The 72,089-nt window shown below is 36.8% G+C and overlaps 1 long non-coding RNA gene across 4 annotated transcripts; it reads left to right on the top strand.

The window, feature by feature from the left end:
- The first annotated feature begins 31,388 nt into the window (after positions 1-31,388).
- LOC129658559 (uncharacterized) lies at positions 31,389-56,128 on the top strand. 4 transcript variants are annotated; one of them, XR_008717404.1, is made up of 6 exons: positions 31,389-32,117; positions 34,650-34,717; positions 35,862-36,027; positions 47,826-47,883; positions 54,817-54,880; positions 55,506-56,128. It is a non-coding gene; the product is annotated as an uncharacterized LOC129658559 (long non-coding RNA). The 4 variants fall into 4 exon arrangements; XR_008717406.1 differs by lacking the exon at positions 47,826-47,883; XR_008717405.1 differs by lacking the exon at positions 54,817-54,880.
- The last annotated feature ends 15,961 nt before the right edge of the window (positions 56,129-72,089 follow it).

Raw genomic sequence — 72,089 nt, 5'->3', positions numbered from 1 at the left:
TTACAGTAATGCAAGTTTATAGAGGATAACTATGCTACCAAGTATCTAACAAAACATACTTCATATCTAAACAGTTTTACCAAAACTCTTGCTTAAACAAACTCAAAGAGTCGAAAGGTTGTAGCTCACAATTTCTGCTGGTTCCAGGAATGACAGGTCTGTTTGCTCTGTTGTGCCACTAATTAGAAATGACCCTATAATATTAAGCAATTAAAAAAAATAATAAAGGTAAAGAAATAAGAATATAGAAATTAGGATACATAAAATAAATGATATGAATACTTTCAAAATTACTTTAAAATTAACTTTGAGGTTTATTTATATTTTGTGTTGTCTGTATCTGTTGACCCCACAAGACAGAGTTTGTTAAGAGAGCTTGCTATAATATGCATAACATGAAGAAATGAGGTTTTAAAATTTAATTGTCATATAGATCACATGAAGAGCCATGAGTATGGATAATACTGTGTAGCCATGTTAAAAATATAGCCACAGTATCTAGACATAAAATAAAGATAATTGCTTTCTTGCGGCAAGCAATTTGAAATACAAAAAATGGACATCCATCTTTTACAAAGATCACCGAGAGTCATAATTACTATGGGTATATAAACCTGCATTTCATTAACAGTGCATTTGAGTGAATATAACTTCTGAAGAAACATTATATGCAAAGTCCAGGTCAGATTGAGGAGGATAAAAACATTATATAAGATAATTAGCTCGGCAACTTTGGTCTTCATGATTAAGACATACAGTCAGCATGTAGCAGACAAGGGGCAAGAGATCAGAAAGCTCAGCATTGTGCTGGTGAGTATTCAATAATTAGCACAGTGGAAAAAAATACTGATTTGTAATATGGAAAAAAAGTTTTACAATACTTACAGATTTCCATGATGTAAATACTCCTATTGTGGCCGATTTCAAGCTACCAAACTGATGTCACTAAAAACGGTGTTAGAAAGACTTGCCCCCAGTTAACCCTTGCAAGCCCATGCAGGTCAGTTTCGGTGTGCCTCTTCCTAGGCTTATTATCATCAAACAACCATGAGAGTTTGAATACCCTTGAGCTTTCTCACATAAAATCAAGAGGTTGGACAAATTATTTTATAATGCCCTTTCCAAATTTATCATTTTCTCTAAAGGAAGGTTGTGAGATGATTTTGTCTCCTTAAATAAAATATAGATAGAATATCCCCATTTACAAATCCTATGTACAGTTACAGGTGGAAGTAATGGTACAAATCCACTTTTTCCATTAATTGCTGTTTTCATACCCTTATCTTTAAATAGAGGGACAGATTTTACAGCATCATGTAGATGAACTGGCATTCAGTAAGTAAAATGATTCCAATTCAATGAAATTCTTTTAATTCCAATTGTTATACTATCAATGATAATAATCCAAAGAGATACTCTCCTGGTAGTAGAAAATATGTTTCTCTTAAAGTCTTCATACAACTAAATTCTGTGCACAGCTGTGGCAAACCTATAAGATTCTACGTCTTCATATTCATGCTGCTGCTGCTGCTGCTAAGTCGCTTCGGTCGTGTCGGACTCTGTGCGACCCCAGAGACGGCAGCCTACGAGGCTCCCCCGTCCCTGGGATTCTCCAGGCAAGAACACTGGAGTGGGTTGCCATTTCCTTCTCCAATGCATGAAACTGAAGAGTGAAAGTGAAGTCGCTGAGTCTTGTCCGATTCTTAGCTACCCCATGGACTGCGGCCCACCAGGCTCCTCCGTCCATGGGATTTTCCACGCAAGAGTACTGGAGTGGGGTGCCATTGCCTTCTCCCTTCATATTCATATCCTTCTGCGATTTCCTTTCTTTGAATATGAGCTGGCTTTTGTGGATGGAACTCAGCAATATTGTTGAATATTGCTTCCCTGGTTAGGTTACACAAAAACTATGGCTTCCATCTTGCATGCCCTCCATTGCTCTCACTGGCTCTTTCGGGGAAGCTTTCAGGTGACTGCCACCTTAGCCATCTTAACACAACCTTCACAAGTAACCTAAGACAATCATGCGATTTGTCCTCTCCCAGATTCTTCTTAACACTTGGAAACTAAGACAATAAAACCTATTTATTTTAAAGTTGTAGATTGTTGTTCAGATGAGATCATTTCTACAGATGTATTTTCAAGACTGTCTTCTGTGTCATCTTCATTCTATTATTCAGTTTCCTAGTGAATTTTCCGTTTTGGTTATTGTATATCTCAGTTATGAAACTTCCATTTGTTTTTCCTTATGTCTTTTACTTCTTTGCTGAAAATTTAATTTTTTTTCATTATTTCTGGAGTATCCCTGATCATTGGAGCATTAGTTTAATAACTACATTAAAGTCTTTTCAGATATTTTCAACATCTGTGTTCTTTTGTTGTTGGAATCGGTTGATTGTCTTTTTCTCCTGAGGTTGAAATTTTTCTAGTTTCCCAAGTGGAAAAGAATTTTGGCCTGTATCTTGCAAATTTTGAATGTTATGCTATAACCTTCCTGGTTCACTTTAAAAGCCAAGGAAAAATGTTGACATTTTTGTTTTAGTAGGCAGTCAACATGGTTAGTTTTATACTGAAAGTTCCAACATGCTTTTTGTGAGCTGTGGTTCCAATTTCAGTTTAGCTTTCAAAGATTTTATTGTGCTCTTTGAATCTGTCCCTTATGGGTGGTCCCACTCGTAGTTTGGGACCTAGCTGGTAGTTTATTTGTTAGTTCTGTTCTCAGTAGTTTTGATACACTGATCAGGAGTGGATCTTCATGTGCACAACTTGGTGATGAGCCCAGGAACTCATAAACAACTTTACACAGTTTCTTTTTTAAGCCCTGCCCTCTGTCTAATCTCCCTGGTGCTTTATAGGTTCCCTCGGACTTCCTTTTTCATTTTTTCACCCAGGAAGCAGAGGCTTTAATTCCTCCTCTCTGCCACCCAATTCTACAGCTGTGCAGCATTCTGGGCCAAAGGGTAAGAGTCCAAAGGGTAAAAAATGGTCAACTCAGTATAGAACTGGTGGTTGTTCAAATGCTCATCTCCTTACTTGTACCTGCTACCACCACGTACTTTTCAGGGTCCTCGAATAGTTACTTCATTCATTATACCCATTTTTATAGTTGCAGTTAATGTGAGGGTATGTGCTTAAGAGAGTTATTATGTGTTTGACTATCTTGTGCAGAACAAGAATTCCTGTTCATTTGTTTTTAGCATAATTATTGATACAGATTTATTTAAATTTATCCAGTACAGGGATATGAATTAAAGAGGAATATATGTCTTCTTCCTAGATGTTATTATCTGGAATAATTCTTGCTTTTACTATTGTATATTAACACTCTACATTAAATTTTTCAGTAAGAATGAACACATGTTGATTGCAGAAAATTTGGAAATATATAAAGATGTAAGTTTGATTAGAAATTAAACCCTATCTTACTCCAATCAGTCAGTGATGATAATACTGTTCACTTTTTCCTTTTACCTTTACAATACATGTACATGTTCATCTTTTTGCAAAAAGTAAATAGCACCATACTCATAGATTCTTTTCATTTTATAATTCATTATAAGTGGTATTTGTATTATAAAAGTTTAATAGCTGTATAATATTCTACTATATGATAGTATATTATAATGCACTCACATTTTCTAAATATTCTGCTACAAAGTATATACTTTCTAGAACCTGCAGTTCCTAACAGAGTATTTTTCACACAAGTGTATATGTCTGGTTGTTAAAAATGAATAATAAATATTATATGAAACAGTCTAATAAAAGACATCAAACAGTTTTCTTTTGGACACTAGTATATCATAACTCTTCTTAATTACTTTGAAAATGTCTTATTAATCCTAAACTTTTGGATTTTATGATTCCTTTCTTTTTTCTTTACAGCTGTTTAGGGAAGAGTGGGTTCAGGACAAGATAAGCTGTTGCTTTGCAAGTTTTGATGGTTCTAGGAGAAGATAATTTATTATTTTGTCCATTAAAAAATTATCCACCTGGCATATCATAGCTTGACTTTACATACACAACACACACACACACCCACTCTTTAAGAAAATAATGTTTGCTTTGGTAGATATGTGGGAGAGAGTATACACTATGATTTGTGTTTCTGTGCAAATGGAAATGGAAGAAAAGAAAAATATCTCTGAGTCAAATATATTTGCTTATACTTATAGCTTCTATTAGATGATTGTCAGAACTACATGGGTATATAGCAAGTGTGGATGAACCTAAGTACATTTAGCAAAATTGTAAACTAAAAAATAGCAAACCCCTTATTAATTTGATAGATTCCACAATAACATTACTCATAACCCATTTACATAATCATAGCTTCATTTTAATTTTTAGGAGGCTATTTCAAAGACCATTCTGTTACAACAATACTGTAATGTACAAAGATATTATTGTTACTTATGAAATGATTTAAGTGTTTAAATTATAGTATGTATTCCATTTTGAAACTTATATAACTTTGCAGTAAATAACATAGCATATTATTATTTTAAAAAATTGTTATCAATTTTATTAGATAATTTTATTTTGATTTTTTATGGTTTTTTAAAAAGGTAAACACATTTAATAGGGAGTATTATTCATCATATTGAAAGGAGTTATATTTTTCGTGATTTCTAAATAACAATATAAAGGCCTTTAAATATAAAATAAATAATAGAAAGAAATGAAATGTAAAATACATTGCTGTAAAATAGCTAATAGTTAAAATTATATACTGTTCAAAAAACCACACAAAATTAACAAAATTTATATCACAATTCAGGTAAATTAGATTTCTTATTCATTTTTATGCTGTCCAACAAGCCCTGTGGTGAGAAATTTTAAGTTGTCAGCTTTAGAGTAAAGGTTATGTTTTATATTTGGTGACTTTTGTCAATTTCAGCTAAGGCCCTTATACTTCCCTAATGTAAAGTAGTATTTTTGCATTTTTATATACCCTGATTCACTTATAACTGACAAATGGCATATCTTGGGTTAACAAAGATATGCATGAAGCAGATGTCAGAAGATGGGAATGATTACAGTATGGAGTACCTCTTTTGTAAAATATATGAGTTAATCCACCAGTCATGAAAGTGAAGGACTGAAAAAAACTTTCTTTGTGTATAATGTTGGCAGGTGTCATGAAACTTCCACCAAACAAGATTATTAATTCATGACCTATTTTCTTCATTGCCATTGCAGTAGCATCTTTTTCAGAAAGGACAGCCATTTCCAACAGGCAGACCTTCAAATAATGCATGGGGTATGAAGTAAATGCAAATCTGCATCACAAATTTCAAAGCAAATAGTGCTCTTGACAACCTGATGCCTATCTTCCCAGGTTAAAGCTTTCCAAGTTCTGATGGATGGTTTCCACAACCTTGCATTTACCTTAAAACCCATGTTGTTCCAAAACTTGGTTGGCAACTCATGGGAGAGAAACATACTTTTCTTGAAAATGAATTGTATCTTTTACAGCAGGCACGTGTACTAAGTCACTTCAGTCCTGTCTCATTCTTTGTGACCCCATGAACTGTAGCCCACCAGGCTCCTCTGTCTATGGGATTCTCCAGGCAAGAATACTGGAGTGGGTTGCCATTTCCTTCTCCAGGGGATCTTCCCAACCCAGGGAGCAAACCCATGTCTCCTGCATTGGCAGGTGGGTTCTTTACCCTGAGCAACCTGGTAACTGTGATTTAGCATCTATTGGTGACCTATGTTAGAGGAATTTCTGGAAAATCGTTCTATCAACTTTTCTGCTGTGTTATTGAAGATGTTATCTGTTAATCATATTATTCACTGACTTCTTTTTGAGGTCTTTGGTCTTAGTTGTGATTTCCTTGAGCATTTGGTTTACTTGTGCCTTATAATACTACATCTTTCATCTAATTTTCCCTTTTTGTGTGGGAAAACAATCTTCCCTATCACTCTTAACAAATGTATAACATTATAGCATGCTTCATAAAAAATTAACTTCTTTCCTAAGTACATCTTACTATTGTAAATCTTAATTTTTTATTTTGACTCATTTTTCCTGAAGTGTATATTAGGTTATTTTCCTTGCTTTTGCTATATCATTGTAAACTACCTCAAATCATTTCAGACCAAGGTAGGATACTAAAATGTATACCTTAAGATGAAATTCAAGTCACTTTGCAATCTAAATCCAGTTTACTTTTCAAATGTTAAATCTAAGAGCATCTTTATAACCATTGATTATAAACAGTTTTGTCACCTCCATGTCCCTGTACAAACTAGCTTCATTTTCATTTGGCCTGCATTGAAAATGCCTTCTTTTCACTTCTATCCATTCAAATATTACCTTTCAAGATCAATTTCTTATTATACATTGTCACAACATTTTCCTAATGATGAATTTGTGGCATTTATTTACTTAACCATTCATCTAGATCTTGACATTGTTCTCACTCCTGATTGATATGTCATATACCTTCTTAGTATATTAGTACCAAGATTTTTTCAGGTAAATAATGAATTCCTAAAAGTGAGGAGATGAGTTGTGTCTAGAACCTGTAATATTTTGCATTCTTGTACATTTATTGAAGGCATGAACATTAATAAAATAATAAATCAATTCATATGATGAAATCAAAGCACTAACTTGGACTGAGAGGCCAAAGCAGATTTTGACACAGTAGCATAAGTTCACTGAAAACTCTAAAGTATTAATTATTATAATACCTAAGATTTCTATATATTGAGCAATAACTTGAGCCTTTAACAGAATTCTCCAATTTTTCCTTATATTTGACTTCAGTCTATCTCTTTATAAAATTTGTGATGGCTGTGTGTGCTCTGAATTTTTTTCTGGAGTGAAGAAACTTAGGCAAGAATCCTGTCTGAATTCAGCAATGACATTAGGGTTTACACTGAGGGTCAGGCTATTGATCTGTGACAATTTACAGGGTTCGTGGCTTGGGTGACATTGAAAGATGAGTCATTATGATTCTCCTGGATGATGACCAATGGTGAAGTCAACAAGGTTCAGACGAGGCAACCCAAGTGAAGCTGTTGATTTTCAAATAGTGTATTCTTATATCTTATACAGGAGGTGGAATAAAGAATGGGACATATATGGAAGCTCAGAAAGTCACAAACTAATTTCCCTGCCACTCTAAATGACTGCCATCTTCTTGCATGCTGTGACAATTTTCTATTCCAAACACATAGTTCACTAACCATTCATACTACATTCCTTGAGGGGTTTTGTTTTTGAGGGTTCCCTTTTTTCTTTTCTTTCTTTTTTTGCAGAGCATGCTGTTGATAAAACACTTGAACTCCTGCTGTTAAAATTGTTAGGTTCTGTTCAGTGGAGTGAAATAATGTTGTGCCATTTGTTCCCAGGTACTGAGACTGCTGCTGAAATGTACAAATCAGTGCTCTAATGTGGGTAGAGAATAGTTCTTTGTAGGGTTTAAGGCAGTGCAAAGGGGAGCTGTCTCACCTCTTTGCTTGTGAGAGGTTAACTGGCTTTTTTCACTGCTGAGACTTCCCTTCTTCAAAATTCTTAGGTACTAACACATGGATCACTAGAGGTTCTTTTTAAAAAATTTCCCTTATGTATTCCCCCGCCACACCCACATGCAAAACTTGCATTGTCAATAACAAGGTAACTCCCAAGGTTGCTAGATCTGACTTCTGAGAAGAGTTTAAAGTGCTTTAATCTGTCATTTAATTAATATGGATATTCTGAATGATCAATGTTCAATGTGTTTTATTTTTACTTCAGAGAAGTTTCACTCAACTTCTTTCTTTACTTTTTAATTTCCTACATTTTGAAAGCAAGTTCTTCTCAAACCAAAGTAAGCTTAACTAAGTTATAACTTTTTATCAATTTATTTTATCTAGATGATTTGATGTTCTGAATTTATTGGAGCCAATGATGGGTGATCTGTTCTAAGCAGACTGTACACATTCACACTTGCACACCCACTGGGACACATTCACTGTTAATAGCACACTCTTTTAAGATAGTTGTTTTCTATCTGGAAGGGACTTCTGGTGGCTCAGACGGTAAAGCATCTTCCTATAACACAGGAGACCTGGGTTTGATCCCTGGGTCGGGAAGATCCCCTGGAGAAGGAAAAGGCAACCCACTTCAGTACTGTTTCCTGGAAAATCCCATAGACGGAGGATCCTGGTAGGCTACAGTCCATGGGATCACAAAGATTCAGACATGACTGAGTGACTTCACTTTCTTTCTCTTTTCTATCTGGGACATACTCCCCCACTACCAACTAACATTACTAAAATTTTTTTTGAATGAAATAATCCTCTCATGGGTAATATCTCATTTTGCACATTCAAAGATATTCCCTGTATCTTAGGACTTCCTTGGTGGTCCAGTAGTTAAGAATCCACCTTTCAAAGCAGGGGACTTGGGTTTGATCCCTGGTCAGGGAAGTAAGATCTCACAGGCTGCAGGGCAACTAAGCCCGAGTGCCACAACTAACCAGACTTCACACTACAACTAGAGAAGCCAGTGCCCCACAATGAAGACACAGCATAGCCAAAGTAAACCAAACAAGCAGACAAAAACAAAGATATTCCCTGTATCTTTACAATAACATTTTTTTCCACTCATCATCATAGATCTATTAGGCACTTAGTACTTGTCAGCAATTCTGATAAGCCTCAATGTTACAAATTTAAATCAAACTCTTGCTTCTGATAAGTTAATAAGGCAGCGTATAAATTCAAAAATGCCGATAGACCACTACTGCGTTCATGCCGCTTGCTCTAGGTGTTCTAGGGTCAGTGATGATGTTCTTATTTGAATAGCGTATAAGCCTAGGCCCCATACAAACTTCATATCTCTGGGTATATTTTAAAGAAAATCACTGAAATATATTATAACTATTACATAAGGTGAAATTTTGGTGCTGTACTGCTGATCAGTTTTTGCTCTAATTGACTGGATTGAATTGAAATTAAAAGTTCAAAGACCAAGGTTATGGAGCTACTTTACTCTGCTTATATCAGCCACAAATACCTACTGTCTCAGTAGACATATACTCATATCAGAAATGTGTTGCCAGTTGTCAGTAGAAAATGTGACCGCTTTTTATGTCTTTAGAGGCCTAAGAGTTGGGAGTAGAGGACTTGATTCTAAATGTCAATTCCAAGAACAGATTATATACAATCTTTTTAAAGTGCTTATGTTGGTGCAAATCCCCATGAATATGACCTATTTATGAGTGAAAGAAATCCTCTTTGAGAAATTTCTTACAATGATGCTTTTCCACTTAAGGATTACCCATCCTTTTTATTTATCTTTGTTGCTTATTGCATATCGAGATTGCCCTTCTTTGTGATTTACTTCTTTTCCCCAAATGCTCTTATTTTAAAGACCTAAGAATGAGACTGCAGATGAGAATTGAATTGATATTGAAACTACAAAGAAAAAAAATACCTCAGATTTTATCATAACTCTAAAAGTATATTTTAAACCCTGGAACACATTTGAGAATAAAAAGTTTAAACTCACACCTCTCAATACATATATAGTTAAGTATCATCTATTGTTAGTGTTTCCTAATTTGCCATTACTTGCTCTCAGCTATGTGTTAATAAGAGAGATCTAAATCTTTTATCACATGTCTCCTAACTGGGTTTCATGAATTCCAAAGATGAGGCAGCTGGAACACCTGCTGAGACTGACAGAAATGCAGCACATGGTTTAGGAAATTGGTGCTGATCTGGACATTACAAATTCCCTCTCCTCATTTCGGCCTTTTTCTCTTTAATGACACAGTCTAGGTCAATGGTAGAGATAGAGAATAATAAGAAAAATTTTAAGAGGGATTTTTAAACTTCTCTTCCCCTACAAGCTACTTTGAAAAGTCTCTTCCCTATTCCTATTTCAGAATAATTTAAACTCAGTTTCTTTACATCCCCAAAACATATTCTAGCATGATAGTTTCAATGAATGGCTTGGTAGATGGTGTTTATGATAACTATGCTGTAGGTTCTAAGAACCACCAGACTGTATTACTAAAGCAATGGTCAGAATGAATCACTCCAAATTGTGTCCACTGAATCTTCTGTTTAGTACAGCTCCTCCCGGTCATATTAGGTCCTTTTCAAAAGTGAATTTTCTACTCTTGGCAAAAGGAATTTGCCTCCTACAATCCAGACCACTTTGGAGTGTTGAGCGATAATCCCATACAGTATGATTGTCATCTTGACTGCTTGGCTTTCCTTATGCATACATCTTTCAGGAGTTCAACACAAGTGGCTGGATGATGGTAAGATGTTAGTATTCCTGGATCCTTTCTAGTATCTTATCCAGACTCCTCAGGATACTAAGGTTTCTCATCAAAACTTCAGTGGGTCTCTTTGAAAACTTTATGTAATTATGTTACAGCAGAAGAGTTATAAATAAAACCATAATAACATGCTTGGTTTGCATCATGTCTTTTCATTGACAAAGTATTCCAACATAGATTTAAAATTGGTCCTCGCAATCATTTCATTAGTTAAGTAGGGGTGTATTATTTATATCCATTTTCCAGGTGACACTAGAGGTTGTGACAAGTTTAAGGTCATAAAATATCTAAGCAGAAGGCTGACACTGTCTCCATAAAGAGGTTATTTTATGATATAGAATGAATCTAACAAATAAACCCATGAAGAGGAGTAGGTAATTCACATCAAATTATTTTTGGGTGGCTCAGAGGTAAAGAATGTTCCATAATAAAGGTTTGGAGGAAGCTTTGAGCCTCTATTAACACTGAGAACATACCTTAGATAGAGTTGGTGTCCAGGATAGAGAGGGGATACTCTCTATATTGCTGCTTCCTAAAGTTTGGCTCTAAAGGGAACAAAAAATAGTGCTTTAGAATAATAAATAAAAATGTAGCTTTTTTTTCTTATGGTTTTTTGTTATTCTCCTAAAAATAGGCAGATAATAAAAATATATTCAGAAGATTTTTGATTCAATTTGTATGTTAGCTGCAGAATGACTGTCACATTTGGAAGTTTTTTGAGGTTGACTTAATCAAGAGCAGCTATCACGGCACCTCCCCAAATCTCCTAGATGCCAAGGGTAGAAATGCTGAATTGGAATAGATGGCATCTTTGACTGATACAAGGAGAATAGGTAGTAAGCTAACAAGACAAAAGAAAAATAAAGGAAAAAATATATATATTCACTGAACATAATATGTAGTGGGTTCCAATGCTGTGCTGTGGCCTGCTAGCACTAGCTTACCTGAGAGAGCTCATTGTTAAATTTTCAAGAATTTTTCAAGCCAGTTGTCAAAAACATTCATTACTAAGAATTAAATTGTATAAACCTTCACTTAACTAAATATTAAAAGCAAAATTAATAACTTGTCAAAGGCAGATCACTTCTAAATTAATTTTCTGCATTTTACTATTATTTGCTCTCTTGACGTTATCCATACCTATTGTATTAGGGTTGGAAATCCTACATAACAGCACACTACTACAGCTCTCTTTTCAGTACTGTATTCAGTGACATCATACTGGTGGCTCAGATCATAGCTGGCAAATGCGACAAATCAGGTATTGATTTATTGTTTTGTTGATTGTCTAATCTTGAGAAACGTTCATAATGCAAATTAAAATGGAAAGTGTGTCATGTAGTTACATTATGAAGAGTATCCAATTAAGGAAATATTCATTTATCATTTGAAAACTGTTATCTGATTCAGCAAAGATGTGATTCATGTCACTGATGAGCAAATGCATTTCTGACACACATCTTAGTTGTCTCACTTCTCTCCTAACTTCTTACAGTAAACACCAATATCAGCCAACCTTCATGTCCCATATCAGATTCACTGATGAGGCATTTACTGGGAAAAGAGATGACAGATTGGGATCTGACTCCATTTGCCAAATCCTGGTTGAATTTTAGCCATACTTTGGCTAATGATAAAAGAGTTTGGAGCCGGGCTTCCCAGGTGGCACAGTGGTAAAGATTCTGCCTGCCAATGCAGGAGACCCAAGAGATGCAGGTTCAATGCCTGGGTCAGGAACATCCCCTGAAATAGGAAATGGCAACCCACTCCAGTATTCTTGACTGGAAAATTCCATGGACAGAGGAGCCTGGCAGGCTATAGTCCATGGGGTTGCAGAGAGTTGGATATGACCGAGGAGCTGAACATGACAAGAGTTTGGAAAATATGAGTGAAAGCACTGTTAGAATAAATTAGCTCTGCAGAATTAAAATAAGTTAAGTATTGTGTATTTTATTATTAATTGTTAATTGTGTGCTACTCATTCTTTATGTCAATAAAATTTATAATAAACTTATGTACATATGCATGTGCATACTTTTTTCTTCAGAGAGACTGTTGTTTAATATTTGTTAGCATACTACTGGAGAAGGAAATGGCAATCCACTCCTGTGTTCTTGCCTGGAGAATCCCAGGGATGGGGGAGCCTGGCGGGCTGCCGTCTGTGGGGTCGCACAGAGTCGGACACGACTGAAGCGACTTAGCAGCAGCAGCAGCAGCATACTACCAGTAATTATTAAAATTTTCTCTTATTCCTTGTTTCATTTTGTAACAATTTCTTGAAGTAGGTATTATCCATATTTTGTAAGTATGGAAAATGAGGCCCAGAAGAGTTTGGAAATAGTACCAATGTCACATGGCTGTCAGAGAATGTATTGGGCTGGGAGTGTCAGCTAAATTCTGGCCCAGGCCTGGGCTTTTCTATTAATACCTCTCTGACACTGACGTTTATGCGTTAATGACCTCAGCTAAGTCACCTGTGCTACATTGTGGCCTCAGTATCCTCTTCCATGAAAGGAAAAATATACTGTCTTTTCATTCCTCCTCAGAACTGTCAGGAGGATCAAATGTGAAAATAATTTGTAAACTTAAGAGGCTAAAGTAATACATAATTATTTACTAAAGAGGTAGACATTTTAGATAGCATTTTGTTTACAGAGCTTTGAGGCTGACTCGGGCTCCTTGAAAATGAATTTTTCCGTATAGTACCCGAAGAAACAAATATGCATTTCATTTTCTCTTGGAAATACTTTCTATTATACGTTGCTAGATATTTTCCTGTTCTGTGCTTCTTTGTAAGTCTCCAACATCTTTTTTTATTTGTTGTTGTTGTTTAGTCTCTGTTGTGTCTGACTTTTTTGTGACCCCATGGACTGTAGCCCGCCAGGCTACAGTGGGATTTCCCAGGCAAGAATACTGGAGTGGGTTGCCATTTCCTTCTTCAGGGCATCTTCCCGACCCAGAGATTGAACCTTCGTTTCTTGCATTGCAGGCGGATTCTTCACCACTGAGTCATGGGGGAAGCAACTTTTTTTTTTAAGCACTATTAACTTTTTACCGTAATAGACTGATGGTTTCTTAAAGTGTTTGGCAACTCTGTTTTTTATCAGCCTAGAGCATCCCTGAGGTAGTGTGTGTGATCAGTGTATTTTAGGGAAGCAGCCAAAAGCTAAAACAATACATAAGTGAAAGAAAGAAAAACAAATGATATTTTTGAAGAATCAAGTTGTTTGCATTAGAGTCATGCTACTTATAAGCTTGGATAATTTAAAGTTACTGGACATTTTAATATCCTCTATACCTCAGTATTAGATTGAAGTACGGATAATAGATAATTTCACCCTATATCTGCCTCCCAATGCCCCTGTGCTTCCAGGTGATGACATTTTCTATTGCAGTTCTGAGTGTTTATAGGCCTTGATTCTGCTAGGTAATTATACAATCTACCATGGCATTAAGGCTCACTGCATGAGCTAATGCCATGATATGGAATTAATCAAACCTAAGTGAAAAGGTCATTAGAAAGTTAAATTATTTCACTGATACCAGAGTAGCACCACATAAGCAAGAATTATATTCCATTTTGATATAATAGATCCTGAAATTTAGTCATTAGTTTCACCTCACTAGACCTATCTAATTATTGATGTGGTTAATTACTTAAGCCCATTGACCATTGTTTAGTGTTCCATTACTTATACTTTTGGCTCTTTGAAAAAAATGTTATGTCCCATTCTTAACTTATCCTTATGCTTCACCTTAATTATTCCCTATGAGCTAACACAGATGATCTAATAAAACACTAACTGTTATTTATTAAACTTTTACTGTATAGGGAATTGTGCTTGGGTGTAAAAGGAAATTGTTCTCTTCGTGGTAAAATAAGTGAATTTGCTAGTGCATTAGAATGGTGTTCACTTTCTCAGCAGAGCTTTAATAACCTCCTTTGCCACTGTCCCTGACCAGAACAGAACAGATAAAGCATCTGCATAGAAATGAGCTTTAAAGAAATCCAGATAATTTGAGGCCGAGGAATGGTATAGGGTCACTTACCAGCTGAATGTCCATTTTCTCTGGCAGGTTAATGTAGTTTGCTGATGTAAATGTGTAATAGTCAAGACAGGCTAGGTTATGTTGCACTAACATACATTCCCATTATCTCACTGACAACAAAGATTTATTTCGTGCTTATGCCACATGTCGCCCGTGAAGTTAGCTCAGTCTCTGGTATACATTCTCTCTCTTAGTGGCTGAGCCTGACAGAGGCTTCATCTTAATTTCTATAATCATCATGGTAGGGGGAAACACACATAGTGAATTATACCCTTACATTTTTTTCCAGCACAGTCTTACCACATACCCCAAAGAAACAAGACTGGGTTATTCATGTTAAGCAAGAATGACACTCACCTGTTACCACTAACGACTTCATTGGAGGGCACAAGAAATGGAGTAGATCATAGGAAACTCTGTTGTGGTTCTTGCTCTGCGTGGTCACGTCACTTCAGTGACAATTCTATAAACTTTGAGAAGTACTAAATGAATTCAGTTGAGCATCTTGGGTTATATATATGCTCTTGTGGTCTGTAATCTATCAGAGTTTCTTCAGTACTCCTTTCACAATCTCATTTTATCCTGAAGTTCTCATATAGAATTGAGCAAAAGCAAAAATTTAATTGAGTAATTCTTTTTTGATATACAATGAAAAAACATAGTCTTTGCTTTTCCACAGCATCTCACTCAATGACAAGATCAGAGTGTTGCAAAATAAATGTAGGCTGTGTGAACAAATGAATAAAAGAGAAAAGAGAAATTCCAGATGAATTGAAGATTGATTGTCAGTTGGAAATATTTAATATCTATTTCTATTTTATTTCTGTTATTCTTTCTTCATTGTATATTATTTAGGCTTAATTTGTTCAGTTTCATCTGTTCAGTTTCAACTGATGAAACAGTTTCATCATCTCCTTAAAGTGGGAGCTTAGTTCTATTTATACCTTTCTTTTTAAATATAAGCATATAAGCATTTACTGTTATACTTTCCTTCTAATTACTACTTTTGCTGTATATATATAAAAATACAATTTTTGATATTTTGTATTTTAATTATTACTGAGTTCAAAATATTTTCTAGTTTTAGCTATAATATGTTCTTTGATCCACATGTTATTTAGAAGTGATTTTTTAATATGCAAGTATTTGAGGATTTTTTGGATAGCTCATTGCCAATGAAGATAATTTAATATCCTTATTTCATAATTAATGAAGACTTACCTTCTGGTTGACCATATGGTGTCTTTGTAAATATTCCTGATGCACTTGAAATAGATGTGCATTGTTTGTTTTTGTGTTCTATAATTTTCAGTTAGTCAAATTGATTAATGGTGTTGCTCAGATCTTTTATCTCTTTACTGACTTTTTTCTACTTGCTTTATCAATTAATGAGATATTTTTGAAATATCCAAATATGAGTATATCTTGTTTAGTTCTGATTTTAATATTTATTCATAAAGTTAAAAAAAACTTTATTGTTAATTGCAAAATGGTGAATTTTTCCATTTCTTTTATTCTATAAGGAAGAACTCTTGCTCTCACACACATAGCCTCTTGCCTTTCTCAAAAAATATCTTTCTGTTGTATTGATTCATTTTTCTCTTCAATGTGCTATAAGTCATTATGATTACTATTTTTTTGTGCTTAATTTGTCCAAAAGATCACCAGAAAATTCCTTTCAGGTAATTTTTGTGCCCTTTTAATGTATCACATTTAGTACAAGAACACATCTTTGATTTCTGATGCAATTAAATGTTTCAAGTTCACCTTTTACTTTCCTAGTCCCAAATGTCATATCTTTTAGTTGGAAGTGACATTTAAAAGCCAACATCTCTGCATTATATTATATGTGCTAATTGCTTTGAGTGACAGTTCTTCTAAACCCTTCAATGGAAGAGTTTGGAAGCATATATTTGTAAGCAATCAGTAGTTCATCCTGATGCCACTAATTCAAATTGAACAGCACAGGATTTGTCCTCATATATTTTCCATTCCATGTTTGTATTTCTTTATCTCAGTATATAGTATTGTCTACACATTTAAATAGCAAGTGGAGAAAATAAATGGAATACCGACTATAACTTGAATAACCCTAAAGAAGGAAGGAAAAGAAAGAGTGCTAAACTCATGGAATAAACATAAGACAAATAGCAAAACATTAAAAATAAACTCCACCATGTATGTGCTTATTTTCAATTTAACTTTTTGTTTTAGAAAACAATGCTATGACAAGGCAGAGAATATAGGATGGATTATAAAAGCACAATCAAGCTCTCCTCTGTCCACGTGAGGTACACATTAAATATAAACTCAGTGTAGGCTGAAAGTATTAGGATGACAAGTTACATCTCAGACTAAGAGTAAACACTAGAAAGCTGATGTGTATATGTATTAATATTAGACAAGGTAGACTTCAATCCAAAGAGTATGTTAAGAATAAATAAGTATTTCATAATGATAAAAGGATCATCTTATCAGAAAAGCAGAATGTCAAAGTACTTAAGAAAAGGGTATCTAAATACATGAAGCAAAAACAGGCAGAATCAAAGGGAGAAATACACAGATTATAATAACATCTGGAAATTTTAATACCCTTCTTTTAGTTAGGAGTTGATGGACTAAAGAGACAAAAAAACAAAACAAAACAAAACAATAAGCATAAAAGATATGAACAACAATGTCACCCAACTTGATATTTAGAGAAAAACTATACACAACAAAATAATGAGGAATGCAGGCAAATAATACTTATGGGCCATATTAAATAAATCTCATTAAGTTAAAAAGATTGAAATGATACAGGGTGTGTTGACTTATCACAGTATAGTTAAATTAGAAATTGATATGTAAAATTTGTTTAAATCCCCTAATGCTTGAGGAGAAAAACATTACATAATTCTAAACAACCTACCCCACTCCAGTACTCTTGCCTGGAAAATCCCATGGACAGAGGAGCCTGGTAGGCTGCAGTCCACGGGATCGCTAACAGTCGGACACGACTGAGCAACTTCACTTTCACTTTTCACTTTCACACATTGGAGAAGGAAATGGCAACTCACTCCACTGTTCTTGCCTGGAGAATCTCAGGGATGGGGGAGCCTGGTGGGCTGCCGTCTACGGGGTCACACAGAGTCGGACACGACTGAAGCGACTTAGCAGCAGCAGCAGCAGCAAACAACCCATAGGTAAATATCAATAACAAAAGAGAAAATAGGAAATACTGAAAACTGAATGATAATTAAAACGTAATATATTAGTATTTATGAACTACAGCTACAGAATACCATATAGGAAATTTATAGCTTTAAATATTTTAACAGAAGGGAAAAAATTAAAATCAATGTTCTAAGTAAACTATGGCCTTAAGAAAACATAAAATAAGGAAAGAAAAGAAGAAATAATAAGAGAATATCATTGGAAAAGACTCTGATGCTGGAAGGGATTGGGGGCAGGAGGAGAAGGGGTCGACAGAGGGTGAGATGGCTGGATGGCATCACCGACTTGATGGGCAAGAGTTTGGGTGAACTCTGGGAGTTGGTGATGGACAGGGAGGCCTGGTGTGCTGCAACTCATGGGGTCACAAAGAGTCGGACACAACTGAGCGACTGAACTGAACTGAACTGAACTGATCCATAGATAGAAAACTAACAAACAATAGGAAAAATTAAAGTAATCAAATTGGTTCTTTGAAAAGATTCTTAAAACTGACAAACTTTAAGAATACTGGTCAAAAAATAAAGACAAAAAATTACCAATATTGGGAATGAAAGATATCTTGGTAGATTGTACAGATATTAAAAAGATAATAAAGAAGAATGATAAATGACTATATCTGACACTGTGTGTGAAACAAATCTTTGAAAAATCATGCATACTAAAGAAGTAAAAAATCCTGAATAGCCATGTATCAGTAAAAGTAATTAGTTTTGTAACTAAAATTTTAGAACAAATCAATCTAGCAATGTATAAAAAAAGATAAATTTATACTCTGACCAATTTGGTTTTATCTCAAGAATTTAAGGTTAATTTATTATTCAAAACTAAATCAATCTAATGGAATACTTCTAAACCATTAAGAAAGAGCAAACCAGGGCCATGTATGTATATCAGAATGGATGAATACAAATTCATCATGCTAAATTAAGGAGCCCAGTCTTAATATATTATATACTGCATAATTTCGTTTATTTGGCATTTTGGAAAAGAAAAGGCAGTAATAATATAGGAGGACAGAAAAGATAAGTTGTTTCCATGAGTTTGATTGGGAGTATGTTGTGAATACAAATGAAATGTATGAGATAATTCTTTGGTGTATAAGTTGTAATCACTATTCTGGTTGTGATTATGAGAATATAAAAGAGTGTTAGTCTTTCAGCTGTGTCCAACTCTTTGTGACCCAAAGACTGTAGCCTGCCAGGCTTCTCTGTCCATGGGATTCTCCAGGCAATACTGAAATGGGTTGCCATTCCCTTTTCTAAGGGATCCTCCAGGGATCAAACCCAAGTTTCCTGCATTGCAGGCAAATTTTTACCAGCTGGATCTTCCCTGGTGGCTCAGATAGCAAAGAATTTGCCTGCATGTGGGAGACCCAGGTTTGATCCCTGGGTTGGGAAGATCTCCTGGAGAAGGGGATGGCAACTCACTCCTGTATTCTTGCCTGGAGAATTCCATGGACAGAGGAGACTGGCGGGCTGAAGTCCACGGGTTGCAAAGAGTCAGACACACCTGAGCGACTAACAGTTCCTTTCTTTCTTTCTTTACCATCGGAGCCACAAGGGACAAGTGAAGCCCTTATGAGAATATATACACATGTAAATACTTATTGAACTTTACACCAAAGATGTGACTTTTGCTGTATGTAAATTAAAACAAATACAAAATGATTTTATTTTTTATATTAATAGAAAAAAGTAGATAAACCATCATTTTAATAAAATTCAAACAATGCTTCTAATAAAAGTCAATATCCCTTTATGATAAAATATCCTAGCAAATTAGGAGTAGAAAAAGACTTTCCTAACATGACAAAGGGTATTTGCAACAAACCTACAGTAAACATTGTACTGCTGCTGCTGCTGCTGCTGCTAAGTCGCTTCAGTCGTGTCCGACTCTGTGCGACCCCAGAGACGGCAGCCCACCAGGCTTCCCTGTTCCTGGGATTCTGACTGATGAAATAATGAGCACTTCCTCCCTAAGGTTGAGAATAAGTACACCCACTGTCACTATATCTGTTTAATATTGTATTGGTCAACAAAGCTAAAAAAAACCTCCCAATTTCAGAGTATGTTTTCATATTTCAGTGTCTCCAGAGAAGGAAGGCCTACTAGAAGGATCTTGGAATGGAGACCTAGTAGCCAACAGAGGAAGGTACCATTATTATTTACATTTTGCCAATACCGAGTCTTAAAAATGCTATTTAGTTTGTTATTAAGGCTGAAAACTGAACACTAAATCTGTTCCGAACTGGTAAGTTGTACTTAATAAATTACACTTAATTTCTCTTTGCATGTTGCTGCCCAGTTCCTTCAGTTGTGTCCGATTCTTTGACACCCTATGTCTGTAGTCCACTAGGCTTTTCTGTCCATAGGATTCTCCAGGCAAGAATACTGGAGCAGGTTGCCATGCCCTCCTCCAGGCAATCTTCCTGAACCAGGGATCAAACTTGCATCTCTTGCATCTCTTGTGTTGTAGGTGGATTCTTTACCCCGATCCACTGGGGAAGCCCTTGCATATTACTACTTCACCTCAATATTTTGAATAATCTTTGGTCCAAGGTCTATGATCCAGAGAACAATAACATTGGAAGTCTTGTTCAAAATATTTGAGAAAACCTTCACCATCTGAGGCTTACTTAAAAAAAATCCAAACATTTTTAGCTACTCATTTTTAATTAAATGGAACATAATTATATGATTAGACTCAGATGAGCTACAGGGAAATTTACCAATCTGTGTGAAAACTAAAAAATAATTGGAAAGCCTATCTCCAATGCCCCAAATTGTAAGAAATACATACTTTAGCTTTATCAATGACTTTGCCCTGAAAATTATTCTGGGCCCACAAAAGCAAAGCTCATTCTGGAGAACTGTACTGCAGAATTTCTTGACACATTCTGAGTCCATATTGGCAAATTAATAAAGGACATCATTCTGGGTCCCTTAAAGTTATGTTTTGCATTTTGCTTTGCAAATTACTTAGAAATTCATTCTTCTGTCTTGGCATGAGATTAGTTCAGCCTCCTAAAGGCTATCAGCAAGCAGTGTCTTTGAGTGACAGAGTGTCTTGGAAGTTAAGACTTCTTAGCTTTAATTTGTACTTCAAAGTATTAGTTTGTAGGTGGGGGAAGCCAAAGTCCCTTCCAGAGCCTGTTCCACTTTGTTGAAGATACTTTCTGGATGCTGCAGTACTTGATTGGTACTTGTGTTTATTGCCAGCTTTTAGAGAGGATCATTTCCTTCTGACACTTAAGCCTGTGTCCTTCTATCTTCCAGAAGGGAGAGTATAAACTCACAGGGGAACTAAGATCCTGCAAGTTGTAAGATAAGGCCCCAAAATAAATCAAACCAAACCTACAATTAATTGAAAGCAAGAGATAGCCTTGAGGTTCCTGGATCCTTAGGGCTTTATGATTACACTTTGAAAAACCACTCACCTGACGAACTTCTATCATATATATATATTTTTTAATTTTATCATAGTATAAAATATATTATAGCATATCATATGGGTATACAACTTGATGAATTTTCTCAAAATAAGCACATCTCTGAAATCACTTCCTGGGACAAGAAACATTGTCTGCATCCCTGAAGGCCAGTATCCCTTTCGTGCCCTGATCTTCTAACAAGGATACCTGTTGTCCTGACTTATAACCCCGTAGGTTTATTCTAATACTGATCTAAGTGGAATTCTATAGAAAGGGCTTTTTTGGCCTTTTTTTCTCTTGTTGTTTTAATTGTGAAGATTATTCATGTTATTATGACTAGGTGTGGATTGTTCATTCCCATTAGTAAATAATGTCGCTCTGTGTGACACCACCATGACTTATTTATCTATTTTACTCTTAATGGACATTCAGATAGCTTGTAGTTTGAAGCTATTATAAATAGTATGTCTATGAATGTTTCAGTACATGTCTTTTGGTAATTATATTTTGGCATTTCTGTTACAACCTAAATTTCTGGGTTGTAATTGTAGTGCATGCTAAGTCACTTCAGTTGTATCTGACTCTTTGTGACCCTATAGACTGTAGCCTGCCAGGCTCCTCTGTCCATTGGATTCTCCAGGCAAGAAGACTGGAGTGGGTTGCCATGCCCTCCTCTAGGGGATCTTCCTGACCCAGGGATTGAACCTGCATCTCTTATGTCTCCTGCATGGACAGGCAGGTTCTTAATCGCTAGCATCACCTGCAAAGGCCCCATAACTGTAGCTCTCTTAAAGTTCAATCACTCTTCCATCTTTGCAAAATGATATAGTAACGTTTATGACTTGAATCTCTAATTTTTTTTGCAACAAAACATATAATAATAGATTAAGCATTGAAAATTAAATTTAAAAAGATATATCAGTGCCCCAAAGAAAGATATTTCCATGAACTAGAAATAAAACACACAAGAACAAGCATCAGGCAAGTTGAGACTCTGGGTCTGGAATTAGGGTGAGTTTCTCTCCTGTGGGATGATAATGTGTAAGTGTATATCAACCAAGATAAAGGGCTGGAGTTAACTCATGGCATGAAACTGAGTTCTCAAAAAAGTCTGAAAGAAAGTTGTGGTTGATAAAGTTGCCTAGGGTGTAGCTTATATGAAGTTAAATACCTGTGAAAATAAGTAAAGGGTGTCAAGCTTGTGTTCAACGATTTTTACTTTTGTGACAGGAGATAAATTTTCCTGAGCTCTCTATGGGTCAGAAGCTCTAGGTAATTGTAGTAAACCCACTTCTGCATGGGAGAGTGGAGCAGGAAGTCCAGGTAAGGGAGACCCCAAAGCCCCTAGAAAATAATGGATTAGTAGAAAGGAAATAAAATCTATAATAGCAATGACAATAATGGTGAGAAAATCACTTCTCGAGATGAGCCTACAAACCAAAACTCCAAAATGTATGAGTCAAGTCAAGGAAGATTGCTTGCTCTCAAATGAACTAATGGGGAGAAAATTTATTTGTATACAAAAACTGTCTAAAATAATTTTGAAATATTTGATTAGTAAATTAAGAGGTATGATAGAAGAAATGCTATTTATGAAAAAGAACTACTGAAAGCACAGAATGAGAAAAGGTGTATTTAAACAGCTGACTGTATTTAGAATCCTGGAAATAAAAAATAAAGACTTCATACACAGTTGAGGAGAGAATTTAGAGTCAAAAATGATTGTGAGCTACCTTGAATTTAACATAGAGAGATATTGAGATTTAAAATATATAAGGGAGACGTTATAGAACAGGAAAGATAGAATAACAGTAACGGGCTATGATCGACATATTCGATTAAGGAAGAGAAAAGAATGGAATAAAAGATCAGTGTTCCCAAAAATAATGGCTGCAAACTTTTTAAGAACAAAGAAAATCTGTAAACTAAATATTGAAGATGCACACTCATTGGGATTGATAATAATAAAACCACACCAAAATATTACCTCAAACTAGAAACTATCAAAAATAAAAATGAAATTTTAAGTATAAGAAGGGAGGAAAAAATGAATTACTTACACAGCAACTATAGTCAACTTCTCATCAGCAATGCTAAATGCTAGAAGATGAGGAAATGCTATTTAAATATGTTGAATAATTTTAACACTGAAAATTACCATTCAAGGAAGAAAGGTAAATTAAAGTATTGCCAGGGATACAAAAAACAAGGAGTCTTTCTTCCTGCAAATACTTTTCAGAAAAAAATTATTAAAAATTTAGTTGGAAAGGAAGTATGTTAATAAAACCTTGACCATGCTTTAAATCAGGTGTCATCAAACTTTTTCTGTGAAAGGTTGGATAGGAAGAAATATTTTAGGGTTTGTGAGCTACATCATCGCTGTCACACTTATTTAGTGAGGTGCTATAGTGTGAAAGCTCCATGGATGAGATTTAAAGGATAGTGTAAATTTTTTTTTTTTTTAACAAGAACAGGTGGCAGAGCAGCTATGGCTCATAAACAGCAGTTTGCTGACCACTAGTCTAGATCACAAAGAAAGACTTAAAAAAAAATTTAAAAATGCAATTATCTCTCTGTGCTGCATCTGGTTTGGTCCTATTCAGTATCAGAATTAGTATAGAACTGACATAAAGTTCTTAATTCCTGTATTTGCAACATTTCTTTCTTTAGATCTTATATTACAAGATTATATCTGTTTTAGAATCCAACAACAACATATCTTGATCATATTTATTTCTAACTGTTATTACAATTACACGTAAACCTTGGCTTTTCAGAAGAAGGGCTCTTTTGTGGAAGGAGCCCTGTTATACCCTGAAATGCTGGGGTCAGATGGGTCTTTGCAGATTTCTGTGCATTTGGACAGAACAAAAATATCTTCTGGGCTGAATGCCACTTGGAAGACTTTGTACAATTACTCAGATGCTTTTTCCTTCATTGCTGTTTCCATCTCTCATTTCAAAAGAGCTTCACTGCAGAGAAGCAACCTTCTTTCAGGGCTGGATTTAGCTAAATGTGTTAGATCACTTAATTTCTTCATGCTCTCGATGCAAAAGGGTTACATCCATATTACTGGTTATTGGCAGAGCTGGCAATTTTTAAAGTTAATTGATTTCCTGGCACCGAAGATTATACATTTAAAAACAGTTTTATCAGAAGAAATATGAAGCACATGCTGAAGTTAAGTCCCTAAATCACTCTCAGGCTTCACTGTAGCTTGTTCATTCATGCAATGCGAGAGAGAAACTAGGGACCCAGGCAAGCACTGCATGGCTCTTAATGTTGACAAAAAAGAAAGAATATGGGCTTCTCAGGTGGCACTAGTGGTAAATGCAGGAGACATAAGAGATATGGGCTCTATCCCTGGGTCAGGAAGATTCCCTGGATGAGGACGTGGCAACCCAACCCAGTATTCTTGCCTGGAGAATCCCATGGACAGAGGAGACGGGCGGGCTACAGTCCATAGGGTTGCAAAGAGTCAGACAGGACTGAAGTGACTTAGCACTCATGCATGGAAAGATTTTACTTAGTCTATCCTAAAAATGTAAATTTTTTTCTGGCTGTGTATTTGTTTGTATACTCCTGAGAAATGCAGGTTTCTTTTTTAATTCTTTTGCTGACTTTATTTTTTCTGATAATATTAACTATATACTTAATGGGTTTAAGGATATCAGAGGTAGAAGAGACTCAGGATGTCTGATGCGTTCTTGATATCAAAATCCTTCTACAATATTCTTGCTAAGGAGTCACTTAGCTTTTGCTTGATTACTTCCTACAATGGATAATTCATTGTGATTACCCAGGCCATTCTCAGTCAAGTCCTATTTAAAAAAATAAAAATGAAATAATTATTATAAACATTTTTTCTTATTATCACTGTAGTGTTAAATATCAAATTTGTGTAGTGGAGGGTTTACATGAGAGGTTGAACCATAAGATTTGTACAGTAGGAATTATATTCAGAGTGATTTTGTAAAGTTATGACTATGCAACTCTGATCATTTAGTATAATAAGGTTTATTTATAGCCTTCATTACCCCAAAAATGATTTGAAAAGCCTTAGCTAAAAAGGCTGACAAGCAGCATGATTAAAGTAGGTGAAGAAAACAGGCTCAAAGGAAATGAAGAAAGGGAAATGACATCAGCTAGAATTAAACTTTATTACAAAATATGTGAAATTATATACTGCACACTTACTAGTCTAAGCAGCCAAAGCAAAGATATATATATATATATATATATATATATATATATATATGATGGAGAGTTGACATCATTTTATAAGTAACCTAATGAAGACAGGCACCTATATAGATAATTATCCTTGAATGGGTTTGTGTTTGTGTACGTCAGGTGGAATGCAAAAGTAGGAAGTCAAGAAATACATGGAGTAGCAGGCAAATTTGGCCTTGGAGTACAGAATGAAGCAGGGCAAATGCTAATAGAGTTTTGCCAAGGGAACACACTGGTCATAGCAAACACCCTCTTTCAACAACACAAGAGAAGACTCTACACATAGATATCACCAGATGGTCAATACCGAAATCAGATTGATTATATTCTTTGCAGCCAAAGATGGAGAAGCTCTATACAGTCAGCAAAAACAAGACCAGGAACTGACTGTGGCTCAGATCATGAACTCTTTATTTTCAAATTCAGACTTAAATTGAAGAAAGTATGGAAAACCACTAGACCATTCAGGTATGACCTAAATCAAATCCCTTACGATTATACAGAGGAAGTGAGAATAGAGTCAAGGGATTAGATCTGATAGACAGAGTGCCTGAAGAACTATGGATGGAGGTTTGTGACATGGTACAGGAGGCAAGGATCAAGACCATTCCCAGGAAAAAGAAATGCAAAAAGGCAAAACAGTTGTCTGAGGAGGCCTTACAAATAGCTGTGAAAAGAAGAGAAGTGAAAGGCAAAGGAGAAAAAGAAAGGTATATCCATTTGGATGCAGAGTTCCAAAGAAGAGCAAGGAGAGGTAAGAAAGTCTTCCTCAGTGATAAATGCAAAGAAATAGAGGAAAACAATAGAATGGGAACATTTCAGACAAAGATGGGCACAATAAAGGACAGAAATGGTATGGATTTAACAGAAGCAGAAGATATTAAGAAGAGGTGGCAAGAATACACAGAATTATACAAAAAAGATCTTCATAACCCAGATAATCAGGATGGTGTGATCACTCACCTAGAGCCGGACATCCTGGAATGCAAAGTCAAGCATTAGGAAGCATCACCTGAACAAAGCTAGTGGAGTTGGTGGAATTCCAGTAGAGCTATTTCAAATCCTAAAAGATAATGCTGTGAAAGTGCTGCACTCAATATGCCAGCAAATTTGGAAAACTCATCAGTGGCCACAGGACTGGAAAAGGTCAGTTTTTGTTCCAATCCCAAAGAAAGGCAATGCCAAAGAATGCTCAAACTACCACACAATTGCACTCATCTAACACGCTAGTAAAGTAATGCTCAACATTCTCCAAGCCAGGCTTCAACAGTAGATGAACTGTAAACTTCCAGATGTTCAAGCTGGATTTAGAAAAGGCAGAGGAACCAGAGATCAAATTGCCAACATCAACTGGATCATCTAAAGAGCAAGAGTGTTCCAGAAAAACATCTATTTCTGCTTTATTGACTATGTCAAAGCCTTTGACTGTGTGGATCACAACAAACTCTGGAAAATTCTTAAAGAGATGGGAACACCAGACCACCTGACCAGCCTCTTGAGAAATCTGTATACAAGTCAGGAAGCAACAGTTAGAACTGGGTATGGAACAACAGACAGGTTCCGAATCGGGAAAGGACTATGTCAAGGCTGTACATTGTCACCCTGCTTATTTAACTTATATGCAGAATACATCATTAGAAATGCTGGGCTGGATGAAGCACAAGCTGGAATAAGGTTGCTGGGAGAAGTATCAATAACCTTTGATATGCAGATGACATCACCCTTATGGCAGAAAATGAAGAAGAACTCAAGAGCCTCTTGATGAAAGTGAAGATGGAGAATGAAAAAGTTGGCTTAAAATTCAGCATTCAGAAAACTGAGATCATGGCATCCGATCCCACCACTTCACGGCAAATAGATGGGGAAACAGTGGCAGACTTTATTTTTGGGGCTCCAAAATCACTGCAGATGGTGACTGCAGCCATGAAATTACAAGATACTTGCTCCTTGGAAGAAAAGCTATGGCCAACCTAGACAGCATATTAAAAAGCAGAGACATTACTTTGCCAACAAAGGTCTGTCTAGTCAAAGATATGGTTTTTCCAGTGGTCATGTATGGATGTGAGAGTTGGACTATAAAGAAATCTGAGTGCTGAAGAATTGATGCTTTTGAACTGTGGTGTTGGAGAAGACTCTTGAGAATCCGTTGGATAGCAAGGAAATCCAAGAGTCCATCCTAAGGAAATCAGTCCTGAATTTTTACTGGAAGGAATGATGCTGAAGCTGAAACTCCAATACTTTGGCCACCTGATAGGAAGAACTGACTCATGTGAAAAGACCCTGATGCTGGGAAAGAGTGAAGGTGGGTGAGAAAGGGACGACAGAGGATGAGATGATTGGATGGCATCACGGGCACAATGGACATGAGTTTGAGTAAACTCTGGGAGTTGGTGATGGAGAGGGAGGCCTGGCGTGCTGCGGTCCATGGGGTTGCAAAGAGTCGGACACGACTGAGTGGCTGAACTGAACTGAATGTCAGGTGGGCATGTAATTCACTAGATCCTGATATAATCCTGAAATGCTATGTGGAAACTAACCAGTAAACTCTAGAATAGTGGTTCTCAAACTTCAGTATATTGAAGAAACACTTGGGAAACATCAAATATGCAGATCTCCCCACACTCAAATATTCTGATTTAGTAGATCTGTGTGGAACATATGAGTCTACATTTTGCCTGTTGTGTGGCTGTGTTTTGCAAAACTTTGCTGTACGTGTGGTAAATCTCTATTCTGGGGCTGAGATCACTATAGCGTTAGCTAAGTGAAAATAAAAGTTGCTCAGTTGTGTCTGGCTCTTTGTGACCTCATGGACTGTACAACCCATGGTATTCTCCAGGCCAGAATACTGGAGTGGGTACCCTTTCCCTTCTCCAAGTGATCTTCCCAACCCAGGGATCGAGCCTAGATCTCCCACATTGCAGGCAGATTCTTTACCAGCTGAGTCACAAGGGAAGCCCATATTATTAGCTATGTCAGCTACAGATTGGCACCTGCCATGGGCCTTGCCATCTACCTCTAGGAGGATTAAATCCTGTGCTGCTGCAGCTGCTGACCTTCAGCAGCCCCTGAAAGGAGTTTAGGGTAGAGAGCAGAAGTGAGCCACTCAGGGGTTAGGGGAGAAACTGGCAGGAAAGTTCTTCAGATAGTATATTTTCAGGAGCAGATTTTATAAGCCTGACTCATATCTCCTCATATCTAGAAAAGCACTACAGTCTTTCATGGTGATGACAACTCCCTGTGATTAGCAAACACTTCACAAGACTGGCAGATTCTTCTTTGGAGCAGTTTCTCAGAGCTGTCTGAGGTGCTGTCTCTCCAGCTGCAGTCTTCATTTTGCCCCAAATAAAACTTAACTCACAGTTTTCACATTGTGCATTTTTTTTCTAAGTCAACAGGCAAAATTATTAGTAGATCATTATTCACGTATTTTGCTTCATTTAATTTTCCCCCCTTTGGAGTTGGAAGAGTATGTCTATTTTTTAAAAGGGGATATTTATAAGACTGCCTTCATTCATTTAAAGTTCCAGGTTCAGAGAAAGATAAAAGAGGTTTCCAGAAGTAATACAAAAATCTCTTCTGGTTAAGAATTTTCAGTGCTAACACCGAATTGCCAGGCAACATCTTTACTTTTACACCGTATTAATATAGTTTATTGACTTTTAGTATTATTATTCTTGGAAACTTCTTTTTATTGTTCACAGGGTGCCTGAGGGAGACCATGTTATTTATAGCTGTGTGGTTATATACAGATTGAGAAACACTGTCGGTGTCACTAAGTATCCCAAAAATGGGGCATTGCAGGGTGGAAGAGGCAGTTTTGCTTCTGGCAATCCACTTATCATCCTGTATGCCTTGGTGAGAAATGGATAGTCGGGCTACCTGCTTGAGTGGTTCAGGTGAAAAATTTACATATTTCTGCTCTTCTACAATCTGGTTATTTGCCTTCTTGAAAACAGAGTGCCTAAAAACAATGGCATGCTTAAATTCACAATAAGAGCAATTCACAAAGACAGAGAATGAGTTTCTCTATGTCTTTAACTCTGGATTAATTTACCTAATCCCTTTCAACATTCCATTTTCTGAGTCAAACAGCAAATAAGCTCTTTGACTAAAACACCAGAACTGACGAGAGTTCTTTCTTTGCCAGGCACTGCGTTGTGCTAAGTGCTTCAGTCATGTCTGACTCTGAGACCCAAATGACTTCAGCCTGCCAGGCTCCTCTGTCCATGGGATTCTCCAGGCAAGAATACTGGAGGGGTTGCCGGGCCCTCTGCCAGGGGATCTTCCCGAGCCAGGGATCGAACCCGAGTCTCTAATGTCTAACCTGCATTGGCAGGCGAGTTCTTTACCACTAGCACCACCTGGGAAGCTCTGTGTTAGGTTATGGAAAAAGAGAATGAATAGGATAGATGATATTCCCAAGAAATTCAGATTGAAGCTGCTCACATCAGTTTTGGGCTTTCCACAGCAGTACCTTCCCTTGATCCACTGAAGAATTTCTTGCTGTGAGATAGGTCACTGGGTGAAGAAATCGATTCACCAGGTTATTTCTGTTATCAGGGGTTTAAAAATATTATATTTGAACAATAAGGTGTTACTGTGTTTCTGAGTTCAGAGAATAGAAGTAACAAGATCAGTTTTTTTTTTTTTCTTCCTTTTTTAAGTATCAGGAGGGAAAAAAGGAGAAACAGAGCACGTAATGAAGTGTCTGTGATTTCTGATTTTCTTTTCACCTAGGGAAAACATAATTACAGGGGTTTCATGCTGATTATATTTATGTGCTATGCTTTCTTTCAAGGTGAGTGAGATGCTGGCAGTTATATATAGATGATAAGAAATTCTGAGAGTATTGAATGAGAGGATTTCTTTCCTTAGTGAATGGGCAATCTTCCTTGCTTGAAAGAATGTTCTCAAATATAAGCCGCTGAAATGGCTTTAGATGCAAACTTGGTTATAGCTTCTGTAGAAAAGCCAACTTTAAGAAACACTGAACAATCTAGAAGATATTTGATGATTTAAAAAGGGATTTTCTATTCTAGCCGAGTGGCAGGAAGTCAAGTTAGACCAAGTAGTAACTAATACATGATTTTAACAGGTAGCGTTAGTGAAAGAATTAGATTTGTATCCTGAGTATTTAAATATTTTTGAAAAATTATTAGCATATTCAGTGGTTTTTGGTATATATATGTTTTTGTTTTCTTGAATTGTTTCATCAAAAGCCAACTAAGAAACAGAACCATGAATATTGAAACATGCCATATGTTAAGTTTCTTTAGTAGTGTTCCACTCTTTGCGACCCTATGTATGGACTGTAGCATGCCGGGCTCCTCTAGGCCTATATTAATTCCATCTCTGGGATGTTTGGTTATTAGAACAAAGAAGTATAGAAGAGACTACTGATTTAACTAGCTAAATGATGGAAGGAAATGGCTTTAAGCAGATTGGTTGTAAATTGAAAGAAATTTATGCCAAACACGGTATCTTCAGCTGACACACTTCATGCAGGCATGCAAATCATGACCTTCCCAGACTGCAATTTCTCTGCTTGTTCTCACTTGATTTTCTTGGAGAAGACATTTTTTCACACAGATTTTGCCTCTGCTCAGAATTCACTTCCAATCTTCCCTCAAAGTCTCTGTCCTCTTGGGAGACTTCAGAGACGCACCTCCTGACTCTGATCATCTCTTTCCTTTAACCTTTCTGCTACTAACATATTCCATGTACCATAACCCATGACCTTTTGCTGTCTCTGGAATTGCACAGAAAATGCACCCAAAGGACAGGACAAAAGTACTCTCTTCTTTTGCAATCTGACAGCTCTTCTCATAGGGCAAAGGTAATTAAGAAAGGGCCTAACCAGAGCCCAGGATGCCTGCTTCTCCTCCGCATTCTGACCCCAGTCAGCCATGAAACTTCCCTTAGTCATGCATCTCTCTAGTCCATGCTCAGTTACTAAGTCCTGTTTGACACTTCCGGACCGAATGGACTGAAGCCTGCCAGGCACCTCTGTCCATGGGATTCTCCAGGGAAGAATACTGGAGTGGATTGCCATTTCCTCCTCTAGGGGATCTTCCCCACCCAGGGATGCAACCCGGTCTCCTGCACTGTAGGCAGGCTCTTTACCACTGAGCCACCAGGGAAGCCGTCTCTAGTTCATAAGGAATGTTATAAAATAAGCTTAAACATTAAACATATGAAGGGTTTATTTTATTAAGAGCTAAAATAGATTTGAAACAGGCAGCGCCGACCAAGAAGTAGTTAGGCGCGAGCAGTCCCGAGACAGGAGTTGGTACAGGACACGCAGAGAACTTGCAGAAGCAACGAGGCGTTTGCGTGGCTGAAATTTACGGGCTCGTTTGCTCCTTGTGATTGGTTGTTTCTTACCGCTTAGATTTCGTAACTTTGGCGCGTTTAGAGGCTTAAATTATGGTTTGTGTTTGCGGCTCTTGCTTTAGAGCCACCTCAGACTAAAAGCGTCCTTGTTTAATTCATTGAATGGTGGCTATCAGCTCCTCACCTGCAAACAGAACTCATGTGACAGTGAGGTAAATGAGACGCGCTTTGTAAACTGCAAAGTGCTCTGTGAGCCTGAGGACCCTGCATCCTGTTCAGTCTCCCTGGTCTGTAGCGACCACTTCCTGGGCATCTAACCCGTCCCACTACTCGGGACCTTGCTCTGGGAAACCTGGCACCTACTCAAACGTCCTGCTGGTGCCCCCTGAAATTCTTAACCACTTTGTCTTTTCACATGTGTTATAAATCAAGGCCAAGGGAAAACAGCACAGGAGGAGACACTTGGAAATTGGCATAACGTGTATCTTTTCTTTGCTACTCTATTTGCGGATGACGCAGAATTCCAAGATATTTGGGAGTTAAGCATTCCTCAAAGCTACTAGGAGGTAAGATGTTAAGACTATGACTGAGTCAGAGGTGATGGGGGTGGAGGAGCACATACTGACCGCCCCTTGGAGACCACACTTCCCTGTTGAACCAACACTTATCTTTAACACAGAAAGAAAGCCATGGATGGCATTCTAAAAACAGAAACAGCCAAGGAGTTCTATTATGCCCTTGTTTTTACTTGTGTTACTTCCTTGCGTTAGCCGACCACTTACACGCAAAGTAATGACCTGAAAAGGAAAAAAAGGACTTTCGGTTCCTTCTCCTATTTTATTTATGTCTTACACATTAGTTAGCCAAAGTATAGAGTATCAGTAGAATGTATGCATATCAAGAAGTGAAATAAAGATGGTAGTGATGGTTGTACAATATAAATGTACCTAATACCACTGAACTATCCTCTTAAAAACGGTTAAGGTAGTAAATTTTATGTTATGCTTATTTTATGACAATTAGAAATTAATTCTGGGTGAGAGGGGAGAGGGTGGGAGGGAGATCCAAGAGGTGGGGGATACATGTATACATATAGCTGATTCACTTTGTTGTACAGCAGAAACTAATCCAACGTTGCAAAGCAATTATATATTAATTTAAAAAGATGAATGTCACAACAGGAAAAAACAGGAAAAAAATTAATTTTAAAAATCAGTAAAATAAAACCAGTTGAATTTTGTGGAATGTTTTTGCTGTTCTGGTGAGGATGAAATACATATACATGTACAAACCAAGGCATATGAATTACATAATTTTGTGATGAAGCAACTGAGTTAAATTCTGTCATATTTTCATTTAAAATGACATTGCATAATATAAAGTGAATGATACAATTTCTTCCATTTAAAGTTTTAATTTAAAAAGTTAGAATTATGATAAATAGCAAATATTAAACAGTATGACATTGAGAGAAAGACTGCAAAAAGAAAGGAAACAATTGTATTTTTGTACTTTTAAAGGCATTGTTTTATCTGTTTTTTTAAATGAGGGGACCCACATTTTCATTTTGTATCAGACCCTGCAAATTATGTATCTCTTTCTTTTCATCTATACTGTATCTACAGTGGTGAGGAATGTATTTGGAAAATGTAAAGAATGCCTATTACCCTACATACATAGCTTTGTGAGCAAAAAGTGCCCAGTGGGACGCTCAGAATAGAAACATGCACTTAAAAAAAATGTACTGGAGTATAGTTGATTTATAATGTTGTGTTAGTTTCAGATATATAGCAAAGTGTTTAATTAGTACAGGTGGCTCAGAGGGTAAAGCGTCTGCCTGCAATGCAGGAGACCTGGGTTTGATCCCTGAGTCAGGAAGATCCCCTGGAGAAGGAAATGGCAACCCACTCCAGTACTCTTGCCTGGAAAATCCCATGGACAGAGAAGCCTGGTAGACTACAGTCCATGGGATCGCAAAGAGTCAGACATGACTGAGCGACTTCACTTTCATACATGTATCCACTCTTATTTTTTTTTTTAACTTAAGATTCTTTTTCCATAGAAGCCGTTACAGAGTATTGAGTAGAGTTCCCTGTGTTATGCAGGTTTTTATTAGTTATCTATTTTTATATATAATACAGTAGAGTGTATATTGCAATCCCAGTCTCCCAGTTTAGCCCTCCTTTCCCCCATCCCTTGGTAACTGAGACGTAGACTTTTAACTTGGGCCTTGTAGCCATGTCATGTTGTTAACAAGCTTATTACGTGTGTTCTCTTGTTTTGCTTTTGTCTTCAACTCCTTTCTTGATCTATGTGTTATTTGAGAGACATATTCAGTGTCACAGCCTGGCATTAATCAGTGACAACATTTAACAATGAAAAGCTATTGAAGCAGAAAGGATTTTAATTATTCATAACTATCTTTTCACTTTCACTAATTGCTTTGTGGGTTTTCCATACATCTTCTTTAATTTAAAAGAATTCTCAAAAATGACAAAAGAAAGAAACACTGGTATATTTTCACATACCTTTACAGGTCCTTTTTACCAATTCCATAGTAAAAAAAAAAAAAAAAGGAATGTTTCCTATGATTCTGAAGTCCACTAAGTACTAACATAGGCACTGGAAGTTGGTTTGCCTCCCTTTTCATCTTATGTCTGTCAGTCCTTTTTATAATTTTTCTTGTATATTTTCCCTGTGCTAATTATTTTCTTATTATTGGTTACTGACAGGAAGAATGCAAGCATGCTTGATAAGTTTCTTTCCTCACTGTAGTTTACTGATTGCATTTTATCTCCTCCTCTCCCCCCTTTCTGTACCTCTGTCAACGCTGACTCAAGTGCTGGGCATCTTCAAAGCACGCTTGAGGCCTGTGTCACAGCTTCAGGGAGCCAGGAAGGCATTACACCTTAGAAGCTTGCTTTTCTTTTAAAAGTGAAAGGCTCATTAAAATTCATCCTGCTCCCCATTTGATAGGTCATTCTAAACTTAAGCTGTCATTTTTGTTTTTAAGGGATATACATATGCTGCCTTTCATATTAAGAAAGATCCCATTGTACTTCTGTGGATAGAGCCTGTACTTTGAATTGTATTTCCAGGTGGCACAATTGATCCATCCGCATCCCCTGCCAGGATCTACTCTGGGACCAACAGCCTACCATGAGAGGTACCTGTACTGGGATGATTGGTACAGTGCAGTCTGTAGCTGAGAAACAGATTATCTACAAGCCAGGTTTATGAGAACCTGTTTTCTGTTTCACTGCAATTATCTTTGATATCACCAAACTTCATGGGCCCTTTCCTGTGCTCTGGTTAGCTCTACTGTGTAGCATTTGAACACTGACACTTACTTTTTCCTCTTTTGGTTTCTAGGTCACCCTTCTCTCTTTTTTTATGCTCTCTCCTTATAGTCATATGTCTTTTTCCAGCGACTCCTCTCCTCTACCAGTTCCTCTTAAGTGCCAATGTTCTTCAACACTTCATTCTCAGCCCTGTTCTCATTCTATTCTAAAATAATCTCACTTGGTGATCTCATTCAAACCAGGGCTTCAAAGGCTGTGTGTACCCTGTTGACCTCTCTCCTGCCTAGACCTTTCTTGAGTTGTTTTCTATATTTATTATATCAGTTGTCAGTAACAGATAATGTAACAAACAACTGAAAAAACATAGAGCATGTTTGTCCCACAGACTGAATAATAAGTCCAGAGATAGTCAATCCATGGCTTTTGCAGAAGACCTTTTAGTCATTACTGATCGTTTGGATCATTACTGATCCAATTCCACCTGCCTTTTTACTGCAACATTGTTAGCATATTGGCTTTGGTCCTAATGCTTGTTGCTTCCTAGTCATACAATGGCTGCTACATTTCCTGGCTTCACATCCAGAGGAAACAGGAGGAAGGAATAAACAGCTGGGCCTGGCTTTTTTTTTTTTTTTTTTAAATAGAAAGCAAAATATTCACTAGAAATCCCACCAGACATATGTTCATATGTAACTCTGACTAAGTGTCACTTGGCTTACCATAATTTTAAGGTGGATTGTAAAGTTGGTTATTAAATTTTCCTGTGGTAATGGATAAAGGGAAGGGAGGATTTAGTTATGAATATATTGAGGTACCCAGTCCAGCTATGGATAAATCCATAGTTGGAGGTAGCCAATCCAGTGTTGGCCCATCTATTTTCAAACTTGACATCTCTAGCAGGATATTCCACAGATACCTTAAACTCAGCCTACAGATTTTTTTGGAGGTGGGTAAAACTTAGCAGAAGGGAATGGCAACTGGTGACTTTCCTGTTTTTATGATTTTTAGCTTGGTGATGAAGATCATGTTTTGATATAAGGCAGCTGAAATGTCTATGGAAAATCTACTGGCTTTGTGACCAGAGACATCAGAGGACAGAAGACAGGGCAGTTACAGCTGAAGGAAAGTGAGGATTCATCCCAGAAAGGAGAGAACCAGAGAATGGAAGCCCCAGGTATGTGTAAACTCATACTTATAAAATTATAATAGATAATTGTAAGTAATATTGTGTTCATTGGTTGATATAAAATGTTCCCAGAAGGGTTCAGAGAAATTCAAGGGAGCCTGAGAGTGATTATAAGAAAAAGTTGAATGATTTATATGATCTGAAGAGAAACCAGAGTATGAGGGTAATTATAAGAGAGTCGGGTAGACTTTCCTAGAAATTGTACCACTTTAACTGGATCCTGAAGGACCCACTTTGTTCTTCCAGGGAAGGATGACAAAGATGCATGATCAATGAGCCACCAGAATCAATAAAATTCTTTTTTAAATCTTAGGGAAAAGAATATGGATAATCCTATAGATACTCCTGGAGAGAAAATTTGAGTCCCAGGTGATTTGGGGAAGTTCTTTAGAACTAAAACATATATGAAGCCTGTACCTAGACTTCTAGATGGAGAATGAAAGAAGTGTCTAATTAACTCTCTCTTCCTTAATTAGTGACAAGGTAAGTGCAGATAACATCAACAGGTTGCAGTAATCTGGACCAATGTCAAGATAAGGCCAAAGGAGAGAGAGAAATTCAAAATAGTTTATTTGTCAAAACACTTGGGTACCTACAATAATGTGTACACTCTGCCCAATGTCTAGCTGACTTAGACCATATCTGTAAGGATAGAGTCAATGATGCTAAAGATGAGAAGCAATTGAAATTTGAAATGTCACCTACTTCAGTGAGACAGTGGTAAAGTTTGTTTCTAACCAAGTTAATTGCCTATATTTTCTGCTAAAACAACAAAAGCCACATTCTTCAGAACAATATAATGAAATCTAGAGACTCCATAATATATATTTTGTGATGTTCAGGATAAAGTCTATTTTTACTTAAACTATGAAGAAACAGGAAGTTGTGACCATTTTCAGGAGGAAAAACAATCAGCTGAAGTGAACCCTTGGATAATCCATATTTTTATTTTTCAGAAAAGATCTTTAAAGTAGCTTTTGTAAGTATGTTCAATTAACTAATGAGGGGAAAGAAATAGTCTCAGAAGATGAATGGAACATACTAAAAGATCAAAAAGCATATGAAAAAATGTTCACATCTTTAGTCATTAGAGAAATAGTGAATAAAAGTTTAACTTGATACCACTATAATCCTGTAGGAAAATTGGTAATAACATTCATTGGAGATGCTATAGAACAACTGGAATTCTCTTACATTTTTGATGCAAATATATAGTCATATGAGTACTTTGGAGAATTTGGAGTTTCTTAAAATGTTAAGCCTGTACCTACCATATGAGCCACATAATCTACTCTTAGGTATTTTTATAGCAGCTTTCTTCATGTGAGCATCTAAAAAAAATTACAAAGGGACTTGAGGAAATTTTGGAGGGTAATAGAAATGTTCTGATCTTAATTATAGTTACATTTATACAGCTTTCTATGTCTGTCAAAACTCATTGAATGATATACTTCAAATGAGTGTACCTTATTTTACATAAATTATATTTCAAAACCAATTTTAAAAAAATCAATAGTTATTTTCAATATCCCTAGGCTGAGGGCCAGATTTGCTAGTGAGCCTGAAGAGCCTGAAAATTCTTTTTAAATTCAACCCTATAGTTAATTGCTCTTGTCTTAACTGCTGTCACTCCTCCATATAAACCACAATTACTTCTACTTTCCAAGTGCATCACACTCCTGCGATCTAGGGTCCTATCCCTCTTTCTCTATGGGGATAACTTCTACTCATTATTTAAATCAGCTCATACATAGTCATCTCCAGTAAGTCTGGATTTCCTAGTGTGAGCTAATTATGCCCTTCTTTGCTCCCAGGGGACCCTGCACTCACCTCTCATATGAAAAACTATATTTTACTCTTGCCTTTCTTTTATTCTCCTCACTAGGTTTAAAATTATGTAAGGATAGTAACCACTCTGTAGTCACCTTTCTTTCTTCAGTTATCAAGCCAGGAGTAGATATTCAGGCGCTTTTTGCATTTTTGCTGAGTAGGCTATTATATGGAAAGATCAAAGTTTTGGTATTTTGCATTGCTATTATTTGAAAGTTTGGGTAAATGGAACCATTTAAGAAACTTCTTGGAGAAGGCAGTGGCACCCCACTCCAGTACTCTTGCCTGGAAAATCCCATGGATGGAGGAGCCTGGTAGGCTGCAGTCCATGGGGTCGCTGAGGGTCGGACACGACTGAGCGACTTCACTTTCACTTTTCAGTTTCATGCATTGGAGAAGGAAATGGCAGCCCACTCCAGTGTTCTTGCCTGGAAAATCCTAGGGACGGGGGAGCCTGGTGGGCTGCTGTCTATGGGGTCGCACAGAGTCGGACACGACTGAAGTGACTTAGCAGCAGCAGCTAAGAAACTTCTGGAGGAGAGGCTCATATGTGAATATTATGGAAAGTAAGAGGATTACTTTATGAACTCAGCCTCATTCTCTTATACACTTTCTTCTTGTGCTATAGAACTATTCCGTTGGTAAAAATAGAAAATTGGTAGAACTTTTCTATGGTCCCCTTCTTAGAGGCACTGTTCTTTCTCAGTGAAAGCTTGCTCTCTCTGGCCTCCGGTTCTCAGGGTAGCTTTTCATCATGTTGAAAGGTGTCTACCCCCTGGGTCTCTTCTCCCCAGGCATTGCTAATTATTTCTCCTGGTTCTTATCTGTCACATTATGCACAATCATTTCCATTCTTGTTCTTGAATCTCATGCTCTTTTAAAAAAAAATCACGGTGGCTTAATAAAACATAATGGTAGGATTTCAGGCTTGATGCATAGAAAAAGTGATACCTGAATAGGATGAGAATTGCTGTGTTTTGGAGGGTATTATTGCTATTGCTTTTAGGAACTTAAGAGTTTTGCAAAACTTTAGCAGCACATGCATCTTTGGAATAGCAAGGTCTTTCATTTGCTGGACACGACTAACTCTAGTCTTCTAGATTTTATGTTGGAAAAAAAAAAGTCATTGTATGAAGTAAAAGTGCTAGGATTGTATCTTTCTTGTTCCTTTTACCCATAAGCTGAAAGTGGTCTTTCTCCTTTTTCTTGACACAGGTATGATTTGTCTTTTTCTCTATCTGTATTCAAATTTTTAATAGTATGGGATATATTTCTCTCTCTTGCTTCACACTCCTCTGTCTTTGCCTCTTTCTTTCCCGCTCTCTCTCTCTCACCCTCTCCAATGTGGCATCCTGATGAGGAGCTCTGAAAGATTTTGATGTACACCACTTTCTCTCGGTGGCTCATTTTTAATAGTGTTTTCTGAAGGGTGAAAAGAAATGACCATTATTATGGTTGTTAGAGTAATAACAATAGCCATGATTGTTAACAATAACAACAATAATAATGAATGTTGGCATTATTTACCGTCTTGAAAGGATAATGTGAATACTATAGTCCATTACATTGTAAAATGATCCTTCAAGGGAATGTTCCATGTGGAATATAGTAACTGTTCTTAGCATTTCGATTAGTATTTGGATAAAGCACTGTTTGGAATAAACAATGATGTGTGACTGTTCACATTTTTTTTTTTTTTTGTATTGAGAATATAATCCCCATGAACTGATTATAGAATATTGCTGTGTTAAAATCATATCTATGACTCAGTTTTTCCCTTTTAAAAATTATCAGTTTCAATGTTCATCGCAGCACTGTTTATAATAGCCAGGACATGGAAGCAACCTAGATGTCCATCAGCAGATGAATGGATAAGAAAGCTGTGGTACATATACACAATGGAGTATTATTCAACCATTAAAAAGAATACATTTGAATCAGTTCTAATGAGGTGGATGAAACTGGAGCCTATTATACAGAGTGAAGTAAGCCAGAAAGAAAAACACCAATACAGTATACTAACGCATATATATGGAATTTAGAAAGATGGTAACAATAACCCTGTGTACGAGACAGCAAAAGAGACACTGATGTATAGAACAGTCTTATGGACTCTGTGGGAGAGGGAGAGGGTGGGAAGATTTGGGAGAATGGCATTGAAACATGTAAATATCATGTATGAAATGAGTTGCCAGTCCAGGTTCGATGCACGATACTGGATGCTTGGGGCTGGTGCACTGGGACGACCCAGAGGGATGGAATGGGGAGGGAGGAGGGAGGAGGGTTCAGGATGGGGAACACATGTATACCTGTGGCGGATTCATTTTGATATTTGGCAAATCTAATACAGTTATGTAAAGTTTAAAAATAAAATAAAATTAAAAAAAAAAAAATAAAAAAAAAATTAAAAAAAAAAAAAAAAAAAAAAAAAATTATCAGTTTCAGATGGAAAGTTTTGAAAGCCTTTACTTTCTAGGGTTGTTTCTTAAACAACTCAATTCTCTGTATTGTAGATAAGCACAGAAGGATCTGGTATTTTTTTTGCGATGTTTAGTGAAAGACCCCTTTGTCAATCATTCACTCCCACTTGTGACAGAAGCTGGAAAGGTCATTGGAGTGGACGTTTTTATGGCAAACTCAAATAATGCTTTTGCAGTCACTGAATTTAGAATTTCCCCATCCATTAAAAACATACACTCATTTTGCAGAAAGGATAAAATATGTAACAGACATAGCTTCACTTATACTACCCAATTTTTTTTTTTTTTTTAGGATGCTTAGTGTTGTGTACATATACTTGATGCAAGATGTCTGTTTTCTTGAAAATACAATTTGACTCCGTGACAGAATTATAGAGAGATAAAAGCTGACCATTTGACCTGCTCATGTTCATAAATACGTGAACTTTGTTTGCAGGAGTGAAATTGTTTCTAGATTAAGAGAAAGATGAAAACATAGCACTAAAATGAAAGTACTTTCCTTCAACTTTAACACTGAGGCTGAAAAAAGTCCTCATACATAGGAAAAAAATGAAAAGGAAATAGGCTTTACCTGAACCATCAATTACTCAGCTATTGATTACTCAGTAACCATTGATTACTCATTGATTACCTGAAGATTAAACTGAGGATTCATTTAAGGGAGGAGAAGAATCTCAGTGAGGAACTCAGATTAGAGGGTTTTAGGCAACTAGTGAGGTTATATGGATTGAGCCATAGGCAAACAGATGGGGATGGCCTGGGGTGGGCATAACAGTAGGAGCCCACAGTTTCTCAGGAAACAAGAGAAATAAGTTTATTAAAGGCAAGAAAATCCAACGTGAATGGCACTTTACTTCATACTAAAGATTACCAACACACTTAAGTGTCCATCCGGTGTGTATATTCGAAGGAGGGTTATTTCTAAGTTGGAAGTGAAATTTTATGATTCATTAATGCATATTGTAAGTAGTTTGTTTGTAATTAGAATAACGTACACTTCCTCGTTTATATCACGGCTTTACAGGTGGCGCTAGTGGTAAAGAACCCACCTACCAATGCTGGAGAGAAGTTTGATCCCTGGGTCAGGAAGATCCCCATGGAGGAGAGCTTGGCAGCCCACTCCAGTATTCTTGCCTGGAGAATCCCCATGGGCAGATAATAGTCCATAGGGTCATAAAGAGTTGGACTCTGCTGAAGTGACAGCATGCATATACTCATTTGTATCACATTTTTTAAAAAGTATTAAAAAGAATCACTTCTTATTTCCAAGGATTCTTCCTTTTATTTAAATTGATGAGTAATAACTGAAACTACCCTGCTGCTGCTGCTAAGTTGCTTCAGTCGTGTCCGACTCTGTGTGACCCCATAGACAGCAGCCCACCAGGCTCTCCTGTCCCTGGGATTCTCCAGGCAAGAACACTGGAGTGGGTTGCCATTTCCTTCTCCAATGCATGAAAGTGAAAAGTGAAAGTGAAGTCACTCAGTCGTGTCCGACTCTTAGCGACCCCTTGGACTGCAGCCTACCAGGCTCCTCTGTCCATGGGATTTTCCAGGCAAGAGTACTGGAGTGGGGTGCCATTGCCTTCTCTGGAAACTATGCTAGGATTTATATATTCACTATGTTTTATTTTATTTATTTACTTAATTATCCCTCTATCTTGGATTTTTCACTGACATTTTTTGTTTCAATGTGTGTTTGTGTGTGTGTATGTGTGTGTGATCAGTCGCTCAGTTCTGTCTGATTATTTGTGACCCCTTGCCTGCCAGGCTCCTCTGTCCATGGAGTTTTCCAGGCAGGAATACTGGAGCGAGTTGACATTTTCTACTCCAGGTGACCTTCCCAAGCCAGGGATCAAATCTGCATCTCTTGCATCTCCTGCTTTGGCAGGAGGATTCTTTACTGCTGTGCCACCTGCAAGCCCTTCAATGTGTAAGGGACATATAATGACAGAAGTTTCTAAATCTTAGAGGAGTGTCAGCAGCCTCTGTAGCTCTCCAGGAGAAATTAACTTTCTCCCTGTGTCCTTGTTTTAAATTCAGTTCCTTGTTCTTGTTTGTCTTGGGACTTAGGTTCTTGTCTTGAGAAACTGTATTGCTTCTGCTCCTAGTCTGACTTTATTTAGCCAGTATCCACTAGGCACTTGCTCTGTGCCAGGAGCTGTTCTGGGTCCTAGGGAGAGAATAGACCAGAGAGATCCTGTTTTAAAGAGGAGAAGTCAAAAATAAGCACTAAGTGAGTTTTAAATATTGCTTTCTACTGTGGAAACGGAAAAGCAGGGTGATGTGAAGGAGTTACTGACCTGGGGGATATGAAGGCTTTAGATTGAGAGACAAGTTTTCTTTAAAGAAATGAAATTTGAACCAAGTGTTCCAGGTACCCCAAACAGCAAGTGAAAAAGCCCAAAGATAGAATAAGCTGGATGTGATCAAGGACAGAAGGAAGGTCAAGCGAGTTGAACAAAATGGTTAACAAGATTGCAGAGATGCTAGAAAGGCAGGAACCAGATCATGGAAGTGCTCAGAGCCCATCAGGATTTGAACTTTAAGTGCAGAGAGAGGCTGTGTTTTGTTGCTATTGTGGAAGTGGTGCTTAGCTTAATCAAGGTTGTAACATATTCTGAATTGTTTTAAGTATGGATTGAAGAAGGACAAGAGATGCAGGCAGATAGGCTGGATGTGTCTGAAGGGATCAAGTGTAATATGGTAATAGAGAATGTAGAGTGAGTAAAACTGAACCAGGTGGAGTAGCCTTGAGTGGACTCTGCCACCTGTAGGTAAAACAGGTGAGTACCTATAGGATTTGGTTTCAATGCTCACAGTTACAGTCAACGCTTTTTTTCCTCTTTTCCTTGTAGACTGCAATTGATGTCAGAACCTATCATTAGTCATTTATTGCTTGGACTAAATTCCCCCTTTGGGAAGTTCATTTCTTAGAGATGCTATATTAAGACATTAAGGTGAAAGTCACTCAGCTGTGTCCTACTCTTTGCGACCCCATGGACTGTATAGTCCATGGAATTCTCCAGGCCAGAATACTGGGGTGGGTAGCCTTTCCCTTCTCCAGGGAATCTTCCCAACTCAGGGATCAAACCTAGGTCTTCTGCACTGCAGGTGAATTTACCAGCTGAGCCACAAGTGAAGCCTGAGAATACTGGAGTGGGTAGCCTATCCCCTCTCCAAGCAGATCATCCCGACCTAGGAATTAAACCAGGGTCTCCGCATTGCAGGCAGATTCTTTACTAACTGAGCTATCAGGGAAGCCCAAGCAAATTCAATAATCGTAATACTACCGAACCAAACTTGGGTCTACCTGCCTATGAGCAGTGATGCCAGTCTACTGACACTGGTTGTAGTGAAGGAAAGTGCAGCATTTATTGCAGGGTGTCAAGCAAGCAAAATGGCTGTCTGGGGAGGCCTTACAAATAGCTGTGAAAAGAAGAGAAGCGAAAAGTAAAGGAGAAAAGGAAAGATGTAAGCATAAGAATGCAGAATTCCAAAGAATAGCAAGAAGAGATAAGAAAGCCTTCCTCAGTGATCACTGCAAAGAAATAGAGGAAAACAACAGAATGGGAAAGACAAGAGATCTCTTCAAGAAAATTAGAGATACCAAGGGAACATTTCATGGAAAGATGGGCTCAGTAAAGGACAGAAATGGCATGGACCTAACAGAAGCAGAAGATATTAAGAAGAGGTGGCAAGAATACAGAGAAGAACTGTACAAAAAAGATCTTCACGACCACGATGGTGTGATCACTCACCTAGAGCCAGACATCCTGGAATGTGAAGTCAAGTGGGCCTTAGAAAGCATCACTATGAACAAAGCTAGTGGAGGTGATAGAATTCCAGTTGAGCTATTTCAAATCCTGAAAGATGATGCGGTGAAAGTGCTACACTCAATATGCTAACAAATTTGGAAAACTCAGCAGTAGCCACAGGACTGGAAAAGGTCAGTTTTCATTCCAATCCCAAAGATAGGCAATGCCAAAGAATGCTCAAACTACTGCACAATTGCACTCATCTCACACGCTAGTAAAGTAATGCTTAAAATTCTCCAAGCCAGGCTTCAGCAATCCGTGCACCATGAAATTCCAGATGTTCAAGCTGGTTTTAGAAAAGGCAGAGGAACCAGAGATCAAATTGCCAACATCCGCTGGATCATGGAAAAAGCAAGAGAGTTCCAGAAAAACATCTATTTCTGCTTTATTGACTATGCCAAAGCCTTTGACTGTGTGGATCACAATAAACTATAGAAAATTCTGAAAGAGATGGGAATACCAGACCACCTGACCTGCCTCTTGAGAAATTTGTATGCAGGTCAGGAAGCAACAGTTAGAACTGGACATGGAACAACAGACTGGTTCCAAATAGGAAAAGGAGTACGTCAAGGCTGTATATTGTCACCCTGCTTATTTAACTTCTATGCAGAGTACATCATGAGAAACGCTGGGCTGGATGAAGCACAAGCTGGAATCAAGATTGCCAGGAGAAATATCAATAACCTCAGATATGCAGATGACACCACCCTTATGGCAGAAAGTGAAGAGGAACTAAAGAGCCTCTTGATGAGAGTGAAAGAGAAGAGTGAAAAAGTTGGTTTAAAGCTCAACATTCAGAAAATGAAAATCATGGCATCTGGTCCCATCACTTCATGGAAAATAGATGGGGAAACAGTGGAAACAGTGTCAGACTTTATTTTTTGGGGCTCCAAAATCACTACAGATGGTGACTGCAGCCATGAAATTAAAAGACGCTTATCCTTGGAAGAAAATTTTTGACCAACCTAGATAGCATATTGAAAAGCAAAGACATTACTTTGCCAACAAAGGTCCGTCTAGTCAAGGCTATGGTTTTTCCAGTGGTCATGTATGGATGCGAGAGTTGGACTGTGAAGAAAGCTGAGTGCTGAAGAAGCTGATGCTTTTGAACTGTGGTGTTGGAGAAGACTCTTGAGAGTCCCTTGGACTGCAAGGAGATCCAACCAGTCCATTCCAAAGGAGATCAGTCCTGGGTGTTCTTTGGAAGGAATGATGCTAAAGCTGAAACTCCAGTACTTTGGCCACCTCATGCGAAGACTTGACTCATTGGAAAAGACTCTGATGCTGGGAGGGATTGGGGGCAGAAGGAGAAGGGAACGACAGAGGATGAGATGGCTGGATGGCATCACTGACTCAATGGACGTGAGTCTGAGTGAACTCCAGGAGTTGGTGATGGACAGGGAGGCCTGGTGTGCTGCAATTCATGGGGTCGCAAAGAGTCGGACACGACTGAACGACTGAACTGAACTGAACTGAACTGAAGCAAGGATTCTGAATTAGATACTACTTGAAAGACCTGAACTCCCTGAAGACTTTCAGGGAAAGATTTTTAAACACAGGGTGTGGGAATGGGCTTGTGGGGTGTGTGAGTAGCTAGTGGATGTTCTTCTGATTGGTTGATGGTGAGGTAATCAGGTGTCAGCATCATCAGCCTTCTGGTTCCAAATGGTCTGTGATCTATCTACCTGCTTTTGGACAGTATACAGTTAACTTCTACCTGGTGGGAATTTCAGTATCTGAAAAACGGCTCAAAGCTCAGAATATTATCTATAGTCCTGGAGGAGGAACTGGATGTCCTTGACTTTGTTTAATGGCTGAACTATTATTATTTTTGTCTTGCTTGACTGTTTTCCTTTCTTTTTGCATTTTCTCACTTTTCTAATTAAATTTATTCTTTGACTAAAGTTTTTCTACAGACAAAAGGCAGGCAGAGGACATTGTATACGGAAAATCTGTTCTGGGAAGGCCCCATAGGGTCCTTCTCAGTTCAGTTCAGTTTAGTTTAGTCGCTCAGTTGTGTCTGACTCCTTGCGATCCCATGGACTGCAACACACCAGGCTTCACTGTCCATCTAGGTTACAATAGCGTTTCTTGTGTGGGTTGGAAGATTGTCTTCACAAGAAAAAAGCAACTTCGTTAGAAGGACAAGACAAACAGAGTAAAACATAAAAAAAATACAGCATTGCATATTCTTGATCCATTGATTTGCGGAGACTATGGTATTGGATTTTTCTGTATCCTCTCCATTATAGCACTACATTTTAGCTACCGAGAAAATGTTTGTTGGCAAATATTGTTGCACTCTCCAGCATTCTCATCTTAGTTTAATAGTCTAATTCGCCCATGCGATAAATACATGTGACTTTTTAAAGAAATCTGCTTTTGGATATTTGACTCTACACATGATGAAGCACAAGATTATTTTTTCTGAAGGGTAATCAAAGATGATGATATTTTGGGGAGAACAATTTAAATTGAATTCCTTTGAGTTTAATCATATAATATTTGGCCATGCTACCATATTTTGAGCAAGATATCATGTGTTTTATGAGGCATAGCTTGATAAAAGAACAAATTCAAGAACAAGAGACGTAAACACCAGCCAAAAGCAGGAATTTAATCAGAGCATTAAATAATATTTTTAAGCATTTGTCATGGGCAAAATATTAAATACTTTGTAGAATATGAGGCCCTGGGAAACTACATATATACTTATAAAAGATAATGGTACATATGATTTTGTAAATTGGCTAATACTTAGTATTGCAATAAAGTGTCAGAGAAATTCAGAGAAGTCTGAGGGTGATAATAAGAGAATTAGGCAGAGTTTTTTAAGAATTGTAATAATTTAAGTGGATTCTGAAGGATCCATATTGTTCTTCTAGGGAAGGATGACAAAGACATGTGACCAATGAGTCATAAGAATCAATAAAACTCTTGGCCCCTACAGCTTAAATATTAGGGAAAGGAATATGCATAATCCTACAGACATTTATGGATAGAAAGATATAGAGTCCCAAGTGTTCTGGGGAAGCTCTTTAGAACTAAAATATATATGAAGCCTATGCCTAGATTTTTAGAGAGAGATGATGGGAGGATCTGATTAAACTTTTCATCCTTAATTAGTGATGAAGTAAGTGTATATAACATCAGTAGGTTGCTGCAGGCTGGCAGGATGTCTAGAGAAGAGAGAAACGAGTACTGTGTTTCTTTGTCAAAATTTATGGGTACTGACAGTAATAACTTATCTGTATTTTCCTTTTCTTGTTAATATTTGGATTCTCTAAGTTCTTTTAAAAGAAATAGTCTATGTAGTTATACTATTAAAAGAATTTTAAAAAGGATTTTAACTTGGGGCAAAATTATAATTATTCAAGTATAGGTGCAAAATACAAAGAGTACCTATTTCAAATTGTGCTCTGGTGAGTGTGTTTAGCAGCACACTTTTAATTTGGTGTAAATTGTTTTTTTAATTTTTTCCCAGAGTGGTTTCTTATTGTAGTCTCTAGTAGGAAATGGGGGTAACAAGTCACCTTTTTCCATAGCTAGATGAATACTTTTCATTCAGTAAGCCTTTCATAGATTTTATTTATTCTTTTTATTTATTTATTCTTTGGACTGTGCCACTTGGTGGCTTCTGGAATCTTAATTCTCTGACCAGAGATTGAATCAAGGCCTCCTGCAGTGGAAGCATGGAATCCTAACTAATGGACTGGCAGGTAATTTCCATCATAGATGTTTGTTTTTTTTTTTTAATTTTGAAAAGAATACATATAATCAGGTACTTATTCTATTGTCTTTTAAAAAATGAGAAACTGTATATTGGTACAATTTAAATAAAAGCATTCTGTTCTGATGAAAAAAAGAGATATAATAATGTTATGTTAATATTTTGAAAATAAAAGTGTTAAATGCTATTTTAGAAAACATTCCAAAATTTCCTCTATTCTGAGTCAAGAGTGAATGCTCGCTGGTTTTATTATGTGCCGTATCAAGTGGGAAGACATCTGGTTAACAAAAAAAACTCATAGTGTTTCTTGACTAACAAAAAAAACTCATAGTGTTTCTTGACTTTGTAAAAGTGTACATTACTGAAGAGAATGTTAAGCCTATAGAGTAACAATGACAAGCAAGAGTGAGTGGATATAAGACAGTTTATATTCACTCTTATATTATAAATTATTATTATTTTATATTTTTCCCAAACCAAAGTAAAACTCCCCTTTTAGGAGCAGCAAGTATTCTTATTAAAGGAAACATAAAACAAGAAAAAAATAAAGATTGTCTAATTCTAAGGTATAGAAAACATACATTTTTGTTGTTTATTTAGATTAGTTATAGAATTTAGTGTATTTTTATTTCTTCCTTGAAAGATCCTGATTTCTACTTTTAAAATTATGGCATGCAATAATTTAGGCTTTCTTGAAAAATAAGAACGTATTATGTTGAGCATTTAATTAAATATGGTCCCTACTGAATGAATCTTGAAAAATTGCCAAGTGGAATGAGTCTTGAAGAAAAAGAAACATATTTTGGAGTAAACACATTTATTATTTATGTTTACTGCTCTTATTATTTCAAGAAGGAAAATACAGATTCTGTTACTGAAAGAGTGTGTGTGGGTCCTGTTGCTTGCTTCTCAAGAGCCGATAAACAGGCCAGGCTGCTGGAAAGAAAAGTTTGCTTTATTTCAGATGCCAGCAACTGGGACGGAGGATGGTGTCAGACATCTGTCCAAAGGCTGACTCCCACCCCGACCCCAACTTGCAGTCAGTGGGGCAAGAGCTTTCATAGATAGAAGTGTGTGTTGGAGGGGAGCGGGTCGGGGGCAGGGGGCGGGCTAAATGCAGAAACAACACAGTCAGCTCTGACAGTCTTCTTCAAATTTGTCACCAGTGGTCTGACCAGTGTCAGCTCGGTTGTTTTAGGTACAGTTACACTTCAGTTCTGGCTTCCCTGATAGCTCAGTTGGTAAAGAATCTGCCTGCAATGCAGGAGACCCCGGTTCAATTCCTGGGTCAGGAAGATCCACTGGAGAAGGGATAGGCTACCCGCTCCAGTATTCTTGGGCTTCCCTTGTGGCTCAGCTGGTAAAAAATCCTCCTGCAATGTGGGAGACCTGGGTTTTATCCCTGGGTTTGGAAGAACCCCTGGGGAAGGGATAAGGCTACCCACTCCAGTATTCTGCCCTGGAGAATCCCATGGACTATACAGTCCATGGGGTTGCAAAGAGATGGACACGACTGAGTGACTTTCACTCACTCACTCAATCTTCAGTTCCAGGGCCCATTTCTTCCCATTTCTTTGTGGCCAGTTCCCAGAATTGTGGCAGCTCATGTCCTGGGTAAAGTCTGGTCATGACGTAGTTAACTTCTCTATCTGGTGTTTTAGCATCTATAAGACAGCTCATAGGATATGGCTCAGAATATTATCTATTAGCCCTTAAGAAAGAATTAAAGGTCCTTGATTATGCTTAATGACTACATCATGATTATTTAACTCCTTTGACTGTTTTCTTTTGTTTCTGCATTTCTTATTTCTCTGATTACACTTATTTTATGACTAAAGTTTCCCACAGACAAAAGGCAGGCAGAGGACATGGTGAGGAGGCAAGGACTATAGGGTTCTGCTCCATTTCAGTTCCAGTAAAACCCCAAATTTGCCTGAAATTAGCCAATATAATTAGACTTCCCAGGTGGCACAGTGGTAAAGAATCTGGCTGCCAGTGCAGGAGGCACAAGAGACGCAGGTTCCATCCCTGTGTTGCGAAGATCCCCTGGAGGAAGAATGGCAACCCATTCCAGTTTTCTTGCCTGGAGAATCCCATGGACAGAGGATCCTGGTGGGCTATAGTCCATGGGGTCGCAGAGAGTCAGACACAACTGAGTGACTGAGGCTGCACGTACAACCCATATAATCTTTCCCTTTTGTTTTTTGGCTGTTATAATAACATATGTAATATATAATTATATCTATAGTATATATATATATATATAATATGATATATACTGAGGAATATTTTTCTCTTCTTCCTATAAGCTGTCCTCTCTTTAACTATATTCATTTTATACCTAGTATAAAATAGTTGATGATACTGAAATAGATATGGAACAATAACATACTATGAAACTGTACCAAAGGGATACTCTAAAGAGAATTAGATATCTTAAATATAAGTGACCATCCAGAGTTCTACATGAACTGGTGGGATCTCCTTAATGCAATGGCTGCTTGTGAGCTGAATGGCATGAGCTCATGTAGGAACTAAGAATTGGAGTAAATAATAATAGTAGTAGCTCACATTTACTAGGTATATAATATGTGTTAAATATATGTGTTGATATAAGATATGAATATATATTATATATAAGATTTTATACACACACATGTGCATGCGAGAGTGCTCAGTTGCTTCAGTCGTGTCCAACTCTTTGTGATCTTAGGGACAGTAGCCTGCCAAGTTCCTCTGTCCATGGCATTCTCCAGGCAAGAATACTAAAGTGGGTTGCTATGCCCTCCTCCAGGGAATCTTCCCAACCCAGGGACTGAACCCACATCTCCTGCATTGCAGGTAGATTCTTTACCCCTGAGCCACCGGGGAAGCCCCTACACACAGACACACACACACACACACACACACACAATTATTTAATATTAACAATTCTTACAGTGTAGGTATTATTACTAACTCTACAGAGAAGAAAACTGAGTGTAGTAACATTATGTAACTTGCCCAACTCAAGCAAGAGCTAAATAGCAGAAAATAGCAGAGACTGAATTCAAATTCAGGACATATGGCTGTTTTGCGAGCAATGATGCTTTTCTACCACCATAGGTGAACTCCTAGGCTCCTTTTATCTCTGAGATTATACAATTATCATTTATGTATTCTCCTTCAAGAACTCAGTAAGGAGATACCACTCCACAACAAAAGGATATGCCCTTGGGAGTATGTCCTTATGTATGCAGGCCTGGAAGTATATCTAGCTAATGATTATGGTTTGAATAGTAGAAAAGAGATGACATTACAACTTATTTTTAGTGAATTACTTTAGTTGTATATGTTGGTTTTTAATAACTCAAAATGAAGATAATTCATTACCACAGGCCAGGAAAACCTTTGCTAAGAGAGTATTTATGTTTGTTAGTATTTGATGTGAATCGAAGCAACCATAAAATGAAAGAAATACTTTAGAGTAAATGCCTCTAAATTTAAAACTAAAAACTCACTTTACAACTCTGAGTATTGCCAAATGATCATGTCATATAATGACATTAGAGATTAAAAAAATATTTGTAAACTATGGCTACGATAACATTTTCATTTATTGGTGCTTATATAATACATTCTCAGAGGCTTTAAAAAACAATTTGAAAACATCTTGGAAATGTTCTATCATTTCAGTAAGGTAAAAAGCAAATATATACTAATTTGGGAGATAGCAAAACTATAACCAAAAAGAGATTAAGTAGTATGTTCAGTGTCTCTGAATAAATTGGAATTAGCATGCTGAATAACTCTTCTTGTACAAATGATTTTCATATCACTCCTCTGGAAACACAGTAAAAACCTATCTCAGAACTCTGCTCATGTTAGCTCCTCTATTTATCTTGTTAGCCGGGATGGCACTGATTTGCATTAAAAGTCAGTAGCTTGAGAACATCCTCATTTAAATGACAGGCAAGGAAAAATATGCCACCAGCGGTAATGCTGAGATGTAACTAAAGAGAGAGAGGAGGAAGACTATGAGAGGGTGTACTATGAAACTGACTTTTAAAGCATTGAAAGTCATGAAAAAAGAGAGAAGTTAATGGTAGAAAAAGCTTCCAAGCCATCAAGTGAGATGAAGACTGAACAGCGCTCACTAAATTGAGGAAACAGAAGCTATTTGTCAATCATGCTGAGTTTGAGATTCAGTTGAGTAGAAGAGATGGAATCTAGATGGTGATAGTTTGAGAAGTGAGCAGGAGACAGAGTGTAGGTAAACAAGATTTTAATTAGTTTGCAAAAATGAGTAGAGATAATTAATAGCTAAATTAATAGCTAAAGGAAATTTTGAACTAAGAAGGTAGATTTTAGAATTTGAAAATAGTATTAATTTCTGACAATGAAACAAAAAAATATAAAATTAACTATTGGTAGAGAAACCTAAAGATGATGGTGTGAAAGTGCTGCACTCAATATGCCAGCAAATTTGGAAAACTCAGCAGTGGCCACAGGACTGGAAAAGGTCAGTTTTCATTCCAATCCCAAAGAAAGGCAACACCAAAGAATGAACATTCTTTGACTACCACACAATTGCACTCATCTCATACACTAGCAAAATAATGCTCAAAATTCTCCAAGACAGGCTTCAACAGTATGTGAACCGACAACTTCCAGATATTCAAGCTGGATTTAGAAAAGGCAGAGGAACCAGAGATCTAATTGCCAACATCTGTTGGATCATCAAAAAAAGCAAGAGAGTTCCAGAAAAACATCTGCTTCTGCTTTATTGACTGTGTAGATCACAGCAAACTGTGGAAAATTCTTAAAGAGATAGGACTATCAGACCACCTTACCTGCCTCCTAAAAAATCTGTATGCAGGTCAAGAAGCAACAGTTAGAACCAGACATGGAAAAGTGGGTTGGCTCCAAATTGGGAAAGGAGTACGTCAAGGCTGTATATTGTCACCCTGCTTATTTAACTTATATGCAGACTACATCATGAGAAATGCTGGGCTGGAGGAAGCACAAGCTGGAATCAAGATTGCCGGGAGAAATATCAATAACCTCAGAAATGCAGATGACACCACCCTTATGGCAGAAAGTGAAGAGGAATGAAAGAGCCTCTTGATGAAAGTGAAAGAGGAGAGTGAAAAAGTTGGCTTAAAACTCAACACTCAAAAAATGAAGATCTGGCCCCATCACTTCATGGCAAATAGATGGGGAAACAGAGGAAATAGTGTCAGACTTTATTTTTTGGGCTCCAAAATCACTGCAGATGGTGACTGCAGCCATGAAATTAAAAGATTCTTGCTCCTTGGAAGAAAAGCTATGACTAACCTAGACAGTATGTTAAAAAGCAGCTACATTACTTTGCTGACAAAGGTTGATCTAATCAAAGCTATGGTTTTTCCAGTAGTCCTGTATGGATGTGAAAGTTGGGCTATAAAGAAAGCTGATTGCTGAAGAATTGATGCTTTTGAACTGTGATGTTGGAGAAGACTCTTGAGAATCACCTGGACAGCAAGGAAATCCAAGAGTCCATTCTAAAGGAATTCGGTCCTGAATTTTCATTGGAAAGACTGATGGTGAAATTGAAACTCCAATACTTTGGGCACCTGATGCAAAGAACTGACTCATTAAAAATGACCCTTATGCCTGGAAAGATTGAGGGCAGGAGGAGAAGGGGACGATAGAGGATGAGCTGGTTGGATGGCATCACTGACTCAATGGACATGGATTTGAGCAAGCTCCGGGAGTTGGTGATGGACAGGGAAGCCTGGTGTGCTGCAGTTCATGGGGTTGCAAAGATTTGGACACAATTGAGCAACTGAACTGAAATGAATATGGTGTCATATAACAGTGACATAAGGAGCAATTAATTGGAGCCTAGTAAAATAATAGTACAGTTTTATACATGTTAAATGGACATGAAAAAAATAATACAATAAATAAGACACTTTAATTTGAAAAATACCCATGTTTGCTTGTGAATGTGGACTTCAGAAAGGTTTCAGCTTATGAGTATTGTGGAGTGGTAGACGGTTGGTGTGTTAGCTTCTTTGGGTTGCTGTAACAAATGACCATAAACTGGGTGGCCTTAAACAAGGAAAGTTTATTCTCTCACAGTTCTGGACGCTAGAAGTTTGAAAAGAAGGTGTAGGCAGGTCTGTGCTTTTTCTGATGGTTCTAGGGAAGAATTCTCTGTTGCCTCTTCTAACTTCTTGTGGTTGCTGGTAGAATCCTAAGGATCTGCAGATACGTTACTTAAATGTCTGCCACTCTCTTCACAAGCCTTCTTCCCTGTGTATCTGCTGCAAGAACCCTGTTTACAAGTAAGGTCATGTTTATAGGTTCCAGATGGACATGGAGTGTTGAAGGTCATTATTTAATCTAGTACAATGGATCCTATGAAATTAAAAGGCTCTAACACTAGATGTAGATGGGAATGGCTTGTAACACATGTGGGGAGCTAAGACAGCTGGTAGGTGTCTGAAGTGTGTTCAGTTTTGCATTATTTGGCTCATTTAAATTGGGTGTTGTTTTTGATGTTCACTAGTGTTTTTCGTGCATAAGCTAAAATTCCAAAATTCCATTCCTGTTAGTCCCTAATACATCAATCATGTTGGAACAAATTCATGTTATCAAAACAAGTGTGATAGAAGATCTGATCATACAATGAAATGCATAATTCTTAATCACATTGTTTGTTCAGCTTTGAAAAACCCATCAACTGTGTAACCCATGCCTTCTCAAGATATCAGAGATTTTTATCATCCCAGAATGTTCCTTTTCTGCTTCATACCAATTATTCTTTCCAACAAACCATTGTTCTGATTTCTATCATCATGTTTGATTTGCTTGTTCTGAAACTTTGTATAAATGAGATTATAGAATATGTACTCTTCTGGATCAGGCTTACTTTATAAAGTATTGTGTGTTTTAGGTTCATCCATGCTGCTGTATTCATCCCTACTTCACTCCATTCTTTTAAATTGAGATGAATTGAGGTAAATTTACATAACATAAATTTCACCATTTTAATGACGTAAGATATATAACTCAGTGGTTTTATTGCATTCACAATATTGCACAATCATCAACATTGTCACATTTCAGAATATTTTTATCTCCACCAAAATATGTCTCTTACATTAACAGTTACTCCCTGATCCCTTCCTCCCTTTCTCATCGTCCCTGGAAACCACTCCTCTACATTCTGTCTAACCTGAGTTTGCTTATTCTGAATGTTTTACATAAAAGGCATCACACAAATATGACCTTTGTGACTGACTTCTTTCACTTATTATAGTGTTTTTGGGTTCATCCAGGTTGTAGCTATGTTAGTACTTCATTCCTTTTATAACAGAATAATATTCCATTGTATGAATATGCCACATTTTGTTTATCCATTTATAAGTTGACAGACATTGGACTGTTTTCATTTTTGGCTACTATGAATAAAGCTGTTATGAATATTTGTGTTAATTTTTTTTTTGCTTGAATATGTCTTTAATATTTTGAGTAAGTACTTAAGAGTAAAATTGCTAGGTCATATTATACTTCTATATTTAACTTTTTGAAGAAATGCCAGACTGTTTGTTAAAGCATCTGTACGATTTAAATCTCTACTAGGCAGTGCAAGAGGACCCAGTTTCTCTACATCATCATCAACATCAGTGTTTCTTCTTTAAATTATGGCCATACTAGTGGGTGTGACACTCCAGTACTCTTGCCTGGAAAATCCCATGGATGGAGGAGCCTGGTTGGCTGCAGTCCATGAGGTCGCTAAGAGTTGGACATGACTGAGTGACTTCACTTTCACTTTTCCTTTCATGCATTGGAGAAGGAAATGGCAACCCACTCCAGTGTTCTTGCCTGGAGACTCCCAGGGATGGGAGAGCCTTGTGGGCTGCCGTCTCTGGGGTCACCCAGAGTCAGACATGACTGAAGTGACTTAGCAGCAGCAGCAGCAGCAGCAGTGGGTATGAAATGGTATCTCATGGGTTTTGATATGGGATCAGTGGCCAATGACAGTGAACATCTCACTGTTAATGGTCATGTGTCTATACTCTTTGAAGAAATGTCTTTTCAAATCCTTTGCCCATTTTAAAATTCCATTGTTTATCTTTTAGCTGTTAAGTTTTTAGTTCTTCATGTATTCTAGATCCTAGGCTCTTATCAGATTTAAGATTTGCAAATATTTTCTCCCATTTTGTGGATTTTTTTTCATTCTGTTGTCAGTGTACTTTGAAGCACAATAAAATTTAATTTTGATTTAATAAAGTTCAATTTATCTATTTTTTTTCCTTTTTACTTGTTTTTCTGGTGTCATATCTAAGTACCCATAGTCATAAAGATTTATTCCTATATTTTCTTTTATGATTTGTACAGTTTGAACTCTTAAATATAAATATTTTTATCCATTTTAAGTTAACTTTTGTGTATGATATGAAGTGTCCAACTTCATACTTTTCCATGTGGATATACTGTATTTTCAGCATGTGTTAAATGCTTTCCTTCATTGAATGGTCTTGGTACCTTGAAAAGATCAATTGACAATATATTGTGTGTTCATTTCTGGATTCTCAATCTTATTCCATTAATCTGTATGTGTATTGTTATGCCAGTACGCTATTGTTTTGGTTGTAGCAGCTGTATAATAAGTTTTAAAATCAAGATGTATAAGTCCTTCAAGTTTGTTCTTCCTTTTCAATCTTCTTTTTGATATTCAGAGTCTTCTGAAATTCCATATGGACTTTAGAATTAGCCTTTACATTTCTGCAAAATGGCAGTAGGAAGTTTAATATGGAATGCATTAAATTTCTTAAACATTTTGAATATTACTGCCACCTTAACAAAATTAAGGCTTCTAATTCATTAACACAGACATTAATTTTTAATTTAATTTCTTTCAATAATATTTTACAGTTTTCAAAATATTAGCATGGTACAGTATGCATGGCTTGAACCACTTTTGTTAATTTATTTCTAATTCCAATATTTTATTCCTTTTTTAAAAATAATCTTGTAAATGATTTTTCTCCTTAATTTTCTCTTGGATTGTTAATTTATAGTGTATAGAAATACAAATATTATTAGAACTCAAATTAATAGAAAAACTTTTTCTGAAACTCTGGCATTTGGATGTTAAAAACTTTTAACAGGAAAATTTTATCAAACACTGTTAGAAACTTGTCACTTTAACTGGGGTGTTTTGCACAGATATTTTAAGGAGTGGAATGGGAAATACATCTATTTTACATCTAAGATTATCATTTATAGTCAAATTGTACAAATGATGTTGATTTGACATATTTCATGGGTGCTATATCAAACTCTTCAAAAGAGTGTGGACATATGTTCACATGCATCTACCAAAACCAATGAAGGAGAAAAAATTCAGACAATCAAATGGAGTTTACATCAAATAGGTTTTTTTTCTTCACTAAATTACTTAAATTTTTCACTTTTCAGCAAAGTCATTGGTAATTTTCCCAAAAGTAATACTTTTTCAAAAGATATTTCAACTTGATATTTGACTGATAGGAAGGAATATAGCAAATTCAAATAAGGAAAATGTTGAAATCATATTTCTAAAGAAATGTTTTGGAACTTTCTCTAAAAGAAGCACTTTTCTATTTATTATATGTAATTCGTGCATATATCACACTCTCAGAGAAAAATGAGAGCAATCAGGGGGGAAAAATCCCTTAAAATGCTATAATTTCAGTTTATCTCAAATTACTTTTAAAGGCACACTTTTGCAACAGAAATTTTTTTTACCATCACTGAATTAAATAGCCTATGAAATGTGTGTCTTCTCCCATGACAATTTGGTAGAACAACACTCTTATTACATATTGCTCAAGTGAGACTTTAAAAAACAAAACAAAACAACACAATATTACTATGAAATGTATTATTATTGCAGAACTATCTTATACTAAAAAATAATTTAAAATTATGTCGTGGCTGTTTTAGATTTTAGTGTAGAATATTATGCTTTGTGGTAAGTATATTCTCTTTTAAATTTCATATGCTTTTTGGTTATTATATTTCTGTAGAGTAACCACATTGCAATCAAATAGAATTTATCTTTGTCTTGATTATGCAGTATAAAAGAGGACCCACACAGCCAAGATGTATGCTTTAGGTTATTTAATAACTGTTAAAGAGACAATTTCGATGCATGAATCTAGAATGCCATCAATCAACCTAATGAAAAGAAATATTATTATCTTGCATTTTTCTTTTCTGTTATTGATTTGTGGTGCCCCAAGACCATTTTAAAAATGATCAGTGTAGTCCTTATCTGTCATGGAAACAAATTCATTCTTTGGGTGGCTGAGCAACATGAGGGAAAATAAATTTCTCAGAAATGTATCCCCTGAAGGTTGCTATCCATTATTGTTACAAGTTTGCAATGGAAATGGCTTTATTGCTATAAGAGAATATGATACAGTTTAAAGCTTGTGAAAAATGATTAGAAAACAAATATAATACTTATATACTATATCACTAACCATATATCATCACAATATGATATATTTATTTATTAGACAATGTTTTGAGTATATCAAAGCAAACATAGAACAACTCAAATCTGAATGTTAATCCAAAGAGTAATAAAAATGAAAAACTGATGCCTGCAGGGGATAGAGAATTAAAATATTCTTCGTTTTCAACATAGAGCACTTAGCATTTTCTGCTTGGGTGGCAGGTGTGAACTCTATAAATCAGATTTCGTTATATCAGTGTTTCACTTAACTTTGTCTCTTCCACATTGCTCCTAGTCTGAACTTCAGCATGATTTCATGAGTTTTTCTAAGAGATCATTTCAACAGAAAAATAAAGCAGAAGTTAATGAAACTAATTCTATCACTTGAGTTCAGATTTAGCCCTATGCCATCTGGGCTTCCCTGGTGGCTTACCTGGTAAAGAATCCACCTGCAATGTGGGAGACCTGTGTTCCATCCCTGGGTTGGAAAGATCCCCTGCAGAAGGGAATGGCCACCCACTCCAGTATTCTGGCTTGGTGAATTCCAAGGACTGTATAGTCCATAGGGTCGCAAAGAGTTGGACATGATTAAGCGACTTTCACTTCTGTGTCATCTATGCCTCCTTTCATATAAACCACATCACATGAATTCGAATATATTATTATTATTTTACTATATATAGGTATAATCCTTATTTATATGTCTATCCACTGGTAAATGGGCTTTCCTGGTGGCTTAGTGGTAAAGAAACTTCCTGCCAAGCAAGAGATGTGGGTTCCATTCCTGGGTCGGGAAGAACCCCTGGAAGAGGGAATGGCAACCCACTCTAGTATTCTATCCTAGAGAATCCCATGGACAGAGGGGCCTGGTGGGCTACCATCCATAGGATCACAAAGAGTCAGACATGACTGAGGCAGCTTAGCACGCACATAGCAGCAATAATAGAAAGGTATTCACTCATGGCATCAAAAAGTGGGGCAAAACTAAAAGTTAATAAGTAACGGGTATTAACTCTGCCAAATCAGTAAAAAAGTTGTAAGAGAAGAAAGAGTAAATGCAAAATATGTGATAGGTATAAATAAGATGGACATCAAGAAATATGTCAGCCATTATGTTACATGTAAATAAACTGAGATTAGATTAATGTAAAAAGTATATTTCTGCAAAAACCAAATATTTAATAAAAGTTGAAAATAAGGTGTGGGGGTAGAGAAATACTGGAAAAACACTAACAGTAGGAAAATAGGTATGGGGATATTATATTGAGGAAGAATTAAAGCACTAAACATAATATAGAGGGGCATTGCATGATGAAAAAAAGACAAAAAGGTACAATTTATAATAAAAATGTAACAAAGAGTAGTGCACACACACACACACACACACACACACACACACAAACCAACAACAAATCAAAAACCAGGAACTAAATACATGCAAGAAAAAAAAACTTTTTGAAGAGCATAGAGAAAATGATTAAAAATAAATCACAAGTATAATAATAGATTTCATGTTACTGTCAGAATTAGACTATTGTAGTAGGCCAAAAGGCTTGGATGAATAGAATTGTACATGCACACATATTAAGTATGACTAGTGTAATCTGTCATTATTATAAGATTTTTAGAGCCATATATAAAGAGAGAGACAGGAGAGCTTTGTCTTAAATAAAGAGTATTATGTTTAGAATATTGATTTATTATGTTTGTTTAGAAGATTGTGAAAAATTAGCTATGCACTTGGGCATTAAGAAAAACATTTTAAAAAGAGAGCTATGATTTTTATATTTTTCTGTAAAATTATAGATAATAAAAAGTTAAAATGTTAACTTCTTGAAATTAATATTATATCAAATGCTATGATAAGATGATGGCTTTCCTGGTGGCTCAGATGGTAAAGAATCCATCTGCATTGTGGGAGACCTGGGTTTGATCCCTGGGTTGGGAAGATCCCATGTAAGAGGGCAGGGCAACCCACTCCAGTATTCTTGCCTGGAGAATCACCATGGACAGAGGAGTTTGGCAGGCTACAGTCTATGGGGTTGCAAAGAAGCAGACACAACCAAACAATTAAGCATATAAGATGAAGATCAGTTCAGTTCAGCTCAGTCACTCAGTTGTGTTCAACTGTTTGCAACCCCATGTACTACAACATACCAGGCTTCCCTGTCCATCACCAACTCCCAGAGCTTACTCAAATTCATGTCCATCAAGTCGGTGATGCCATCCAATCATCTCTTTCTCTACTGTCCCCTTCTCCTTCCACTTTCAGTCTTTCCTAGCATTAGGGTCTTTTCCATTGAGTCAGTTCATCACATCAGGTGGCCAAAGTATTGGAATTTCAGCTTCAGCATCAGTCCTTCCAGTGAATAATCAGGACTGATTTCTCTTAGAATTGACTAGTTGAATCTCCTTGAGTCTAAAAGATTCTCAAGAGTCTTCTCCAACACCAGAGTTCAAAAGCATCAATTCTTTGACACTCAGCTTTCTTTATAGTCCAACTCTCACATCCATACATGACCACTGGAAAAACTATAGCTTTGACTAGACAGACCTTTGTTGGCAAAGTAATGTCTCTGCTTTTTAATATGCTGTCTAGGTTGGTCATAGATTTTCTTCCAAGGAGCAGGCGTCTTTTAATTTCATGACTGCAGTCACCATCTGCAGTGATTTTGGAGTCCCCAAATAAAAGTCTGTCACTGTTTCCATTGTTCCCCCATCTATTTGCCATGAAGTAATGGGAACAGTTGCCATGGTCTTAGTTTTCTGAATGTTGAGTTTTAAGCCAACTTTTTCACTCTCCTCTTTCACTTTCATCAAGAGGCTCTTTAGTTCTTCTTCACTTTCTGCAACAAGGGATTAGTGATCTTAGAGAGATTGCTTGCTTTTTTCACCATATGAGGATACGGAAGAAGTCTGTTGCTCAAAGAGGGCTCTACTACTACTACTACTACTAAGTCGCTTCAGTCGTGTCCAACTCTGTGCGACCCCACAGACGGCAGCCCACCAGGCTCCGCTGTCCCTGGGATTCTCCAGGCAAGAACACTGGAGTGGGTTGCCATTTCCTTCTCCAATGCATGAAAGTGAAAAGTGAAAGTGAAGTCGCACAGTCGTGTCCGACTCTTCGCAACCCCATGGACTGCAGCCTACCAGGCTCCTCTGTCCATGGGATTTTCCAGGCAAGAGTACTGGAGTCAGTTGCCATTGCCTTCTCCAAAGAATGTACTTATTCTTCCTTTACTATAAAATCTGCATCCAAAGTTAACCAAATAGTAGATGAATGTTTTCCTCTATAGAAAAAAAAAAATCCAACTAATAGATGTCCAAGGAACAACTGGATGATAATAGTACCTTTTGCAGTCTCTAATGGATCTTAGTAAATGATGAGTGATGGCTGCTGACACCAGTGAGTGAAAAACAGATGGGAAACTCTGTAATGAATGGGTCAAAGTGGCAACATCTGAACATATTGAATCAAGCATAAAAAAATAAATAACCAGATGTTAGGCAGCTTCAGATATGGTGTAAAAAAGAAAGTCAAAATCACTTATAGGTATTTTGCCAAATAAAGAAGAAAAACCCCTCATATATGAGTCCAAATATCAGTTATCAGTAGTGAGGAGACAGCAAAGCAGATAAATCAGAAAAACCTGTAGGAAATGTTTTAAGAAAAATGATCCAAATTCTTCAATAGATAAGCTGAAGAATGAAAATGAGAGAAGGTACCTGCAAATAAAATGATACAAATACTTTAAATAAAATAAATGCCACGAAGTAGAAAGAATACTGTATACTGAAAGAATATATGATGGCATGTAGAAATTATTATTATTTATTTAGCATTATAATATTATGATTGTGTTTCAAAAAAAAGTACTCTCTTAAAGATATATAGTATTTAGAGAAGGAATTCTGAGGTATCTGAGGATTATTTAATAACAATTGTGAAGTAAAGTAAAACTGGCTAAGCATGTTGGAACTATCGAAGATGTCTGTTGGATACTTGAAGGTTCTCTACACTAGTTTCTCTACTTCTGTATATGTTTGAATATGACTATAATAAGGGAGGCTAAAAATAAAATATTAGTCCTATTTTTATTGAAATAAAATTCAATTAAGAAGAAAAACCTTTTGACTGTATATTTCTAATTTTATTGAATTCTGCATGTTAAACCACTAATAGAATGTAAAAATAAGAAAAGTAATAAAGGAAAGCATGTGATTTTCATTTCACCTGAGTGTTTCATTGGAGAGAGTTCTTATAACTTTGCTGATAATATATCCTGCACAAATTATAAAGTACTTCATAAAATATTAATCTGAACTTTTGTAATATGCAACTTCTTTTTGTCAAAGGAAAAGTACTGTTACTGAACACTCTAAACTAGTCAACTGATGGGATTTATTTGTCTTTGGAGGACATATGCACTGAAATATTTTTGACGCACAGGGAAGTATATGCACATATGTATGTTCTCAGTCACTCAGTCATCTCTTTGCAGCCCTATGGACTGTAGCCCACCTGGCTCCTCTGTCCATGGGATTATCTAGGCAAGAATACTGGAGTGGTTGCCATTTCCTCCTGCAAGGATCTTCCCTACCCAGGGGTTAAACCCATGTCTCCTGTAGCTCCTGCACTGGCAAGTGGAGTCTTTATCACTGAGCCACCTAGGAAGCCCTCGCATATGTACAAATTCATCTTTATGGCTTTGCCATTAAATTGTCTTTTCCTATTTTCAGTTTTATTAAAACATATACTTTTAGTTTGTTTGAATATGCTATTTCAGAAAATTTGTAACAGAAATTATGGGTCAGTACTTGGAGACATTAAATACAGGTAGACTGAAGAACAGTTATTCAAATGAATAAATGATTGCACATTTATCGATCTAGATTCCTGTGATATTTCAGTACCATTACAATCTTGATATTTACCTTATTAATTATAACTTGATGAGTGTTGAACAATGCATATATATCTGTTAATAAGTCTCAAACATGTGTATGTTAATTTCATAAAAACAGAAAAATTCAACCTTGTTGTTTAAAGTCCATTGACTGAGTTATTTTCGATATTTGCTGATTAATATAATTTTGTAGATAAGGTTAGTTGTTTTCCTTTAAGAAACAAAAGTAGGCAACTGAATTTTCTTACCACTTACGAAAGATTGGGAACAGGCTACAAAAGTTACCTAGAGAAATGTTTAGATTTTTATTAGAAATTAGGAGAACCCAAAGACAATTTAATCAAGACCTTCAAACAAACAACTCTTCTCAGCAGAAAGTCCCAGAAGGCATTGGTAGACATAAAGGAAAAGAGACTAAATGATATAAAATATTAAATTTAAAAGTGGTGAATACTGGTAATTATTTGATATATCTGTTTTAGACACAAATGGTTATCTAAATTATTTTTATCAATAACAGTAAAAGTGCTTTCTTTAATCTTCTTAAGTCTCCCTTAAACTATGAGGTAGTAGAGTAGTGTTAAAAGTCTGTCTCTAACAGTAACATTATGACTCTGAGCAATCCACTCAGACTGTTTTAGTTCTAGTTTTATTCTTTTAGTTTAAATTTAATTTTCTAGTATTATGATAAATTATTCCTAATGGTAATTGTTCTTCCTTTTGCGTTCTTATGAGATCAAATAATTATTTGTATATGAAAGTACACTATAAATCTAAGGACTATGTCAATATTGCTATAAGTTCAGAACCATACCCTATAATACTAATGCACACGTGTGTGCTCGGTTGCTCAGTTGTGTCCGACTCTTTGTGAACCCGTGGACTAGCTTGCCAGGCTCCTCTGTCCATGGGATTTAACCAGGCAAGAATACTGGACTGGGTTGCCATTTCTTCCTCCAGGGAATCTTCCCAACTCCGAGATCAAACCTGTGTCTCCTGCATCTCCTGCATTGGCTGGCAAATTCTTTGCCGTGAAACCACTTGGGAAGCCCGTACGTAACTCTAATGAGCAAATATCAAGTCGAGCATATGGGACAAAGGAGTGGGCAATAGATATGATGGGCCAATCATGTCTGTAGAAGCCACAGAATGATGCTACCACATTCAGGATCATACACTAGTGAAGAAATATTCCTCTTCTCAACACAGAACTTTGTTGAACCTCAAGTTGTTTGGTCCATAAAGGACCTTAAAGAATTTAGACTCTTTCACCAAGAAATACTTATTCTTGAATGTTCCTTCTCTTTGAGGCATTGAGGCCAAAGCATGCCTCTTCCAAACAAGTGAGTTATCACTTTGATTTTCCATATTTGCTTTGGGACTTCACTACTTCATAGTTTTGTATGCTCTTGAAAGGTTAATTCATTCTCTAAGCTTCCATTTCTCCACTCTGGAGTGCTACTGACTGTTGCTTGGAAGTTAAAAGAGCAGAACTCAGTAGAGCACAATCATTAAATGTTATTTCCCCCCTCTTCCATTCATATCACCTTGCTGAATTTGTTGTCAGTCTCTCCTAGCATGAAATCTCAGAGAATTCCCATGACTTTTCCAGTCACTCTTGGATTAAAAAAGTGTTCTAAGCACTTTGTCATTTTCATTTTATTAAAATGGTATTGCAGTTCAACAGTCAGAATTCCAACCTTCATATGAGGTTAAAACACTTACCTTCCTTCCACACCTTGAATATTCTGCAGGGTGGAAACCAACAACGGGAAGGCAGATAAGATCAGCTTCTCAATTTCTCATTCTTCTGCTAAACTTCCTTTTCTTTCTATTCTCCTACATTCCATCTCCTCATTCATTCCTTTGCTGTTTGCTTCTGGCTTCTTCAGTGTTGGGGTGGGTCATGGGAGTGAAGAGAGAGGTGAGAAAATACCTACTTAAGAAATGACACTCACATTTTCTAGGCTTGGTAGACTTTGAAAGTTGACTCTCGCCTTGGCCGTTTTCATCTTACTCCATATGATGCAGCCAAAGCATCTTTTCTAACTGGTCACTTTGGATCTCTCCTTGAGCTCTTGTTTACCTTCTTTTACTGGATCTTTCTCCCAGTCTTCCCTTCATGGCTTTTTCTCCAAAGCGTTTTTCAGTTAGACATATTTATCTATTATCTGTCTTCTCTCAATAGAATATAAAATTTTAAAAGGCAAAGATTACCTATTTTTATTCATTACTGTATTTCCTGTACTAAGAAATGCCTGGCTTGTAGTAGGTATTCAGTAAATATTGTTGACAAAAATGAATGAATGAATGGAGGAATGAATCTTGGAGGAAGAGCCTCTTTATTGGAATCCTGTTGATTTTCTACAGTGCCCTATTTATTGTGATCCAAAACAAGTCCTTGGTGGCTTCTATCAAAATATGCACAATTAATTCTTTTAAACAGTAACATTTGACAAGTGAAAGTGCAGCTATTTCTCAAATCAGCCTTCTATACTCTTGGGGCTATTAGATAACCACAAACTCAAATATTTGGACCTTTTACAACATTGGTGAGGCAGTAGTTCCTGTATCTCAGAGGGTGCAAATTCAAGTTCTCTGAATCTTGAAGTGCCTTTTCAATGACTTAAATGAGTGTTAATCTCCTTTTCCATGGCTCTTTCCCATGCCCTTTCAAAGAAATTCTCCCTGCAATTCCTCTCTTCTCTCCTTTGCCCTGCTCTCATCTTTCTCCTTTGTGTTAGTTGGTTGTGCCCCACTCTTTGCTGGCCAATGGACTGTAGCCTTAAATACTAGATATTGAGGTAAGATTTGCAGCACAGAATGGCAGGTTGCTGGTCCTGTGTAGGTGTAGTCAGGCAATTTGCAATTTGCTTCAGACCTGTTGTTTTGTTTTGTGCCATCAGCACCTCAGTCAAATTTGAGACAAGAAGTTCAATTTTGGAATCCTGTTACACCTACCTTGAAAAGCTGTTGTAAATATGTAATGAGATAAAGTGAATCAATCATGTAGCAAAATGCTTAACATAAACCAAATGTTTATTTTTTCTCAGTCTTCTTCCCTAAACTCATTTCTTGTTGTTCATACTAAAATGATGGATAGAATCCTAGCCCATAACTATATTTCCTTGGAAAATTTTGAACATAGAGAAAATGTGAAAGGGGTAATAAATTCCCTTGGAAATCTAAAGGAGAGAGAGAAAAAAAAGACAAACAAGAAAAAAGTCATCATAAATATTTCAGATGTAAGTTAGAATTACAGTATTTATTTTTTCCTGACAGGAGTATATCATCTTCTGTTGCTAATTTTTGAATTTCACTTTAGAGGTGCAAGCTAGGCAATTTAAACTTGTCAGAGTCATATAAATTACTGACTTACTTTAGCAGAAAGGGCTACTTTCTGGTATTCAGTGATTAGACCTGAAATACATTTTATACCAAAGTATGAGATTAGTTTCACCTCCAAATGTAGTATGCATGTGCTTCTTGTACCTCCTTAAAAAATTAACTATTCATGTTTAGCACAGAGTGAAATTTAGCAGGGACAAAGCACTGCACATGAGTTCATTCTCTTGTTACCCTGATGTATGGAATTATTCCCTCAGGTTCAAACCTAATCAGATGTGACCACAACTCATCTAATACTTTCTTCCAGATCTGTGCAGCCTTAGCAATATTACCAACTAATGAATTCTTCTACAGAGATGCTGATAGTAAAGTCCTTCTGTAACCAAGTAATTTTTCAGAGAATTGTATTTTATTTTGAGGCTGCTGCTGCTGCTAAGTTGCTTCAGTCGTGTCCAACTCTGTGCGACCCCATAGATGGCAGCCCACCAGGCTCCCCCGTCCCTGGGATTCTCCAGGCAAGAACAGTGGAGTGGGTTGCCATTTCCTTCTCCAATGCATAAAAGTGAAAAGTGAAGTGAAGTCGCTCAGTCGCGTCCGATTCTTCACGTCCCCATGGACTACCAGGCTCCTCCCGTCCATGGGATTTTCCAGACAAGAGTACTGGAGTGGGTTGCCATTGCCTTCTCCATTATTTTGAGGCTAGTAGTAGCTTTATTTGAGTTATCAGTACTTTGGGAATTTAGTGGATTACTTTGAAGGAGGAAAGGAACAGGCCAAGCTGACTCCATCTTGAAAAAGAAGGAAACTCCATCTTAAATTCCCAGTGAACTTTGAACTGTGTGCCTGGTAGCCATGGAGATCACATACCTATGGCCAAACAGGCCTCCTGGACTGATAGACAACAGATTCCATACCAAGATTTCCCTTCACCAGAGAGAATGTGATAATCCCCTATATAGTCAATCACCTTTGTAATCTTTATGGCACCCTTTGGTGTAGGTTATAATGTATAACCAGCTGACCCTTCTGGTTATGAATCAGGGCTGTAACCTGATTTTATCTCCCTTTAACACTTTCCAGGCTAGATTCAAAGAATTTAGAGATGTGGGCTTGAGCAGTACACTTAAGGTATATAAGGTTTTCACAAAAGTTGGTTGGGGTCCCTGGCTAAAGAGGAAACTCTGCCTCAACCCGACAGTGTAATAAACTGCATTCCATTATCCACACTGTCCTTCTGAGCGAGTTTGTTTCTTGGAGCATTTAGGGTTTGGTTATAACAACCTGTGTGCAATGAAAGATAGATTAAAACATTTTACCCAGAAGCTATGAACATTTATAAAAAGTTGAAATAAATAATTAGATTAGAACAAAAATGTAATATGACTTATTTGGATATACCATTTGGGATATCTCTTCCTTGTTTGAGAACATAGTTTCACCTATAGAATTAGTCACATATGTAAATCCTATGAAATCTTTCCTGATAGCTCAGTTAGTAAACAATCTGCCTGCAATATACAGGAGACCCCAGTTCACTTCCTGGGTTGGGAAGATCCCCTGGAGAAGGGATAGGCTACCCATTCCGGTATTCTTGGGCTTCCCTTGTGGCTCAGCTGGTAAAGAATCTACCTATAATGTGGGAGACCTGGGTTTGATCCCTGGGTTGGAAAGATCCCCTGGAGAAGGGAAAGGCTACCCACTCCAGTATTCTGGACTGGAGAATTCCATGGACTGTATAGTCCACGGGGTTGCAAAGAGTCAGACATGACTGAGTGACTTTCACTTACTTATAAATCGACTTTCACTTACTTATAAATCCTGTATCTGAAATGTCCTTATGACAAAGACACCCTTAGAAGTCCTCCTGTTCCATGTATTTTGAGCACCTGCTTGAAGACCTGACACAAACACCCTAACAGAGAAGCCCAGTAAAGGTTTATCAAGCTTTTTCACTCCCACCCTTATCAGAAGCAAGGTAGCCAAAGAAACTCTTCATGAGTTCTAACAATTCTTCTACATCGCTGTTTTACAGTAGTCCCCAGTTGTAATCCACAGTGTCCCATAATCACATTCCTTGAAACTCAAGTCTTTGTGAAGGTTTAGGTAAAGCAAATTTCAAACTCTGTCCTCAACCAACCATGACCTGGGGGCATTTGCTAACCCTGATCTGGTAATCTGGCAATCAGAATGGGTGAAAGACACTTAAGTGGTAAGGTGGTGGGTTGGTAGGGTCAACCTGAGTCTCTTGATGTCCTGAAATACCTTGAACTGGTCAAGGAGAGACCCTGAGTTTCAGATGGGGATGTCTGAACTCCATGTGTGTCACATGGAATAAGAGGGGAAGAACACTGATCATGCTTTTAAGGAAAACTTACTTTTAAGAATAGCTCACAAGGTCTAGCACAGTGATAAAAAACAGGTGATCAAATTTTTAAAAGTAAATATGGATTTCAAATTTCTACTTCCTCTAACAGCATAGGCTGGTCTTATTGACATAATATTAGCCCTGGCACAGAACTCAGCCTTGACACCAGTTTTCAAAGGAATCCAAGCATACCAGGAAATGTGACTCTTTTTATGATCTTTCAAAAAGACCAAAATATTGTAAGGTCATAGTGAAAGAAGATATTTCATGGTTCCTGCAGCATTTTCTAATTTCTCTTTCCCTGGTCCTTCTTCTTCCCTAGTACTTTTTGAAAAGTCTTTCTTGAATTTGTTAAAACATTCATTCTCTTTTGTTTTGTTTTTTTTGGCCCCAAAATGTGTGGGATCTCAGTTTCCTGACCAGAGATTGAACTCACACACCCTGAACAGAAAGGCGAAGTTTCAACCCTTGGATCACCAGGGAAGCTCCTTTCCTAGTTGGTTTTTTTTTTACAATTATTTCTTTTCATGGTGATAAAATACAGATAATATACAATTTACCATTAGTGGCGTTTAGCTCATTTATTTAAACAGTGTTGTACCACTAGCTCCACTGTCTAATTACAGAACATTTTCATTACACCCAAAGAAATCCATTAAACAGTCATTCCCCATTTCCCTGAACTCCTGGCAACCAATGATTTTATTCTCTCTGTAAAACTGCCTACTCTGCTTTTTTTTGTAATGGAACCATACAATATATTGCAACTTATTTCTGGCTTCTTTTATGTAGCTTGTTGTTTTCATGCTATAGCATGTGTAAGCACTTTATTCTTTATGTCTGAATATTCCATTGTTTATATAGGCTACATTTTATTTATCTGTTCATTAATTAATGAACATTTTCATCATTTTCATCTTCTGGCAATTATAAATACTGCTGTGAACATTTGTGTAGAAATTTGTTTGGATATCTGATTTCAGATCTCCTGGATACATACCGAGAAATAGAATTTCTAGATCATATGGTAATTCTGTTTAACCTATTGAGGAAATGCCAGCTGTTTTCCACAGTATCTGTACCATTTTACATTCCCATCAGCAAAGTACAAAGGTTTCAAAAATTTTTCCATTTCCTTACCAATACTTGTTATATACTGTTTTTTTTTTTTTAATTAAAGCCATCCTAGTGTGAGGCTATATATTATTTTGGCTTTGATTTGCATTTTCCAAATGATGAATTGGGTTGAGCTTGTTGTCCATTTGTATGTAATCCTTGGAAAAGATGTTTAGTCAATTCTTTGCCCATTTTTAAATTGAGTTTTTTTTTTATTGTTGTGTTATAAGTGCTTTTTATGTATTATGAATACTAAGTCCTTATTGAATATATAGTTTGTGAATATTTTCCCCTATTATCTATGCTGTATTTCCACAATCTTGATCCTTTCATTGTTACTTTGCCTCCAATATTTTCTATCCCTACTATCTCTTAGGAGTAAATATCTCCCTTTCCAATGTGTAGATGAGTACTTATTCTGTAAACTCTTTCTAACTGAGGCACCAATCTAAGTTATTGGGACCTCAGGCTTCATTGTTGTTCTTTAGTCAATAAGTCCTGTCAGACTCTTTGTGACCCCATGGCCTGTAGCCCTCTGCCCATGGGATTTCCCAGGCAAGAATACTAGAGTGGGTTGCCATTTACTTCTCCAGGGGACCTTCCCTACCCAGGGATCAAACCTGTGTCTCCTGCTTGGCAGGTGGATATAGTACCACTGAGCCATCCAGAAGCCCCAGGCACTTTATTTTCTTAGCTGCTGGTATGAAATGTCTCTTTGTGGAGACCTGTCTTTGTTGAAAAAATAGATTGTACAGGTTTCATTAGGCAAAATCTATTCTCTCAACAAAGACAAAGAGATATTTCATACCAGCAGCTAAGAAAATAAAGTGTACTCCATATTTTTTCAAGAATAAGTTTTATATGCAGAAAATAATTGTTTTTTCAAAACATTACACAGAATGATAAATTTTGCTATTATAAAATAGCTATTACTAGAAAAATTGAAGGCAATAAATGCAGTGGTTATTTGAAGGTTTTAAATGATAGGTAACTTGTCCTGAGAGCATTGATAACTTGATGCAGGTGTGCCAAATATAATCCTTGTAAGGTCTACACTATGGATAAATCCTCTTTGTGGAAGAGTAGTTCTATTACCAAGTCTTTGTCTTTAGAAGTTTTCAATCACATGATAGAATTAGGCCAAGTGTGAAATATTGTATACCTAGATTACTGGTAAAATGAGTGAATTGAAAACATATACTACTTGTACATTTGCTGTCAACCAAGATAAATAAATTTTAAAGAATGTTGACTTTATGATTCAAGATGGGAGCATGGGCAGACTTTATTATTATTATTTTTTTTTACCATCAGTACATTTCCACTAGTTTCAGAATATATTTAGGCCCATCCTTATCCCTGTGATATTTTTTTAAAAAGTTCTTTTTGACATGTGCTTACTTTAACATTGTCTGTCTCTCAAAACCGGTTTGACAGTAGTACCTAAAGAACAAATATCTGATAGCTTTTATGGACAGTGACAGAGCAGTGAATGCAAATATAAACTCACTACTCCTTAAGGATCAGTTGTTTTTAGTAGGTTTTACATCTGCATTCAATTTGACAGCCATTCCCCAACAATTTTGGGGAAAGATTTCTTAACTCCGATTAAATTTATTTTATTGATACACTGTTATCATCAGATTTAAAATGTAGTATCATAGATATGCTGAATTTCAGCACCATTAATAAGATAAATTTTGCTTCACACTTTGCAATCTTATGAAATTATAATTAGATTTATATAGCTATAAACTTTTATAGACTTATGTATTATGTATTATATAAATACAGAACACACACACACACACACTCTTGAGGATCTTGAGATGAGATCATCTTGGATTTCCTGAGTGGGCCTGAAATCCAAGCATGGGTGTCACTAGAAGAATGAGTCAGAGATAAATTATACAGACAGTGGAAGAAAAGATATAGAGGAGAAGATGACATAAAGACAGAGGCAGAGATTTCAGTAATGCATC

Source organism: Bubalus kerabau, chromosome 8 (genome assembly GCF_029407905.1).
Source record: "Bubalus kerabau isolate K-KA32 ecotype Philippines breed swamp buffalo chromosome 8, PCC_UOA_SB_1v2, whole genome shotgun sequence".
In the NCBI taxonomy this organism is placed as follows: Eukaryota; Metazoa; Chordata; class Mammalia; order Artiodactyla; family Bovidae; genus Bubalus; species Bubalus kerabau.
This window is presented reverse-complemented; position numbering and strand designations above follow the sequence as displayed.